Genomic DNA, 72,089 nt, shown 5'->3' on the forward strand with positions numbered 1-72,089 from the left:
AAATGAACTATTTTTTATTTTTTATTTTGTTTACAACAAATGCATTGATTCAAATCATGGTTTGTAGCGGAAGGAAGAAAGATATTCTGTTGAGATGCTCAAGGACACGAGGAATCCGGTGATGGGGTCCGCGGCATGTTAAAGTTAGTATAAAGCATCAACCACATCTATGCAGCATGCTAGTACTGCGCGACTGTTTTAGCTTTTTTCTAAAGTTTAGAATCTATTTTAGTGATAGGTTATTCTACTTACTCTGATTTTTGTTTTATTAAATTAGAATGTCGATAGGAAAGAAAAATAATAAAAATAGTTGAGATTATGATCAAAAAATGTTAGAGAGTGATAAGCAAAAATAAACAGAAAATAAAATAAAATAACATCTTTTTTTGGGTAAAACAGAGGGCCTAAGCCCACCAAATAAAAGAAAATAAACAAACCAAAAAATAATTATTGAACAACTAAAGTACAAGGTCTGCCCACAATAGCAAAGTCAGCCAAGAACAATAGCTAAATTCTAGGAGGAGGCTCTCCGCTAACAAAATAATCTAAATTGTAATTGTTATCCAAGATAAAATTCGTCATCCAATTGGTTCAGACATTCCCTTCTCTAGAAATGTGATGAAATCTGACAATCCAATCTTTGTGCTTCAAAGCTAAAATAACTTATCCCTCTATTTCATTACCCAAAAAATGATAAAAAAAAAAAATTGGTGAAAAAAATGATAAATTTTTTGTATATGCTATATATGTGTCTTTATTATTATTTTCATAACTTAGAGGAATATTGTTATTTTCTGTAAAAGACGCGACATGTGAATTAGACTTTGCTGTGTAAGGCCTGGGTTGTTATTCTAATTTACTGTAAAAAGAAAAAAGAAAAAGAAAAGAAAAGAAGAAGATAGATGGTACTCGTGAGAGAGTTATGTGAGTTAGGTGAAAAAATATAATTACGTAAGTAATATTATCTTAACCTAATAATTAAGGAAGTAACAGTAATATCATTTAGCTTTACCTCACATAATGTTTCTCATACTGTTAAAAGATGAAGGTTTGGGATCAATCTCAATCCTCCTTTCCCTACGCAAAAATAAATTTTAGTGGTCGAACCAGCTCCCCCTATTAACTATGCCCCAAAGAAAGAAAGAAATAAATAAATTGAGAGGAGCTCTTTGTTTTCACTATTTAGTGTGAATTGCATCATACCCATCTTAGTTGATCTGAACCCAAGTCACTCTAATTGGTTTAGTGGTAAAGAATTTAAGTATTCCGCATAAATTTATAGGTTTAAATTTCTGTGTTACTATTATATAAATAAATAAAAAAGTGATTTTGGACCCAATTCGTTTGCTCCTACATCATCTACTAATATCAACCTATAAAATAACTGCATCCTTCATATCACATTTGAATTTATACTAGAAACCATAAAAGGCCCAATAAAACAACAATAAGCTTGAGTTAAAGGCTCAATCTATGGACTTAATCACTAAAGAAGTGTGTTAGATACGTGTATACACAATCCACCAAAGACATTCTCTAAAGCAAACAAATAGATCCCAGCAGCTCATCAACCAATGACTGGATAACAAAGACAATCTTCCAGCTAAGTCACAACAATATAGCCCAGCCACAAGCATCCCACCTGAAGGGTAGGCAAGAGAAGCCACCTAAATAGCCAATCAAAGGATATATCAACCAAGCCTCCATACAACAGTAGTATGTTGAGCCAACAAGCAGGTCATGCCATAACACCTATCTGGATCATACTCAATCGTATGTGTGGTTAGACTCAACTCCTTGTGATCTGATAATTTTATCATATATAATAAGAAAAAATAATGAATAAATGATGCCAAAAAAAATCTAATAATTGCAATTAAAAAAATTAAATTAGAGGATCATTTTCAAATATTTTATCCAACTAATGCAAGTGTTGCGCAGGTTGTACTTGTGCAAGTGGCACTCGGGTGGGCAGGGTTTGACAACTTTTTTGCTAATCTTAATCGAACGGTTAAAACCGGTTTGGTTCAAAGAACCAAATTATTATTTTTATCTGAATTGGCTTTATTTTTCCCGAACCAATTTATGATTCACAACCAATTTATAATTTATAATTGGTTCTGAACCAGTTCAAAACCAATTTAGGTATGCACACTATAATTGTCATAATTTTCTAACTCCGTGTCAAGTGGAAGTACAGTGTTGTATGCAACTCTCCCGTCTTCCTATCTTTCAATTCTCTAAAAGGTCATAATCTTTTTCTTTTTTGTTTTATTGTTTCTAAAAAATAATTTCAATCAAACTTATCAATACATTCAACCAATCCATTATATATATTCTAACACAATTGTACAACATATGTACTAGCACATACAAGAGATCAAGGAATACGTGAAGTGCTAGAAAATAAATAGTTAAGGGTTAGGAAGAACGTAAACTCGGTTTATCCTTCTTCGACCACCACCACTTGTGACCTATATCCAGATTACAACTAGTCAATAGTTTTCCACTATTTCACCAAGCTTCAATGGGTGTTTGATAAACCGTTACAACCACCAAGTTTTCGGGTACTAGATAACCTTACAACTTCCACCAAATTTAGGTATTTAGCAACCTTCACAACTTTTCCCAAACTTTCCTAGGTGATAGGCTACCTCTCAATCACTAAGGATCTCACTACCCTGTAACTCAATAATACAATGTGGAATGTGTTTGGAATTGAATAAACATTCTCCAAGTGTTGATAATATAAATTGAAGCTCTATGCATTTATGATCTTTCACAAAGAGATAAGCTCAAAGACTTTAAATGATCAAGAATGAGTTATGCAAGTGTAGAGCAATAAAATCTATTAAGGAAGGCTCATGTAATGATTCAACAGTGTCCAAGATTGTTTAGAGCCGTTGAAAGTGAGTATTTATAAGTTTCCAACAAAATATAGTTGTTTATAACTCTTGGAACACTTTCTGGAAAGTACATATTAATATGCATGTCAAGACATATCCAAATAAATCACCCCAAGATATTTGGATATGCTACAACATGTATCCGAATATGCTACCATAGATATCTTGATACATTACAACAAATATCCGAATATGATATACCATATTTTCAGATATGCTACAATACGTCGCAACTCGTGGAAGTTTGCTGCATGATAGTTGCACGCATACCACATAGGCAACTAGTTGCACACCAAATGTGTATGCAATTGGCTGCATTAATTAAATAAAGGACAATGCTTTTTCATGTTGTATGAGAAAGCATCCTTCGTGCTATACACTCATAGAGATTTGAGCATTCATTTTCTTCTTCTTATTTTTTAAGTGTGGAACACACTAAAGTTGTATCTATAGTATGAGATTATTATCTCCTATTGCATGAGAGTCCAATATCTTTAAATAAAATATTTAAAAATAAATCAATATGGTAATTTAATTTTTATATTTGTGATTATTAGGTTCTTTTCCTAATAAATAAACATTTTGAGATCTTCTAAAATTATATTTGACATATCAAAGACATTAAAATAATTAATATATAAGCTAAAAAACATTTTAACTTATTTTTGAACGATCAAGCATATGGATCAAATGACAGAGATTTCTTACATCTTAACCAGTTGTTATTAATCTTTCATGCAACGAGATACCTTTAAAATTTTTATGTACAAGTTATTAATCTTTACATTTTATTTTGGACGAAAAAATTCAAAATTTTCTTTTTAAAATAACTTAGTCATACTTAAATATTTGTTTTCTAATTTTGAATAATTAAATTTAATGAAAAAAGATAGTAATAATGGATGCTTAATTTTAATAAAGAAAGAAAAACTTGAATTCAGTTTTAATAAAAAGAAATAATATGATTTTCCGATAAATTATATTTACTAATTTTAATTATTAAATTATATATTAAAAATTCAAAATATTTTTAGTATATGAATTTAATTTATTAATCACTAAAACTTTTTATAATTACGTTCATGATTTTGATTCATTCCATGAGCCATAATAGTACAAAAAATTCATGTTGGAAAATCTTTATCATATATTATAATATGATGTATTAACTTTTAATAGACAAAAAATATACATAATATATTATGAATTAGTTTATAAAATTCTCGATTTAAATATATTAATATTAATAATAAGTAAAATTATATAAATTTAAAAATAAATCATTTGAAACAACCAAATATTCTTCCCCTTGCTGGTTATTGTTCTATAAGTGCAGAAAAACTTATCATTTACAAGTATCAAAGCAAATGAATGGTTTATTATATCTCTAACAAATAAAAAAAAACAAGGGTTAGTTTCGTAAATTTAACACATATTCCCAACAATATTTTACCATCAACGAAACATAGACTCGAGAAACTTAAGCTAATAATTTCAGTGATATTTTGACCTACCAAATAACTTTTTGTTAACATTTCTGAAAAACTCACTTTTTTATTATATTCCCGAGAATCGTCATTCTTGGGTAAAATAATATTTCTCCTCTACCAAACAACCATAAGGTTTTATGTGTAAGGGATATAGGTTGATTTGGTTGGGTAAATGGATTATTGGTTCATCTTGTTGACTTATATATATATATGTGTGTGTGTGTGACAATAGGGTTATATTTACAAAATTTTTGCTTATAAATTCTTACAAACTACACTATGTACACTCGGAAGTACACTAGGTTACACTATGTACTTTCGGGAGTACATAGTGTAATTTGCAAAAATTTGTTAAAAAAAACTTGTAAACAGATCCTTCCGTTATATATATATATATATATATATATATATATATATATATATAGCAGGATATTCTTATACCGGTGTAAGAGTTAGATGTAACACCCCGTATATATCCGGTAATGTTATCATACTATCGTATTAAGCTGCGCTTAATTAAAAAAAATTGCGAAATATCTTTTTCTTTTCAATTATGATGTCATTAATCATTACCAACTTGATTGCTTAATCATTTTCAAAAGATCGCCTGTATGTAATTGCAATAAAACAGCTAACTGAAAATACCTCATTAATTAAATAGCATAATGTAAGTCTCTAGTCACGGAACTACAACACGTAGGCCGGACCAACTTGCAGTTTATACAACTCAACTCAAAAGTACTAACAACATAGTGGCATAGACAACTCCCATGCTCACCCAAATAAGGCAACAAAGCCCAACATAGTCTCAATATCATCAACATAATAATGATGCGGAAAACATAAACAACATCGAATTCAGTCATGTCAGCAATACAACATAAATATCATAATTAGCTAAGCTCTGGCCTCCTGCCGCCAGAGGCATCAATCACCATACTACCTGAACCTGAAATAAGTATTCCCCAAACGTGGGGTGAGATCTCTAAACAAGAAATCTCAGTAAGACAAGGGGTCCTCCAGGATCTTCCACCCCAAGCTCACTTACATGTGCAATATAAGTTCAAAAGCAGTTTATCATCATCAGTTCTAAAATAGTGCAATGCAGCAGATAATCATGTCATGTGTGTCAATACTATTCTACTGATCAGAAAAATGAAGGATCACATTATTACCCACACAATATGCAAGACGCTACTTGCACCCACCCACAGACTCACCATCTTGTATGACGCCACATACTCAGGCTTACCGACTAAGTGGAAACAACACATACATATTATAAGCCATTGCACATATCAGCTCAAAAACATTTCAAAATATCCAAAGCATTTAACACAACATGCATATAACCATACCCCTATGGGACATGGTGGAATCATAACATGGCTAAACCGAGGACACAAAAGCTTACCTTGCAAGCTAACACCCAAAGCCAAGAGTCCACAGCTCAAAGTCCAAACACAGTAGATTCACAATATGTTATGGACCAATAATATATCAATAAACATGCACCGCAAGCATACAATATTAAGACAACGCATTTCCATTACGTTTTACGTCTTAAGGCTTCTTACCAAGCCATAAGCCCTTAATCATATGATTCTGACTTATATTAATTAATTACAGAAGTTCAACTTCCTCAAACTAGGGTCCACAAATGCATAGATCAGTTCTGGATGAACAGTACGCTACTGTTCCTCGCAAACCTAGAATATCCGGATATTCCTCGGGGACATATCCCGATATCACATATCCGGATATCAAGATCCCCATATCCGGATATCAATATCCGGATATTTGTCGACCAAATATCCGGATATTTCGCAACAGAATGCAGTTTCTGCATTTCGCGAAGATATCCTTCCAAGGTTCCATTTTTAACACTTCCAAAAGCTTAAACATGCATCTTAAGGTTCATTTATGTTCATATGACAGTTGGTTACTTGTTTAACCCATTAACATGCCAAGACTTCATCTTTAAGCAACAAAACTCAAGACCAAGGGTAGAACCACTTACTCAAGGTTCAAAACAGAAAAGCAAAGGCTCATGGAGCTCTCCAAACAGCTCCAACAATGCAGGCCAAGAAGGTGCACGAAAATGCCACACCAAAGGTTGATTCTTGCACCAAAAGATCACACCTAGAAGCTCAAAAAGCCAACTCCAAGGTTCCCATAACCAAAACCACCAACTCAGCCCCTCACAAGGCAGTGACAAAACTCAGAACAAAAGCACTCTCCCCACTCACACTAAGTGTTTGATGAAGAAACCAAGAAGAAAGATGACTTATTGGCTCTCAAGGTGAAGAGAAAGGGATGAACAACAAAGGAAGAGGCACTCAGCAGCTAAGCATTCACGTAGGAAGCCAATATGGCCTAGGGTTTTGTGCATAAGTTGCATTTATAGTCACTTAAGCCTTTAACACACAATATTAACTTTAATTGCTACGCTTAGCATTTTAATCCCAAACTTTGAATTCTTAACCTACTCAATTTTACAAGAATTATTATATTTTTCTTATAATTTTTGGAGCACCTTTCCGGTACGCGCTTTTCATAGCCAATACTAGTTTCTGGCACCAGTTCTCATTATTTTGACTTGAAACTCATTTTACAAGTCCTACATATTATTCTAGTAATTATCATGCACTTATTATAATTTTCCAGAATACTTTTTCGGTACGGATTTATACCAACTAGCAGAACCGGTATCTGCACTTTTCTTCCGAAAAGCGACTTTCAGCATTCTTACTCACTTACTATAATTATTAGAGCCTCATAATAATTATTAGGATCAATTATGAAATTATTTCCTAATTTCTCATAATTAATTAATTAACTTCCTTAATTAACGGTGCGAGTTCTTACATTAGAAGTCTTACACTTAATCTTGACCATTGATCCATTTGTGTCCAATGGTTCATATTACTAAAAATTTGATAAGTGGAATCAACTGACAAGATTAAAAGTGTAACTTACACTAGTGTAAAATGATCCTGACCTATATATATATAACCTATATATATGTATATATATAGGGATATGTTTTTCACATGTTGCATGAGATAAATTATCTTATGCAACACACAAAAAAGTGGATAAGATCCACTTTTTTCCTTTCTTTCTCTTCTTCTCAGTGTGTCCCACTCACTTTTTTGTGTATTGCATGAGACAATTTGTCTCATGCAACATGAGAAAAACATTTCCCATATATATATGGGATATGATATTGTGACAACCAAATAATGTTACTACCAATGTTACTACCACATCTTAACCGTTGATTGCGGAAATCAACGATTAAGATTTGGTAGTAACATTATTTGGTTGTCACAATATCCTATCCCTATATATATATATACACACACACACACACACAATGTTGTCAAAATTGAGTTTCACGTAGAAACGGAAGGGAATTGTAGAAACGTAAATCGTAGAAATGACACAAAAGGTAAAGGTTTTACTACTTAAGGTCAAGATACAAAAAATTATATATATATATATATATATATATATATATATATATGCATGTAAAAAAAATATCACATAAATCACTACTCAAAAGTCAATGAATAACTTCATATTTAAAAGATATAACTCACATAACTATATAAGACATAAATCCAAAAATACAAAAAAAGTTTAACAACTCCTATAACCAAGTTCTACAACATCAAAAGAAAAAAGTTTAACAACTCTTAAATGAAAATACAGCAGCTGCGCATGAGGATTTTTTTTTCAAATAGCTAGAAGAAGATACTGTGCATTTGTTTTGGGGAAATGGAAATAGGTTTTTATTATTATTATTATTAAAAATATAAAAATAAAATCAATCATAGGTTAAAAGTTGACCTGCTTTGATGTTTTGGTTTAAGTAAAAACGTAAAAATTTGTGTTTCTACCATTTTTACGTTTATACACGTAGTTTTTACCAGTTTTTACTAATGAGAGTTTTTACTTGCGTTTTAAAACGTATCACCTTAGTAAAAAAGTAAAAACGTAAGTTTTTACACTAGTTTTTAACAACAATGTATATATTATATGGAAAAAAAATATTTCTACAGCCACTTTGTATAAGGTTATCTACAGCTACCCCAAAAACTATGTCGTTTTGATTAATGAAGGGTGTTTCTGTAATTTTAGGTGAATTAATGAAGGGTATTTCAGTAAAATATATATGATAAAAAAATAAACAAAATTACGGAAACACCCTTCATTAATTCACATAAAATTCTTCATTAATCAAAACGATGTAATTTTTGGGGTAGCTGTAGATAACCTTATCTAAAGTGACTGTAGAAATATTTACCCCATATTATATATATATATATATATATAAAGATTTAATGTTTCTTATGTTATAAGAGATTATTTTACATCTTATACACACAAAAGTGTGTGGGGTCATGTAAGGAGAAGAGAGAAAAATAAAGGATCTCATACTCCCTCTGTGTGTGTGTAAAAAAATATTTTATCATTTACAATATGAGAGATTTTAAACCCTAGATACAATTATATAATAAATATAATCAAAGCTGCACAACCTGCACTATAACTAACAAGAAGCTAAGATTTAGTCGTTGGTGTTACAACTATATACCTAGATAGTATCTTGCATCGATATCGATACGAGATAAGACACACAACATTTCGACAAGTTAATTTTAAAAAATGTTAGATTTCGATACGTTAGATCACATTTTGATATTAAATAATTTGTAATTTATGTAGTGTATATTATATTTAATATTCAATATTTTAATAAAAAAATGAAATTAAACTTATAATACTCTTCAATTTTGCAAAAAAATATAAGATGTAAATATTTACTATTATATTTTCAAATTGAAAATATCTTATACACTTTAGTGAGATTTATTCGGTATCCATTTTTAATTTTTATTATATCAGTTTGATAAAATATCGATCAAATTTTCATGATATCTAATGAAATTTCAAATATTATAGATGTTAGAGTGTGTCAGAGTATCAAAGAGTGTTGAAAAATGTCGGGTCGGACACGACAATTCAGATTTTTTCAAGTGTCGATACAATGTAGCATACCAAGTTTGACAACCAATCCATGTAATCATCCATTATTTAGAATCAAAAATAAAAATCAATATCCATGAACCCGATCTATCAATGTTATAAAAACAGCATAAGTGATCGATCCGATTGGAGTACTGTGGATCAGTAGGTGATCAATCCAATCGGGGGTCACTGCTTGAACCATTTTATTTGAATTTGTATGAAAGTATATAATAAATATTATTATAATAATAAAGTATCTCAAATAAGGCATTGGGGTAGTGGTTGGTGTCCCTTGCTTTATTTGCATATACGGTCCCTAAAACAAATTTCATGAAACAAGTTCTTTTATATTTTTATTTTGTAGAATAATTTTATAAAACAATTTTCATACACACTTTTATTATTTTCATACACACTTGCTATTACATTCCATACAAAATAAATGAAGAAAGAAATACAAAGTCACTTGCTAATACATTCCATACACACTTTTATATATTTTCATAAACAAATGCACAATCGATCAGATATATATATACTGCGAGCCAAGAGAAGAAAGAATACAAATAAATGAAAAAAAAAATCCCTCACAAAAGCCTAAATTTCCTATACATCTTCACACATCTTTGCAAAACCATTATGTGCTTATTTTGCTTCTCAATAGAAGCCAAAATGAAAAATGAAATAAAAATAAAAGCAAAACCAAACATCATCCTTGGTATAAAGGGAGGTTATGTTTACAATCTCTTTTTCTTATAACTTCTTATCATTATTTTTCTTGTTGTTAGATCAAAATCAAATTAACAGTGATAAAAAGATATTAAATGAGGGCACTTAATTTGATTTTGACGAAAGTGCATGTAATAAAATCATTGTAAGATATTTTAAGAAAAAAAAATTATAAATATAACCTCCCATATTTTGTATCTTGTAGTATATGTCAAATTAGAAAATGAATGTGTTGAGATAAAATTTAGGCACTGCGTGCTAGCATCTCCTGAAATTCAAGCATTGACCTCTCTTTCTGAAGCCTCATATCTTCATGAAACTTGGAGATGAACTCTTCTGCCTTTTGATCCACATGCAGTTGTGGAGACTTAGCAACCACAGCTTTCCATGCATCTTCTATAGTATTCATGCCACTACTCTCACCAACCAAATCCTTGTTAACATAAACCTCTTTGCCTCTGCTTGTTTCCCCTTGTGTTGCATGAGTACTCTTGTTGCAATTGGTGGCATGCACAGACACAGAAGCAGCCTCAGAAAAGAGTTCATCTATGCCTATAGCAGCAAAGTTCTTGTGATGAAAATGGTGGTAAGAAGTAGTAGCATATGGCTTTTTACTAGTGAGAGAGCGATGACCCTTTGAGGATATGAGATTGCTAAGGGAATGAAATGCTGAAATCAAGCGTTGAAGAGTGGTTTTGATGGACTTGGTGATGTTGAGTTTGTTGAATTTGGACTGTAATCTGTTGGAGAAGCTCTTCCATGCCTTCTTGGCAGGTTGAAGCTTCTTTGCTAGCCTCAAGCGAGACATCACAAAAGGAAGGATTTTAGTTTGAAAGGGTTTGGATAGGGAAGGCTCGGAAGAATGTATACAAATGCAAGCAAAAGCAATTAGAAATGGTTCTCAATCTCATGAAGGAAGCTTTGATGCCCTTTTTAGTTTTATAAAATCACTTTGTTCTACAAGTTGCTACTATCTTTATGATGTCCAATTGGCACATTATTTGTCACCAGAATTACAGAAATGCCATTGTTTTGATTTCTACAGCAGAAAATGTGGAACACTGAGTCATATATATTGATGGCATGAGTTGTAATATAATGAAACCTTAAAGGGTGTAATTTCTTGGTACAAGCTCATCACTTTCGGCAAAATTGACAGCATAGAAGCAGCCTTGGGTGCTAAGTATAGAGAGAATAAGGAAAGCTAAATTCTGTAAAGGCACCAGTATTGGTTTTCCCATGTGGTTGTGTCCTTGTGGGCTCCAATTCTATTTTTCTAATGTAAAAGCTAGTTGATCACTGATCTGTACCCTCTTCCCCACAACAAAAAGAGAAGAAGAAATAACATTTTATTCATTTTATAATTAGTTTTCCATTGGCATTAAGTTTTGAGTAAAGTTATTTATGTTGCTTTTCATAGAATACTTAAAAATAAATTATTTGAATTTTGATCTAAAAGTCATAAGTGAGACCTAATCTCTTAAATCAATTTATCAACACTTAACTAGCCTAACCACCCCTCTCTCTCTCTCTCTCTATATTATATCTTAGACCTCCTATGTAGACAAAAAATTCATTTAAATTTGAATTGAACTACATTAAGTAATTATGAACAATTTATAATAAAAAGGAGTTTGCATGAGTTATATTCCTTTCCTAGTTAATGATAAAATAACCATTTTATGTGTACATCTGTTTCCAATTTCCACTGAAGACAATGAGAATTTGAATGTAACATGTTGAATAGACTAGATAAATGAAAATAGACCAACACTGGCTGGTGCTGAAGGTTTACCATTGTTTCCTCATCAGATTTAGAAGCAGTGTGGTTATGCTATGTTTGGCAGTCAATTAGACAGGATAGTGACTCGCCGAAAAACATAACAGCAGCCACATGCTTCCACTTTTCTTAGAAAAAGATAACCACTAAAAGTAGAGTCTGTACATTCTTCAGGATTTCGTAAGGTAATCAATAGTTCAATGGATTTTGCATGTCAATAGTCTACAGAGTATAAACAACATAGACTTTTTACTTTCTGTTGATATTCATACCGTATTTAATATCCTTTAGGAATAGTTGTCTACCCCACTCTAAAGCCTGCTACATCAAATTTAGCAGAACAAAATAAATAAAATGACTTCCCATAAAGTTTTGAGAGAGGGGATGGGGAAAGCAAAATTCGAACTAATTTCGACTGGGCAACACACGATAGTGGGTCGATACGTAGTCAGATTTGAAGAATTCTCTAAGTTTTCATCATACATAATGAATAATAAGGATCAGGGGGTGAACTTATGTTACATTACCTTTCTTTTAATTCTGAACGTAATCTAAGATAAAGGTTTGAAAAAAATTGAGGGGGCGATGACCCCTCCTAATCCTTCCCTAACTCCACCACTGCTTTTCCACATAGGTTATAATCACATAATTGGCTTTTAGTTCAAGGCAATCAAACAGTACAAAAGCAAGTAGTATGCACTTCTATTTAAAAGAAAAAAGAAAAAACAGGAGTGTGCTTGTGGCATTATTCCTTATTCATATGTTACCTGCTTCTCTAGACTTTGTAGGAGTTAAATTACATATGTACAAATGCACAATTCCAAGGAAAGAGTTAGATCCGAAGCATGTTAAAATCATAATTAAGTTTACTATCTATAAACATTATGTTATGTTGTTCCTACTATATATTCTATCCTCTATTGCAGGTCATATTCAGAATGTTGTAGATGCTGCTAAAATTTTGCAGTAATTTGCCTAATATAGATTTTTTCACACTTGGTATATTTGATGTTGCTTCTATTCTGGATCATCTCATCAGACTATTGTGATGCCTAGTTAGAGCATAGAGCTAAATTTAGGAAGAAGGTAATGCTTCAATATTCTCTTCAGCATGAGGTGGGGTGATAGATGACCCAGGAATTGCATTCTTTATGGGTGCTGGACTATATTTCCCAAACACCCTATCTTTGTTTTGGTTCCACCATTCTTCTGCCTGATGCTCATCAAATCTTCGCTTACTGCACCCAAAAAAGAAAAAATAATAAATAATAAAGGGAAAATTGAAAAGAGAGAAATAGTATTAAAGATAGAAAGAACTGAAAAAGAAAACCAATGCTCTAATTAATGGTATAACCTAGTGGTTTATAAATTTATAATGTCATAAAACATTAACCTATTGTCATCAAACCAAAAGGTGGAAACAAAATAACAAAAACCAATTTACCATAGAAACTTTCATGTAATCAAATAATAACACCATTCTGCATATGCCAATATTGTGTAAAAGAATAAAAAGAATATACATCAAGTAGGAACTGATGATTAAAAAAATAAAAATGAGAATCTATCAATGCACATCAAAACCTCCACAGTTGCTAATGAGCATCATATCTTTGTTTAGTGGTCTTAATGGGAATAGAAGACCATATAAGTTTCCAACAATTTAGTACCCTTTTAGTCACACAAACACACACATAATACTCATGTACATGCCCCCATTGAGAAGAAGGTATTTTATAAAATAGAATAATTTAGTAGCTAATAAAAAATGATCCACAGATACACAGCATATTGACATGAAGGAAATATAGATCTGGAAATTTGTTAGATTAGAAAGTAGCTCTTATACCTGAATCTAACACGTTTGAAAACTTTGCTACCATTAGGTAGCACTAAGAGCGTGACATAAACACCAGGTTCAAATTGTTCAATGACTGATGCTTCTCCTTCTCTCATAGGCTTATAAGAATCAGGTGTTCTTGAACTGTTTTCTGAGCTTGGTGGAGGCAATCCTGTACTAGGTACAGATGATCTGTTGCTTTCTTGAAGAACATTTCCTCCATCTATAGATGGATCAACCCCAGCATTGTCGTCATTTCCTTCCAGTGTTTGCTCTTGCAGCTTTAAAGAGTCACTATCTGAGGCTGGTATATCAGGTGCCCTTTGTTGCTCAGACTCAAAGCTTGATGGGAAGGAAGAAGATTCAAATTCTATTCTCTCTCTAAGAAAATCTTCAGCCTGAGCATGTATGGTTCTCAAGGTTTCATTGTCAGGAATCTCTGGTGGCAATGTCTCAGTCACTTCCCTCAACTAAATAAAACCAAACAGAAGCAAGTTTAGCTGTTTAGATTAGAATGATCAACAACCTTTTTCTTTCCCATCAGGTTCAAACATAAGGCTGAAGTCATGCGATAACTCTCTAATTAACCCCATTAATTAACAGTTAAGATCAGGATATCGATAAAAGAATGAAGGTTCATCTGTCTTCAGAGTTATTCAGATTGAAAAATTAAGCTTATACCATGCAATATCTTTTTAGTTAGCCCCACTAGCAGTTTGAAGATGCAATTGGAAACCCGATCTATTTTCAAAGATTTCTTACTTCCCACTTGTATGATCTTTCGTTCATTTTTTAATAAAACACTGTTCTATGACCTGAACAAGAAACTTTTATTTAAATAAGCTAAGTTCAATAGTGATGTCAAGATATAGAATCTAGATACCTGATCAGTCATAGACTTAATAAATTCCTTTGCGTCTATATGCTTAGAAGATTCCTCCCCAGCCAATGAGGTGGTTTCCTCAATATTTTTCTGAAGATCCTGAATCTTCATATCTTGAATGTCACTCCTCTCCTTCAAACTTCGAATCTATATGCGAAAAGAAAAATTCATAAAAACTTATGAATGGGGACATATATGTTCCTCTGAGAGTAAAGAATGTAATTATTTGATCTAAAAATGGTATAAACTATGAAGTATACTTGGTTTTGCATTTTTGAGACTTCTTGATTCAAAAGCTCATTCTTCTTCTTTAAGCTATCAATAAGGCTTCTTGAAAATCCAGGGGAGGTAGAACGCGTTGGGCTTGGTGGTCTTCTTGCATATGGTGATACAGGTCTTGAACTAGCAGGTGGAGGTGGAGGTGGAGGGTGACTTGGCTGCATGACAGTAACAGGCTTGGAAGCATTCTGCATGGCACTCACTGAACTTGGAAATGCAGCATCTTTCATTTGTAAACGTGAAGGATTTAGAGCAGACCCTCCAGCCTTACTAGTCCCTACGTCAAGGAGTTTTACTGACTCTGTGATGGGAAACAAGAGAACTTTTGAAGGCCTTACCTCTCCCCTGTCAAATCTTTCCCTTCCATAAATGGAACTAGAATTGGAAGCACGAGTAATATCTCTATTAAAATTGGAAGCACTAACAGACTCAGAAGCTTTAAGCTTAGCATAACAAGCATCGCACACACGATGTGGTTTGCCAGGTGTTGGAGCCAATGCTGCTTTGGATGCCTTTTTTGAACTACAAGGATGGCAATATACCAATCCACAATGATAACAATTATGCCTTTTTCTTGTAAAACCAAATGGTTGTCGACAACCAGAGCAAACAGATTGGTCAGCTCCAGAAATCCACTTATGGATGCATATACAAGTTGTAAAACTGGATCCACATGCTATAGTCTTTATGTGCCTGTCCTTCAAGGATTCCACCAATGTTGGAGTTTTCTGATCTTCTGTGTCTCCATGTCCCAATCTTCCATTGGCACCTTTCCCCCAAGTATATAGTTCACTTCTTGAAGTCAAAACAGCGGCATGATATGCCCCACATGATATTTCTTCCACAAACTCACCTACTAATTTATCTCTTACTAGAATTGGCACTTTTCCATCAGACATTGGATTTCCTAGTTGACCATTTGCAGTGCCTCCCACAGTAAAAACATGACCAGATGCAGTGAGTGCAACAGTCATAGTGTGTCCACATGCAACCTGTTGAAAACTATATTCAGATAGTGCAGCCACACATGTTGGTTGAAGGTAGGTTTCCTTGTTAGCATGACCCAAACGATATTGGTCGCCATCACCCCATGTGAAAAGATGCTTCTTGGATGAAGAAGCGTTTGTACCAGTAGGATCCATAACCTCAATAATGGCTGCTGTGTGCCATACTCCACATGCAACCATAATAGCCTTTAGTCCACTCAATAATTGTACCTCCTTTGGATATGACACACTTTCCCTATCTCCATGGCCCAAGACACCAAACTTTCCATCACCAAAGGTAAACAGTTTTCCATTGGAGGTTGCCACTGCTGAATGCCATGAGCCACATGCAACAGATACAACCTGAAGTCCATCTAAAGGGCCAGCGACCCTCTTTGGTATATAGTAGCTAATATCAGTGCCATGGCCAAGAATTCCAGCATTATGTGTACCATCTCCCCATGTGAATAGATCACCAGACATTGTTACAGCACATGAATGATACTCACCACATGCAACAAAACCCACATTAGTAACTACCAGGGACTCCACAAGTTGTGGTCTACCATAATCATTACAAAATCCATGACCGAGCCTTCCACCAGAGTCCTCTCCCCAAGTAAAAGCCTCTCCTTGCCTTGTAACAAGAGCAATATGACGCACACCAGGACCAATCTGATGAACATCAAGAACAACATCAGATTCTAATGGCTTGGGAGTCAGCACATCTGTTTTGGAAGGGACTTGAGTCCCTAATCCATCAGAGGAAATGGCATCTGACCAAACCTCTCCCCATATATAAACATCACCTAGAGACTCTATGTCATCTGGTCCTGATGCTACACTACTTGCGTGGCTAATACTTGACACACTAACACGGGAACCATCTCCAACACTTGTCCTTACTGGCATATTTGAATGTTCTGACCCCACATCTGATTTTGCTGAATAAGACGATGTAGACTCACGAGAAACTGAATCACAAGAAAACCTGCCAAGGGCAATGCTTGAGGTAAACTCTAGTGTTCCACCAAAAGGACGAACATTCAGAACATAGTCATCACTATCCTGCAAGTGAAATTAAAAAAAAATACTTCATTGAAATGTTCTCAAAATAAGGATATTAGAAACAAAATATAATTCATGTGCAACAACTTAAACTTAAAAGGAGAATTCCTCCTTGACATGACTGTAGAAAAATGGTATTTGATATATAAAAAAAAAATGAGCTCATGCTAACAATGACATCAAATAATCAAATATTTGAAAGCTAGTTTGATCTTTGTCACCCCATTTATTATAATTTATGTAAACAAGTTTACAAGATGGAATTCTAAAGCTCATCTTGAGCATTTACATATTTTGACGAGTTTTGCATATATAGATTTAACCTTATATTAATAAGATTTGATTTTTTCATACTCCTCACATATTTTTTTAGAATAAATTACACTGAACATCCTATAGTTTGTATACTCCAGCATAACATTTCCTGGAGTTTAAGATTCTGCTGAGCTTAGTGATAAAATAATCTTCCAATACAATAAACGTAGAATTTAGTCCATGGGAAATTGAAGGAATAAATAGGAATCAGCAACTATTAACAAAGTATAAACTAAGATAAGTTGAAAATTAAATTATCATTTAAACAATTTATATTAAAACTCACATCAGTTAATTCACTTCTAGTGCTCCTACTCCTACTACGCAGTCCAGTAGAAATTAATTCCTTGAGGCCTGAAAACCATACCTCTACCTCAGCTTTGTCCTTGCAGATCTAGACATATGAAAAGGGTAAGCAATAGATTCAAAAATTTATATGAAAGTGACAAATTCAAGTCCAATATGAGAGTTACTGTATTTTCTAACCAGATCAAGTGATCGCTCCCCTTTTTTATAAATAAGTGAAAATGAAAGATAATCCTTTTCAGGGCGCAAATATCTTCTAAAGACAGCCTGCAAAGTACAAGTTAAAAGAGAACTTGGGATATCTATATCAGAGTGCTAAATAACCATAAATCTAGCCTTCCAAAGGCCAAGCATTTAACTTACTGTTCTCTGTCCTGGGATGATGCGCGAAACAGTAGACAAATTCAGACTCTTTTCCCTTCCATGAGAAATCCAAATCAGTTTTGTTTCATCCTGCTAATGCCACTAAATGTGAAATCATTCATACAGAGATATATAATTCAATTTATATAATGTGCATGTATTTTTGTTGGGATATAAATGAAAACTTTTTTTCAGTAAAAAAACTCACCTGTGAGAGCCTGAATGAACAAAATTTTGGCTTCCCTTTTCGACTATACTTAACTAACTGAGTGCCCTTTTTTAAAGCAATGAGTGCCTTCACAAAGAGGTAAAAGAAAAATTAAACTAAAGTGAAGCCCCTAAACAACATAATCTTTAAAATATCATATTAGTAACAAATTCCTATTGCAGAAATGTAAACTTGAACATGCTTACAGTGGCCACAAAATCTTTTCCTAAGTATTTTCCCCATTTAGATAAAGTGACTTTGATTGCTACCCTATCAAAACCTACTTAGAAAGGAGCAATATCATGACCATGTTCAATGAAAGTTTCCTTCCCCATCTTTTTGCTTCTTTAGCATAGCTACTCTGCGTGCATGGTTTTAACAAATATTCACTTTGCCTCTCCTAGAATACCATATATTGATGTTAAGTAAATTGATTCAAGTTTTATATCATATTGCCTACATATACAAACCAAGATACCTCAGCATCCTTTTAATTGCTTTCTTTCTCTTGTCTCATGAATCAATTTGGATATTTTTCCCCTTCTAAGGGAAGCAGGTGTAAGCCGTACACTTTTATTAGTCACGTGGATCATTCGATTCAAGTGGGATCAATGGCTAAAGATGAATATAAGACTTATTAGACTTACACTAGTATAAATTGATCCTCTCTCTATGTATGTATGCTATGTTTTTCACGACATATTTTCCATTTCCTTCTTTTTCTTTTGGTAGATACCAACCGGTGTCCCAAACCCTAACGGGTCCGACTAATCCGGTTTCAGGTTTGGGCCTCTCCACCCTCCCCAAAATTCCATTCCCTTCTTTTGCCCTGCCTTTTGCCCCTGCAATCAAACAATGTAGCTTGCGAGGGCATGTCTTATCTCCAATCATACTGCTTCTAGCTAGGAGAAACAATTCATCAATTCATTAGGAGTAACACCAGCATCCATAATTGTCAATACACAACATAGCATTTTAACTACAAGTCTATAACTAATACCCCTAAAACAAAAAGGATCCCCAATATTTTGAGTTATCTTTCTACAATAAAGACACCAAAAATTAATACTCACTTGAAACAAACAAATATGATCATGCCTGATGAAAAAAATTCAAAATTCTAATATTTTCTAGCCACCAAATAATCAAATGAAGAGAAAAGTTTAATATGGTAAAGAAACTAACTTGCTCAATATCTCGATCATGATTCCAATAACTAGCAGGATCTGCCATTCCATCTGATAAAAATTGTAAGGAAACAACTGAAGACGACAAAGCTCAAGCGTCATACTTTCTACTTGGGCCTCTCATCAAAGTCTCCAAAAGCTTCAAGATGAAAAATTTCCCCAAAAAAAGTAGTAGGATTTAATTAATTTAAAAAAAAAAAAAAAAATTCCTCAGACTCTGATATGGTACTAATGGGTCTCTGCTATAGATTCAAAAAACAGAGAATGACCCAGATGAAGATTTCTCATGACACTCCCAAAAAGATTGAAATTTGGCAAAAGGGGTGTGAAATTTGCATCAATGAGTGTATGATCAGTTTCTGAGCAAATTTGGATTCAGCAATTGGGAGAGAGAAAGAGAGAGAAGATGCGAAAGTTACGTAAAAGGAATGGGAGTGAGATATTGGCGCGCTTCTTAAAATGCTTCTACGTCCACCAACTAACTAAACTGCTTCCTCAATTTTATGTATTTTTACTCAACTCTAATGCACATGAAACCTATATCTCAACTACCATTATGTTAAATTTTGGTTAATAACATTTATTATGTGATTAACATAATAATAACTTACATTAAATGTTAACTTACCAATAACCAAATGTAGTCCAAATATAAGTTTTTATATGTAAATAAAACATTTTAATTTTCTACCTACTAGATAGTTGTGGTGAGTAAGCATCATTTGAAAGAAAAATGAGGTAGCTTGGATAGAAAAATTAATAAATAAATAAAAACCATTTTAGATCATGGGCAATTTATATATAAAAAAATAAGTACAAATTTAGGTTAAATTACTCTACTTGAGAATTAATTAGTACATATAAGGGTTTGTATAGGTTTGTGGTTAATTGTAAGCATATTATAAATCAATTTGACTTGATTTTGAACTAATCAAATAATGATTATTCAACCAATATGGGATGGCACACTTGCTCCAAGCTTCCGCTTTGATTATATATATATTGTTGACATAGATCAATATTAACATGATATATATTTTTAAAATATATGAAGAGAAAATTAACTTGATTATACTCATATTAATATTGAACTTTTACAAGATTTAACATAAATAAATAAAGTAATAAATAATTATAATTTAATAGTTTAATCAATAAAAATCGCAGCCCAACTTGACTTGACCAGAAGGTATTTCAAATGAGTTTCGGATTCATGTCCCACAAGTAAAGTCCAGCCACATAACATAGTCACTAGTTTTACACAATTTTTTTTACCTAATGCAGTCCCAACATACTTTTCATTCACTGATTCAGTATACATGAATCAAATTTTAATCATGACAAAAAATAGAGAGAGAGAGAGAGAGAGAGAGAGAGAGAGAGAGAGATGGGAGCAGGACAAATCAATAGCAGTGAGTTAGTAATCCATGGTATAATGTTCAAAAAATGGTAGGATCTTTGTATCTCTTGAAGACAGCTTCAATATCTGCCATGACTTGTACTGGTAAAGGTCGCTCAGTTTTTGTAAAAGCATCAATGTCTTCTTTTAGTTGGTCCACAGAGGTTGCACCAATAATTGAACTTGTCATGAATGGACGGTCTCTTGCAAATCCAAGAGCAAGTTGAACAGGAGTTAGACCATGCTTCTTGGCCAACTCAAGATACTCTATAGTTGCTTCCTGAATTTCAGCCAAATAAGAAGAAGGAAATTCTTAATTAGTTATTAGGGGTGTGAAAAAAAACCAAATGAAAAGAACTAAAATGTGAACCAATTCAAACCACACAAAAGAACCACGGTTATTGAACCAGTTCAAGAACCAAACCATTTTCTTCAAATCGGTTCAAGAACCAAACCGTTTTTTCAAAATCGGTTCGGTACAAGAACCGAATCATTTTACCAATTCGGTTCAGTTTGGGCTAAAAACCAAACCATACCCATTCTTAGGAATATGAAAAACCAAATGAACCAAACCGAACCACATCACATTTTTTTGAACCGGTTTAAGAACCATACCATTTTCTCCAAACCACTTTTTGAAACTGGTTTGGTTTGCCCGAACCGAACCACATTTTCGATTCAATTTGATATAGAAAACCGAACATAGTCTAAACTTAAATAGAAGAACTAGATTTAAGTTGGTGTACCCGTGCCACCGATTTGTTATATCTTTCCATGTAGCCAGGGAAGAGGTTCAACCTTCCTCTTTTTGCAGCTTCAGAATTTATATCTATATATTTTCCTGAGAGTGATCCACCTCCAAGTGGGGAATAAGATAGTAAGCCAATATTGCAATTCTTTGGATGGCAAACTTCCACAAGATCAACTGCAAAAAATTAAACCAACAAAGAATTTAAAGAAGCTTAAAAAAATTGAGAAGTCCAATTTATCCCCTCTAACTAAGGTCATGTACACATTGATCCTTAATCTTTAAGAATATACAATGAAATTTTTAAACTTTCTAAAGTATGCGCTTTAGTTCTTCCGTATAATTTTCTATTAAAAACTAACAGAAATTGTCACACTTAAATCATGCGACTATTTTTCGTTGCAAAATCATGATAAGAAAAGTTTAATTCAACCCCTCCAGCTTCGGTTCAAGTGTGCTTTGGACCTGAAACTTAAAAAAGGTGAAAATTTTGATTTATCTATCATAGCTCTATTTTAAATACTAACAACTCTGAATGCCTGTGTTCTACCGTCCCAGTAGTTAAGAACTTTAACTGCCCAATCACTTCAATTGTATGACTATTCTAACTAACTGTTCTAATTAACTACTTTTTGGGCCCAATCAGCAAATCGGTAGCAATTCATTCTGCTAATCCTGTTAAGATCAAATGTCCAGAAAAAGGACTTAACCTAAAGAAGGAGTTTAGGACTTCCAGATAAGTTGGTCAAGGAGGATTATTGGATGGTTTGGGGATTAAATGAAAAGCTGAAAGAGAGAATTACAAGAGAAAAAGCCAGAAGAAAAATTTACAGTCAGAACTTTCAGAGAATTGAATGAACTCTAGTAAATGCAAAAAAGATTGTAATTCACTTGCCTCCTTATCACTCTAATTTTTACCAAAGTGAAAATCCGAATTTGAATGAGGATCATGAGTGGAAAAGAAATTATTAATGGGAATGTAAAAGTAAAAAGATTCTAGAGTAGAAGATAGGCAGGTAGAATACCTTCCACTATGTGCATTCAAACTTAAGAATAAAGGTGTAAGGTATACGGAAGGTCCTTGACTAGAATAACATGATTAGATCAGCAACACAAAAAATTCAGAGCATCTATAAGTACAATGAAGAGTAAACTGAAACTCAATATACCTATGTCTCTTACCATCTTCAACCTTGCATCTCAGGCAACATAATTCCTAGAGAACTAAACCAAGTTATCAGTAATCATTCGTATAACATCAAGTCTCCACTAATGCAGCATATGGAACTGTTAACAAAAGAAACCAAAGTATTCCAAGCTTTAGGTGTAATCTTTTTTTTTTCTCTTTTGGACCTACGTATTATTTCTGAAGGAGCTGTGTGTTTTTTTAAGAAAAGTAGAATAGCTATTTGACACGAATCTTAAATTATCAGGACAACAAAAGCTGCAGCTTTGCATCACAAAGCAAGATAACATCCAGCCATATGAAATAGAACTGACCCATGTTAGAATGGCATTTACCTTCAAAATGTAATCTAACAAGCAAGCTATAGCTGTTTTGGATACTGACAATCTTTGGAAGTCCCTCAACTTTAGCTGCATTGACAAATTCCATCACTCCATATGAAGTCTCGTTTGAAACGCCTATGTAACGTACCTGATGCATGCAAAAATCTCAAGAAACTGAATCCCAAACATGCATAAGAGAATGAACATGACATTGTGGTCGGAATATTGAAATTTTACATTGCAATTGGATCAAGGGATACAAAAAGGCGAAGAGTTGAGGCAGTGAATCCTAGCTTGGTTAGACTAGAAGGTTATGGGTTTATGCTGATTGCTTTGCAGCATATACTAGTTTGTCTGTATTTACAGACTTGTAAGCCACTAGGATATGTAACATTTGCTACATCACATAACAAAGTAGTCCACAAAAGCAAGTGGTATGGCCATCTTATACCTCTCGTCCAACCAACAAAATTTGAGAGACAAAAACAATTCATTCTACTACTCCTTGGTTAGACTTTCTCTACCAAGCATAGCACTAAAATTAAGCAAAAGAAAGTTACAACTTACTAGCAAATATAACATAATTTCAGTTTGAACAATTATTTAGCAAATAAAAAGAAGTGCTCAGCTTCTCCAAGCCAAAACCTACACCAATCATCAGGACTCCTTCAGAATCTAGAAAAGCTAATGCTTAAAGTAAATAAATAGAAATCAGTTACCTTTCCTTCTTTGATAAGTTCTTGAAAAGCTTGTAATTGTTCAACAAATGGCACGCTAGGTCTCCATTTTGAAGGATCATAGCAATACTCACCAAACAATGCAACATAGCGATCTGGCCTATAATGAAGCAGAAAACCATATAACAGATTACAGCCATTCCCCTCTAAGATGCCATCATGAATAGTGTGTGAATTAGGGGGATTTGATCCCCTGTGGCTATGCCTAAGATACACCCCAGTGATGGGTGGTTGTATCGCAGCATATTAAATACAAGTTTCCAAATTCATACGTTCAAATCAGATACACCACCAATAAAGTAACCAAAAAAGATACGCATGATATTAATGTTTACATTCTGTAAACTCACCAGTGAATTTGCAATAAATCAATATAATCAGTGCCAAGACGCTTGAGGCTTTTCTCTACACTTTCTCTGATATTTACAGCATCAACCCGCAAAACATTTGCATTGTCACGTAGGTAACTCGACCGCTCAGAATAACCACATACTTTTGTTGCTAAAATAATCTATCCACAAGATGGTACACAAATGGTTTCAAACTCTTAGATCAGCAAAGAATGAACACAGTAAAAATCTTCCAAAATGACCAAAAGCCAAATCTCATTCCTGAATCAGGGTCAGCTCAATATATATGGAAAAATGTGCCAAATTAGAATTCATTTTAATAAGCATTTTTACTCAACGCAAAAACAACTTCCACAGGCTTATAAAAATGACAGTTACTACTAAAAAAATTGTCTAACCATATAGCATTATTTCACATTGGAAGTGATTAAGCCATATTACTTTTAACAGTCCCTGCCTTAAAAGCTGTAGATAGAAAAATAAGAATCGATAGAGTTTTGAACTGAGCACCCAATACCTTTTCACGAGATTGAGACTTCAGCCAGCTACCAATATAGAGATCAGTTCTTCCTTGTGTCTCTTTCGTCATTGGAATTGGGTACTGCAAACCAATGTCTAATTATCAATGCAGCTGGCAACGAGAAACAAAACGGTGGATAACCAGAAAATAATATGATAAAACAAAGGCAATTTGATCAGAACTTTAAAATTCACTAGGTAATTCCATATGGCATATGGAACACACAGCAGCAGCATAAGATGGAAGTGAAGTCGATTTCAGGAACAGGGTTGGCCAGTTGGTGCAAAGAACAAATCAGTTACAAAAAAGAGAATAGATAACATGGACTCAAAATAATTGAGTATTTGTAGTAGCATTTCCAACTTTTAGATGAAGACATATATGGTTCTACAAATTAAAATTAGAGCAACAAGAAAGCCACACGAATGAAGCCAATAAGGTTTGTGTTTCTAAACCACCTATCCATTGGCAGTGATAGTGAACTAACCAGAGACTAGAGTAGGAACAATTCTGCTTTGTATCCCAAATAAGTGAAGTTTGTTGATCTAACCATGACTGAGGAGGCGATGGTATAGACCAAGGCTCTACAAAGTCATCGAGGCAAGCTGAGGATCAAAGGGGAATGTGTGTAGAGCATGGTTATGGCCGAGGAGAATTTTCATTAGAGTATTTGCAAGGTGAGCAATGGAGAAGATGATTCTACTTTAGGAAGAGAGGTCTTCTATTTATAGGATGTGAGAAGATTCCCTTCTAGGAAATGCGATGCCATTACTGTTTCATCCTTGTGGGCCCCACTATGGTGTGAGGCTGTGTGACCCTTAATGTGGAAAAGGTCATTCGTGCGTGAAAAATGTTAGGGACTCATGTAATGAGGAGCCAAATGCTCTTATATGCTAAGTGTTTGGGGCTTGCCTGGAAACTAAGGGTGTAAATGGGTCAGGCAGCCTAACAGGGGCCTACGGCCCAACCTACATCAGACCAAACTCAGCCTATTACACATAGAAATAAAACAGAATCAGGCTTTTAAAAAATTCTATTTAGAAAACAGGTCGCTTTCTTTTACATTTCGGGACGGTAAGCTTACAGGCCTGCCTATATCATATTATTTATTTTTAAATAAAATAAATAAGATTATTATTTAATGATTTTGAATAATAAAATAATATTTTTTTAATTATTGAATGTCTAATAGCCTTAAACAGGCTAACAGGCCTAGGCCAAGACTTTTTTTAAATATAGATCAGGTCAGATTTATAATTTGAGTCTACACAAAGCTAACAGACCAAGTCTGGCCTAAAGTATTTTACATTAGCCTATTTAAGCCAAAACTCAGCCCAACCCAGCCTATTCAACCATTTGAGCTAGCTGGGTGAGGCGATTCTACCGTCCATAACAGTTAGTTATCACAATAATAGTCAAACTTGCATAACGTAAAACATCGTAATTGAAACAAACTAACTAAACTTGAGGGATTGAAAAATTAAAAATAAAATAACCATTATAACAAAGCACAACATGATTAAAAAAATTCATATATCCAAATATTTCACCAAGGCTTATACAATAAGCAAATGCAAAATAAGATTGGAAGAACTTACGGCCTCAGCAGTATCAAGAGCATTAACGCCATGTTCAAATGCATAACTAAGAATGTCATGAGCTTCTTTCTCTGTATTTTGTTCCCCAAAGGTCATCTGAAATTATTGCATTAACCAATCAATAATCAACAAGACAAAAGGGAAGCGAAAAATGAAAGAGAGAGAGAGAGAGAAAAACTTACAGTACCAAGAGTGATTTCACTGATGTTAAGGTCAGAGTCACCGAGCTTCCTGTACTGCAATCCGTTGTTGTTGTTGATGTTGAGGGCACAAACCAGAGTGCTCTTCTTCCAGAAGCTCCTGCTTCTTCTTTTTGTTGTTGTTGAAAAGGGTGTAGCAGCATTCAGAGACATTGATGGTGTGAGAGGGTGACAAAGGTAAAGTGCACCAACCTTCTCACAGGAAGAAGCAGAGAAGAAGAATGAGCACAAAGAGGCCATGGCTTCTTAGCTTATCTTCACTCAAGCGTAGAAGAACAAGGGGAGACTCGAATATGGATTATTTATATGCATTGACAAAAATGAAAAATAAAAAATAAAATCATAAAGGTGTTAATTATATTAACGGTTTGATTAAAAAAAATTTAGGGATATTTTTTATAAAGGGATATTCTTAATATCAAAAAAATTTACTACCTATCTAATTATCAGTGTTGTTAAACCCGATCCAGGCATCGACCCGATCGGGATACTGGGTCACTGATTGGACCGGTTGACCCGGATATATATAGATAAATAAAAATATATATAAATATGAATATATAAATTCAATTATATTCTCCATATCTAAAATGAATTAAACAAGATTCACTAAATAAGCTAAAAAATGAAGCATAAATAAATAAAAGTGCATGCTAATACTATGTCAATTTAAATTGCAACTCAGAATCCCTATAAATATACTTCTCAATGACATTGAACTCATATTTTTCAAATTCAACTACATTAAAATGACATATGTCATATTTTTTAATTTATTATTCCACAAATTGCTTCAGTACTGGAAACTAAGAGGTCATTGTAGAAGAGTATACTAGCAAATAAAATTACAAAAAGTTTTTAAAATGAGTTTTACAATTTTTTTGATAAGATGAAACAATTATGGTTTTTTTTTTTTTTAAATGCATGACCCGACCGGGTCACCTGGTTTGGCCGGGTTTGACCGGGTCGATCATGACCTGTCCAATGCTTAACCCGAACCGGTCTGATGACCGGTTCACCGAGTTTCGGGTCAACCCGGCCGGGTCAGGCCGAGTTTTACAACAGGGCTAATCATCGTTGGATCAACATTTTTTTTATCTTCATAAATTCTTTAGCATTCTCTTTCTTTGATCTAATGGTAATTAAATAGATAGTAGGTTAGTAGTGGATTTTTTAATAATAAGAATATCCCTCTCATCGTGGTGGAGGTAATTTTATCTGCTACAAAGTTATGAAGCACCGACACTTCAAAAACTCTGACGTGTCGTGTCCGACACTTCCCGACACTCTCGGACACTCCGACACTCTCCGACACTCCAACACGCGTTATAGAAATTCAAAAAAAAGTTCAAAAGTTACGTTGCATTGAGTTTTGAATTCCAACTATTAGATTTGTTGGATTACGATTACCATTTTATTGAGTTTAATATAAATATTTGGGATATCTTATATTTCTTGGCAAAATTTATGAATATTATAAGTTTAGATTCATTTTTTTGTTAAATTATTGAATATTAAATATAATATATACTGCATAAATTAAAAATATTATTTAATATCAAAACGTGTCCTAACGTGTCGAAATCTAACATTTTTTAGAATTAACGTGTCGGAGTGTCGTGTCGTATCGTGTCACGTGTCCTATGTCAGTATCGGTGCTACGTAGCTACAAAGTGTGTAGTTGATAAATATGGATCCTATAAATTTTTATGTGTAGGTAAAAAATAAAAATTATCTCCTATAAAATATCAAACCATGTTTTATTAAGGCATTATTTTTATCATTCAAAGTAAGATGAATCTAATTTTTCTAGTGACACAAATTCACGTGAATCCCCTTTTTTTATTTTTAAGAAAAAAGTTTGGCACAATTTTCGAAAGGTTATTAGGAACAATTTCCTTACTCCAACAACATGATAATAAGATTTCCCTTTTTATTACAAAGCAAACATTAGGGTATTTTTAAAAATTTTCTATACATTTATTAGGTTAAATTATAAATTATCATCTTGTACTTTGGTGATGTTTCAAAAACCCACCCTTTAATTTGGATTGAAACAATTAACCTATCAATACTATGTGAATTCAACAATTAAATATAGGGAGTTATTAATCTTATGTTACATAAGATAGGTATCTTATGTGGGTGAAACAAAATTGTGGAGCCCACAATTTAAAAAAAAAATAAAAAAGAAAAGAAAAGATGGACACAAAATTCTATGAATGTGCAACATAAAATAGTTGTCTTATGTGACATAAAACAATTATTTCCCTTAAACATATCCGTTAAATCTACGTCAAACGCTATTAAGTACTCCGTGTATCTAGTTTAACAAGGTAAGTATTTGAAGATTTCTCAAATCCCTTCTCTTCATAAATTACATTTTCTTAATTACATTTTCTTCTTCAGCTTGAAGCATTAGATACCCTTTTTCCACATAGATCAGACCCTGCGTTTAGACCCAGTAGGTAAACCCAGTCCTAACCCCACATTTTCTCACCACCATTATTTAACCTCTTCTCCCTATACGTTGTATTTCTTGGTTCCAGTGTTTGATCCAGAGTAAAGAATCTTAAAATTTCATTTCCATTTTCATGTCTATAGTTGTTCATCCTAAAACCACATTAAAATATGGGAAAAACATCTATTCTTTTAAAGGATATAAGTTTATATCCTTTTAGATCATAACCGTTGATTTCCGTCCATCAACGGTTATAATTTATTGGGTCAAACTTAATGGGCCAAATTTATTATTAATTAATTAATAATTTTAATCCAATAAATTATAATCGTTAATGGACGGAAATCAACGGTTAAGATCTAAAAGAATATAAGTTTATATTCTTTAAAAGGATAGATGTTATTCCCTTAAAATATATACAAAAATCAAGAGTTATGGTCTTGTGGAGTTATGGCAAACTCAAATCAATACTTGTATGTCAGAGGTCCAAATCAAAGCAGTAACATTTGAATACTTCTTATTCAACAATAATAATACATGTTTAACTTTTTATTCCATTGTTCAGCAATAATAATATCAAATTGCAAAATCAATGACATTATATCAAATTCCACAACTAATTGGGTGGATTAATTCAAAATCATACGTTGTATTCAACCAGTTCAACATATATTTCAATCAATTCACCAAACTCATTCAAATCTCTTCAAAATCATACAATACATTGAAGCAACAGGGGCTTGTCAAGACCCCATACAAGTTTTAAATTTACCAAACTACACAACTCTTGTTTAACCTATAGACTACAACCTAAGTTTGCATCCTTAATTTGCGCTTAACAACTAAACTAAATCTTATGTTACCGCCTAAGCTCAATCTTCTGCTTTATTCTCCTTCAAGCTAAAAGCTTCCTCTATGTCACCCACCTTGTAACAGCCCGTTACGTACCGGTATTGTTAACATTAATTATGATATTAAGCGCAGTTACAATCACAGCAGTTCATTTATGAAACGCGAATAAATTTTTTCCGATTATTACGCGAGCATTTAAAACATAAAAAGGCGTAATAATTAAAAGCTGTGACCGTAACCATAAACTCTTGCGGAAGACTTATTTAAACTATTTTTATCACTTACGTTACTTATTATAAGTTACTAAGGAGTTCCCATAAACTCACTTAGCCAATTTCCAACTTTACGTTTTACACCAATTCGAATATGTTACACTCTAAGTTTTTCTGCGACCAAACAGATCGCAACCAACCCTACTTCTCAGATTATATCTTTGTGTTACTTAATTCCCTTTTTAACAAGCTAAAATACGCTCAATTCGGAGCTCATTTGCTCCGGTTATCGCCGTTTGAAGTTGGATAAGCAATTAGCCCAAACAACCCCAAAAACAGCCCAAACCACTCACTTTGCCCGAATTACTGCACTCAATCGACTCAACCATTTGCTCTCAAATTTTTATCCTACAAACTAGACATCTCAAACTTCATTTTGACATATCACACGCTTAATTTGACGGAGAAACGAAGCGGGAATTAATTTCCCAAATCCGGTCCAGAATCTGCCTCAGGTGCAGGGGCACATGGGCAGTCCGTGTTTCTCTATTTATTTCAGGCCGAAGATCAACCCAGAATTTCCTCAAATTTTGACACAAGGTAGAGGACATCTCAACCTTCAAAATGACGTATGGCACGTCCCTAGGGGACCTCTATAGAGGGAGATATGCTCTTCCGAAGTTCGCCTAAAATCTGCCAATTCTACAGAAAATTCGCCAGAGTTTCCTTTGTTTTTCCAATAATCCCAAATTTGTAAAAGATCATTTAAAACCTCAATGTACCTAATAAACACATGATAATACAGTAATAATCCAATGGGTGGCACACACAAGGACCAACAACGCCTTGGGGCACTTACAACCCAATCCAGTTTATAGTTATTAAACATAGAGTCCATATTAATCATTCTTAAGTAGTTGCAATCACTAACACCTTTTTCATGCATATTTCCATCATACATATTATCATAACCTAAAATAGGCCTAAGGCCCTTCCATCATAATTAGACATGCATCAATACTATTACAATATGGCTTTACAAATTACAACTTGAAACTAAAACTTCAATTTACATTCTTCTAAAATTTCGACTTAATTAAAAGACAACATAACCAAATACATCACTACTAGACTTAGGCAAAATGGCATGAACAAGATGCTAATGAAGCTACTAATAAATACAAATGACATGTTCATGCCCTAAGTCTAGCCTAGGCCACACGGCCAACAAAATGCAAAATAAGTAACGCTCCATCGCTCACTCTGCGGGCCTCTTGCCCGAGGCTCCTGCTCCACTGCTACCTCCTGAAATAAATGCCCCGAGACGGGGTGAGATATACGAATATATCTCAGTAACCAAGAGGTTCTGGAGAAAACTCCACCCAATGGTTCACTTCGATGCATATCAATAGAATACAACAACCACTTTGAAAACGGGATATAGCATGGGATTTAGAGAAGGGGGAATATAAAGAAAACAAAATACGACGATACGGGATGGTAACCCCAATTCCACGTACGCCCTCGGCATATATAAGCCTATGGGTATCATCCAAGGTGTGTTCACAGAAACCACAACCATGATGCCCAAACCAACCAAAACGCCAAAGACATTCCTAGTGTGCTCCTACCCGGATCACACACCATGACCGCAGTCAACTGGAACTCCCTCCTGGAGACCTATCCAGCGGAAGTTCGAAAATGCCCGAAGGCGAATAAAACTGTCTACTGGCCAGAGACTCGGTACATAAGTACCCATAGCAATAATGCATGCATGCTCATGTGTTCTATACTATTCATACACACTTCCTACCGTTGCCATCAACTGGCAAGGTGGAACAGAAAAGGGGAACAAGCCCCAGTACCAAGAGGTTACCTTAATTTGCGTTTCCACAAGCTCCGCAGCAGCTTATCCCTCAACTCGGTACACAGCGGAATGCCTACACAGAGGACATTCCCAATCACTCTCAGTTCAACCCATACACGTTAATTTATAATTACACATGTAATGAACCAATTTCTTACCTCAATCCACTTGGTCCCGGACCAAGGGCAATTCACTGATTCAAGATTCGGGATTCAGGTCGACGTACGGCAACCTATACAATAACGTACATCCATCAGTACTCGTCAAATAGTATCAAAACGCAAAAACACAAAAATCCTCCCCATCCTCCCTTGATGGTTCGGCCATTGTAGTGTAAATGTGAGATTTATTTTTCTAAATTTTCTTTCTCATTTTGTTACGTCTCATTAGGTTGTCAATAGGCCGGTTCAAGTGCCGGTTCGTCATTTTCGCGTCGAATTACATCAAAACGCGAAAATCGCCAAATCACCCCTTTTCCCCTTGGAGGTTCGGCCATGTAGGTGTAAATTTGAGATTTATTTTCCTAAATTTTCTTTCTCATTTTATAACACTCCCTTAGGTTGTTTAGAGGCTAGTTCAATCGTCGTTTTTCCGTTTTTCGACATTTACGCATCGTTTTGCGAAATATTTCATTCTGGGCTCATTTAGGTCTCTAACACAATTCATTTTTATCCATTGATTCAAACACTCTCCAAGCACAACACAACCCATCTAAGCACCATATAACTACACAAATCATTATCCAATTCATTTTTCAACATCAATTCCTCAATCTTTCCTCAAAGAATCGAATTTTAACCTATGGCATTCCAAGGAATTTCCATACAACTTTAATCATTCCAACCTTCATACAACCTATTATATCATCATACCATCATGCCACAATTCATCAAACAAGTCTCAACACCAAAATTCACAAGTCCAAAATCATGATCATCAAATTTTTCTAAGTTAAATTCATCAATTTTCACCAATAAATTTCATCGCATTTCTAGCTCTAATACATCATTCTAACACATTATCATCTAATACACATTTTCAAATTGAGCTCTCTAACACAACACATCATCAAATCAAGCTTTAGGTTTCCAAAAATTCAATCACAATTAAACCATGTAAATGGGATGGAAACATACTCACAACAAAGGCTAGAAGCTAACCCAAGACTCCTCCAAGCAATGGAAGATCAAAAAGCTCCATGGACAACCATTTTTTCTCCAAAATTTCGTGGCTGTAAATGGCCAATATCTCCCCAAATACACGGTTTCAAGGCTCAAGAGTGGTACCAATGTGTTTAGAAGGTTGTTTCCAACAAATTTCAACACAAAAATCACTTGATTTGGTTAAGAAATGATCAAGTTATGGTGAAAAGAAAATTTGAATGCAAATGGGGTTTTTGGGGGAGGGGGCTGCGGGTTTCATGAAGAAGAAGGGAGGAAAGTGATGCATGAATAGTGCCAAGCACATGTGGCTTAAGTCACTTAAGTGGGGTGGGTCCCACCGCCACCTCACGCGATTTAAAACTAATCCGAATTTTCCTCCGATTCCACTAAACGTCCGTAAATTCACAACCTATTTAGAAACTCAAATTTTTAACATTAACTATTCCCCTTTAATTAGGCTTGATCAGATGAATTAAGAGTCCTCCATTCGTTCGGAGAAAACACTGTTTTAAGCTATTACGCGCGCCATTGGCACGCTTCCCCAAACTGTCTTAATTTCATCGAATATTATAAGAAATCATATTTCCTAACTCATTAGACCATTTTTAACTCATATTTGAAACCTAGAGCTCAAAATTCAACTGGCACGTTTTACGGTGCAATCGTAACGCGATATTTTTACCCGCGAAAAACACTATTCACTGATTTTTCTGAAACTTGCCTATCCACTCAATTTTTCGTTCTGAACCCATTTCCAGGGTTATTTTTACCATCTGAGACCTTCTACTCAATTTTTATCTTTCTAGGGTTGCGTGTTGGCTAATTACCGTTTTGCCCTTTCTTTGTATTTTGGCCTAATCTTTAGGATTTTCACTAATTCATCACTTGATTGCTCACTTAATATTTTAATTACTTGATTTAAAATTGTGAGGTTTTATACACCTCGTAAGTCATGACCCATCAACCAGCGTATTATAAGTAACCTTATTGGGAACTAGGTTCGATGAATCATTTCATCGAACAACTACCGAGCATAAGAAGGGTGAGTGTTAGAAAGTTTTTGACTTTGCACAACCCATTGTAACTCATTATGTCAGAATTCAAATCTATCAACAGAAACATATGGCACACCCATTCCCTCTCCATGGAACTCATCAATTCAAACACCAAATGAACGGCTATTTTGCCAACTGAATAGTTTTTCCCTAAAGGTCCATAAACATCACAATCACCTAAACAATTTTTCCAAAGGAGAAAGCATCAAGTCGAATAAAGGAATAAAGCAATATAATGTACCAGATTAATAGACTGAATAGTGGAGGGGAGAAGGGGTTGGGGTTAAGGTTCATTTTTCTTCCTTTGTCCATAAAGAAGGGTCTAGCATGAAAGTCTTAAAAAGTTGGAGTTGGAGAAGAAAATGGAGTTACAGAGAGAATAAATTTGATAAACCTTCGAATAATTACTCAGATGTATGGGATTATTCAACGGTGTTAAATATAAAGTTAACAGATATGCTTAATTGTTCGAATCAGATAGTATATGTAGGTTAATTGCATAACTCTAGAGTTAGGGTGGTTTTTTGAAACACCATCTAAATACGAGGTGGTATTACATAATTTAACCTATTTATTATATAATTTGAAGGGGATATTCGTACTACAAAAAAAAAAGTTCACTACCAACCTACTATGTATCTAACACCATTGAATTAACATTTTCTCTTTCTCTCTTCATGGTGGTTAAATGGGTAGCTGGTTGGTAGTGAATTTTTTTTTGTAGTAAGAATATCCCCTCATATAATTTTACATATTTAGTGTAAATAGTTTTATGACCGATCTGGATTTAATAATGTAGGCGTGTGTGTATTAGTTCTTAACTCTCGAACATTTTATATATATATATATATATATATATATATATGTGTGTGTGTGTGTGTGTGTTTGTGTGTGCAATGGTGCAACTTAGGCAATTATCCATAGAGGTGACTTTTAAAACTCGAACTAAACTGCAACCCGCGATCAACTGTGGACAAGTGTTGTAAAACTGCATTAATCTATCATAAATATCTATTCAGTTTCATTTTTTTGTCTAGCAGTTCATCAATTAGTTAACTAATCTCATTCGAGCTGCCAGGATCACAAGGGCAAGTTCTTTTCAAATTTTAACACATTTATAACAAGACATCCAAAATTATTAATTAAGTTGGAACAACTAGTGTCAATTGAATCACAAGTTTGGTGGCACACTTTCATGTCTTTCATGTTGAGTTTATTAATCTTTAGAATAAAGTATTTTTTAGGTACTTAACAAATATCACGGGACCCAATTTAATCCCTTAGGAAAAAAAATCGACTCGTGGCCCATCTTAAATTTAAAATAGACTAATGTTAATCCTTTTGAGAGACTAACGTGGGCCTTTTTTGAATTTTAGAGGGACCACGATTTTGACTAACTGGGTCTATTTTAAATTTCAAAGGGACTATAAGTCGACTTTTTTTTTTCTAAGGGATGAAAATGGGCCCTGTAATTTTTGTTGAGGACCAAAAATGTATTTTACTTTAATCTCTATATTTCTTTATAGGATTAATGTTTCTCATGTTGTAAGAGATAAAATTATCTCCTATACACATATAAAAGTGTATGGGATCATGTGAAGAGAAGAGGGAAAAATAAAACTTGGACCCCACACACTTTTATGTGTATATAAGAGATAAAAATTATCTCCTACAATATGAGAAATATTAATCCCTTTCTTTTATTGCTAAAATGTTAGTACTTGTTGAGATCTAGTCCAATTTCTATTGTAATCGATTTTGCCTTTGGAGAAAGGAAGTGTCAATCTCTGTCTCTTGAAAACTTAAACACACTGGTCCTTGTTGGTTTAGTTGCCCTGAACATGGGCAACTTGTAACATGGATACAAGACTTGCTAGTATATATGTACACTTAATAAGTACAACCGAGGATTTAATGACTCTCTGATAACCCTTTGAAAGAGAATTATTTTTAGGCTTATTTGTGATGTTTTGGTGCCATAAATATACATAATTCTCTTGGTTTTATATGATTAATACATGAATTCTATATTTTCATGAGAAATATGATAAGTGTGGATATTTGAAGATAATTTGAGTGTTAGAATCATTTATTGCATTTGTTGCTTTATTGCAGGTCAGTGTTGTAGCATCGGAAAACAGTGTTGTAGCATCGAAGATGAGGTCAGCAGAATGTCTGGTTGACATCATCACTAGCAAGCTATGGACCCAAGCCCATATTAATGGAGGGAAGCTTCTGAGCATGAAAATAGATATTCTGATCTGAATAATCACTCAAGGATCTTGAAGGATCCTAATCAAATATCCCACAAATCAGCGCGCACAAATCCAAATCAAATCTGAAGTATATTTGGAAAGATTTGGAGAAGATATGCAACAACATTATGTGTTGTCTCTGATCAGCACTGCAACAAATAAGGAAAGAATCTCCACTCAACGCTGCAGCAAAATAGAGTTGTATCTTCAATCAGTGCTGCAGCAAATAAGGAAAGAATCTTCAATCAGCGCAGCAACAAAACAGAGTTGTATCTTCAATCATAGCTGCAACAAATAAGGAAAGAATCTTCAATCAGCACTGCAACAAAACAGAGTTGTATCTTCAATCAGTGCTGCAGCAAATAAGGAAAGAATCTTCAATCAGCGCTGCAGCAAAACATAGTAGATTTGAACATGATTTATAATGGATTTGAAGAGCTAATTGGAGCCCAATTCATGAAAGTCTATAAAAAGAGGAAGCCTACACATATCAAATAGGTTGGAGAGTCTCTCTTTGAGGCTGGACAACCTCTCTTTTAGAGAGAAGGTGGGCTTTTGGAGAGATCCAAGTCGTGAAACACTTAGAGAGATTTTGAGGGTTTGTTGAGAGAGATCCAACAGATTAAAGGGTGAGGCTAGGGTTTGATAGAGATATCATTGAATCCGGTGGATTCCTGCACTATTCCGGCGGCTGAGATACGGTGGATGGTGGTGGAGCTCACTGTTGTTGCGAGAGCAATGCTACAGCAACGCCCCTGTTTATTTTATTTTAGTTTTATGGAATCTTTATCCCTCTTGGTTGTTTCTTTCCACCCAAGTATGACCTAAATTGTTAGGATTGAGTGAAAGAGTACCCTTATTGTGATGTAATCAGTTTGCCTAAATTTTGCTATATGATTATCCTTTTTGTTGTTTACTAAAGTGCTTAATTTGTCTCTATTCATGTTGACTTATCGAAAGAGAGTTGCAAGGTACTTAGGATTTGGCTATAGAGATATAGGTGAATCTTGAAAGTTATTAAACATTGTGGTTTAACTAAGTAAAATTGGTTAATTGTGGGTAGAGAGATCACTTGCACCACAAAATCATATGGAACTTGAACTTAATGATTCATAACTATGTTGGCCATAGAGATGTAGGACTTAGTATACATGTATTGTTGGTGAGAGCCCTTACATGCATTAGTGTTCTGATTACTGTTTGGATTATTGTTGTAGCATTGTGACTGCATTCTGGTAAAATTGCAATATTGGGGAAATTGATCCCAATCTTCTTTGTTACTTGATTTCTTTGTTCTTGAGTGCACTCTTAGTTTATTTTTACTTTGCTTTTAGTTATTAGTCAGTTGTTAGTATTACTTTAGTTCTTAGCTCTTATTTCATAAAACTTTCATAAACATTGTTACTATTATTGCTTCACATTGATCCTAATTTTATAGTTTTCTTCGTGGGAATGATATCTGGACTCACACATCCACTTTATTACTTGTTGACACGTGAACTTGCGTAATGTGTGATTGATAAAAGGGGCACACAATTGCACAACAAGTTTTTGGCGTCGTTGCCAGGGAAAACTTATAAAGTTAGTTTCTTTGTGAAGTGATACTTGATCCTTTTTCTTTTTGTTTTCAGGTTTTGCAGGTAGTACATGAACAGTCCCTCTCACTAAACAGAAGTATTCTTTGATCCAAAAATTGAAGGAACACTTCAAGCTAGAAAGAGGCAAGAGTGACAGAGCATTGCTACAGCATTACCTGACATGGCAGCAAGAATAGCAAGTTCTGGTGTTGATGGACGAGGTCCAAACCAGGATGAAATCTCAATCAGGGCACATGGAATGCTAGCACTTAACAATCTTCATTCTGCCATTGTGCAACCTGATGTTGCAGCAAACAATTTTGAGTTTAGACCAATGATGTTTGACATGCTGCAAACTATTGGCCAGTTCAATGGGTTTCCAAGTGAAGACCCGCATCTACACTTGAAGAACTTCATGGACGTGACAGACATCTTTAAGATGCAAGGAGTTACATCTGATGCACTGGGACTGAAGTTGTTTCTTTACTCTCTCTCTCTCTCTCTCTCTCTAATAGAGCTAAAGCATGGCTCAATACTTTGCCACCTAATTCAATCAAAAGATGGGAGGACCTTGCTGAAAAGTTCTTGATCAAATTTTTTCCTCCCACCAAGGCAGCTCAATTGAGGAATGATATAGCAATGTTCCAGCAATTTGATGGAGAAACACTATATGAAAGCTGGGACAGATTCAAGGAATTGCTATGGAGATGCCCCAATCATGGCATACCTGAATGGATCCAGATGGAAACCTTCTACAATGGGCTGAATGGACAAAATAGAGATATAGTAGATGCATCATCTCGAGGAGTCCTCTTGGACAAGACTTACAATGAAGCATATGAGATCCAAGAGAGGATGGCATACAACAATTGCCAATGGCCGAAAGAGAGGTCAATTGTACAGAATGAAGCTGCAGGATTGCTGGAGCTCGATGCTATATCTTCATTAGCGGCACATATATCCTCTCTGAATAATACAATAGAGACTCTCAATTTTACTGCTAATGCTAGAGCACAACAAGCACATTCAATTTATAATGTTGTATCTTGTGTTTTCTGTAATGGCCCACTCTTAGTTTATTTTTATTTTGCTTTTAGTTATTAGTCAGTTGTTAGTATTACTTTAGTTCTTAGCTCTTATTTCATAAAAATTTCATAAACATTGTTACTATTATTGCTTCACATTGATCCTAATTTTATAGTTTTCTTTGTGGGAATGATATCTGGACTCACACATCCACTTTATTACTTGTTGACACGTGCACTTGCGTAATGTGTGATTGATAAAAGGGATACACAATTGCATAACACTCTCCCCAAAGCAAAGCAATCTTATTCTGCTAAAATGAAATAAGTACGATATCATGTTTTCTAATCGTATTAGTAGTTCTATTTTTGTGTAGCTTACCTAAATCATCTCCCATTGAATCACTCTTTTAAGTAGGCTACCAAAAGGGAATAATAGCCTGAGATCATTGACTTGGCTGGCATACCAAGTTAATGTATAATAACTCAAATAATCAAATTATATTAATTGAAGATTAATGCCATAATTAGAGGGTTAATTAAGTGAAAATACTAATTTTAGGGTTAAGTTTTTATTAGAGGCAAAATGATAATTTAGTAAAAGCTGCTAGATTTAAAGATAATTTTCTGTAATATACTCTACAGAAGCCCGTTAGCCCATGAAGCTAAGGAGTCAAATTAAAATAGGTTAATTAGATGAAAAATCTAATTTCATGAGTAAAGTCACTTTTTAAGGCAAAAATGCAAATACTCAAAGTTTTAGGGTAAAAATGCAATTGTGAAAAATTACCTAAAACTTTGAATAATGTAGTGAGAAATTATCTAATGATTTTGATGAATCTTAGAAACACATGTTAGATGTCTTAAGTCATTGAATTAGATGGATTAATTAATAAGGGGAACTTAGTTATTCCTAGTTAAAGTGTTGACCAAAGGTCAAACCTCACTTAAGTCATGAAACTAAGTCAATTTCCCCCCATTTTTTTCTCTTCTCCTTCCTCGTGGACAGCCTTAGCTGAAAATCCCATGGATGGAAAGCTTAAAATTTCACTTCTTGATTAAGCCACCGAAAGACTTAGCTTGTGAGATAATATTTATTTAGTTTCCTTCAACTAACAAAACTCACCAACCATTTATCATTGGGAAGCTTTGTATGAAGAGAAATCCTTCCCTCAAGTTGGCGCCACTTTTGAAGTTTTTGGTGTTGGGAGAGCTTTGGTTACACACTTGCTTAGGAAGTCTTCCATTGATTCTTCTAAGACATTTCTTGGTAAGAAACGTCACCTTCCTCTAGTTTTTCACGGTGATTCAAATATCTAGGGTTCTTCGATGAATAATGACTAGCATATTGTATGACTTGAATTGGGCTTGAATCCCTTTGGAATAAATGATGATGAATGATATTTAATGGAGAAAAAGTAATGAAATCATCACATAAACATGCTATAGTTATCCATATGTTGTTAGTAGTATACTATTATTACTTAAAAAGTGAAAATTGAGAAAAGATATAAGAGCAAGTATCTTTTAAGATTTCTTAGAGTTACCAATCAATTTTCAATGAAATCTTCAATCAAACAATCCATAAGATCCTTGTGAAAATTTTCTTAAGAATCTCCAATTATCCTAATCAGCAATATTTGATTTTTGAAATCTCAAACTTTGAAAATATGTTCAAATCCCATAAGAAATCTTCAATCATATCCTTGATTAGATATCAACACAGCACTTGAATTTCAAGCTTGCATGTTGGTGCTACTAGCATGGGAAGATATTTGGCACTTGATGCATCAACGCTCCTAGCGTGGAGATAAAGCTTATGGCGTGAGCAAACAGAGGCCCTAAGATCATGGCGCTAAGTGCCCCACTGCCATGCTACTAACATAGAGAAGCAGTTGTTCCATGCAACTAGTATTAAGAACTTTAAAAATTGGTGCTTCCCGTTTGCTTTCTTCAGCTTCCTTTGTATTCCTCAACTTGTTTTTTTAAAAATCCCTATAAAACATAGGAATTCACATGAGAGTACTTTTGAGAGTAAAATAAATAATTAAATCACAATTCTTATATCTTTTGATCCCATTTGGGTTAATTACATGTTCAATTTGACCCTTAAAACATATTATCTTGGAAGCATATCAGGTTGCTTTTATAATGTGTCTATTTTTTCTCTAGGGGGTGTTTGGTAAAGAAGAAATTTTTTTACCGGAAAAAAATATTTCCGAGAATATAGTCGAAATTTTTTTCCCGGTTAAGTTACGAAAAGGTATTTGGTAAGTTCAAAATTTTTCCGGGAATGTTGGGTTAATTATACTAATTCCCTGAGAAAATAAAAATATCATGTATCAGATGGTATTTTTGTTTGAGATTCTATAGTTAAAACTGAAATAATGAGAAAAAAAATTTCTGGGAATATTTTTAGTTTTCTCATACCAAACGTTGGAAACAAATTTTTCCCACCCCACTTTCCCAGGATTTCTAAAACAATCTTCATTCCAAACAGCCCCCTATATCACACCATTTTGCCTGAAATAATATGGGCTCATTTGGTGGGCAGGATATGATATAATAGGAATGGATAAGATAGGAGTAGGATAGGATATGAGCCTGATAAGCTCATATCTTATCCTGTGTTTGGGTGGTGCATGGTAGCTTATGGCGATGGTGGTGGCGGTAGTGGGTGGTAGAGGTGGCTAATGGCCAGTAGTAGCTAGTCGGTGGCAAAGACTGACCCTATGTTATCCTAGAGCTATATTTGGAATGAGAGAGATCTGACATATGTTATCCTATCATGTCTATTCCTAATCTGAGTACCTCCTTAAGATAGCTTATCCTACTGCAGATATGATAAAATGAGCGAAAAAGATAAGGTTATCATATCTTGTTGGTTTAAAAAATTAAATTGGACAATTAGAAATTATTTAATAGCTAAAAGAGATTAATTAGATGGAAAATCTAACTATCTAAATTAAGTCACTTTTCAAAGCAAAATTGTAAATAGTGAAAGTTTTGGGGTGAAAATATAATTTGGCAAAATTATTCGAAACTTAGAGATAATTTAGTGGGAATCACTTCATAAATTTTAAGAACCCAAAATCACATGTTAAACACTCTAAGTATTGGATGAGATAAGTTAAGTGAAAGGGGGTAAAAGAGTCTTTACCCATTTAGATTTTCCGAAGTCATAAAGTTATGAGACATTCTCTCTCCCTTCACCATTTCCCTCCCTCGTGACTTTCTCTTGCAATGGCCGAAGAACCCATTTTCTTGTCCTTCTCTTAGATAATCAACCAAGCCCTTTGAAGGAGTATTTTTGCTTCATCCATTACACTTAATCTTCCATAAACACCAAAGTCACTCACTTGTTCCTCATTTCAAGCCTTTTGTTGGGAGAAAAATCCATCACACCAAAACCCATTTTTGTGCTCCTCCATGGATGGTCAAGAAAAGAGGTGTTGAAACTTGAAAAATCCTTCTTTCTAGCTTGGTTGAAGCCTTTAAGGTAAAAGACTATGAATCCCTTTTGTTTTCATGAAGATTTCATGATTTAGGATATTTTTCAAAGAGGGTTTTATGGTTAGAATAAGTAGTTGTTGAAATGAACATGACTTCCTTTGGAAGATTAGTTGTTCTTGATAAGGAAAAAACATTGGAATCATTAATTAAACCACTTTGGTATTTTAGCTCTTGAACAAAGTAAGAGTTTTAATGATTTAAGGCTTGAAAATAGATTTTGATAGTGGTTCTATGTGTGTTTGATGATGTAGAATTGAACCTAGTGGTGTATTATTGGAGAATCAACCTTTGGAGCACCACATTGGTCAAGACAGTCTCTTGAAGCTCTCAAGGATAGGTTACGTTACTAAGTGTATGTTCTTAGTGAAATTATAACTTCAAGCTTGATGTTTGATGTATAATATATATTATTGATTACACTCAAACCTTTAGAATAGGTGGTGCTAGTGTGGATTTATGATTTGTCCTCTTGGACTCAAAGGAAGAGTACTTGGAGGACTTTGTCTCAAGAGGTAAACTATTAGATCTTAGAGATTTATCCTTTTTGTTCTTCCACTATGCTCCTTTGAAGCTGTGGTTATGTATTGGATGATTTGTTGTTTGTTAATTACTTGGCATAATTGCATTCATATAAAATTGTTGTGTATGGGTGTACGGACCAATACACAAGCATATGAGGCTAGATTGCATAGATAGTGTACGGACTAATATATACTAAATTGATTGTTTAGTTCTTTGACCATTTGAACATGTGTATGGATTTACCTTGGAGATATTATCCTAAAGAGGTACGACTCTTGGAAGTTTCGTACTAATGCTTACTTTGAGGTACGACTCATTGGAGTGGTCCTAATGTACTAGGTGCACAATTCATATCAATTTTATGTTGCATCTGTTTATACGATGCTTTATATGCCATGTGTAAGACCCCGTGTATACTCGGAATATTAACATTACATCGTATTAAGCGGTGCTTAATTAAAAATGCGGAATATTCTTTTTCTTTTCAATTATGACGTCATTATCAATTACCATCTTGATTACTTAATCAATTTCATAAAATATCGTCTGTATGTAAATTGCAACAAAACATCTACTGAAATACCTCAATATATAAATAAAGTGTGTATCTAAATCACGGTATTACATCTCGTAATTCGGACAATATCCTGATACATTATTACAACTCTAAAAGACTCAAGACATAATCAAGACATAACAATACTATGTGTCATGGACAATCCCCATGCTCACCAAATAAACATAGTAAACAACAAGTCTCAACATAAAACTCCATAAACATAAACTGAAGCTATGAGCATATAAGCAACATGCATATCCAGCATCCAATCATGGCAGCATAATAGAACAACAATCTAACTCAGCTCCGGCCTCCTGCCGCCGGAAGTCTCAACATTACCTGACCCTGAAATAAGCATTCCCCAAACTTGGGGTGAGATCTCTAAACAAGAAATCTCAGTAAGACAAGGGGTCCTCAAGGATCTTCCACCCCAAGCTCACTTACATGTGCAATATAAGTTCTAAAAGCATTTATATCATTATCAGTTCCAAAACTATGTAGTGCAACAAATATCTATGGCATGTGTGTCTATTACTATCTATTGGCCAGAGAAATGTAGGAATACGTCTATTCCCTACATGTAGTACAAGGAACACCGCTTGCACCTCACCCATAGCCTCACCCTTTTGTATGTTCCACATACTCAGGCTTACCGTATAGGTGGAACACCTCCATGCATATCAACAAGGCATTAACATACAATAGCTCAACAACATTTCCAAAACATCAAAAGCATGTAACACTACATGCATATACCATATCCCCATGGAACATGGTGGAACCACAACATGGCTAAACCGAGGACAGGAAAGCTTACCTCTAAGCTAGCTATCCAATGCCACAAGCTCAAAGTCCAATCACAGCAGATCACAATCTGATATGGACCAAATATAAATCAATAAACATGTACCACATGTATACAAATTAAAGACAACGCATTTTCATTACGTTTTAAGTCTTAAAGCTTCTAACAAAGCCAACAGCCATTAATCACATGATTCTGGCTTAGTCCACTAATTACAGAAATTCAACTTCATCAATCTAGGGTCTAAAAACCCCCAATAGCCTACTGTACACACAACACAGCTACTGTTCTGCGAAATCCCAGAATATCCGGATACCTCGGGACCATATCCGGATATGCAATATCCAGATATCTCACTGTCCATATCCGGATATGCAATATCCGAATATACAGATTCCCATATCCGGATATCCAATATCCGGATATCCCAAAACCCCATATCCGGATATCACATATCCGGATATCATATCCGGATATCCAATATCCGGATATTCCACGGGCAGATATCCAGATATTTCACGACAGAATGCAGTTTCTGCATTTCGTGAAGATATCCTTCAAGGTTGGGTTTTTACCGATTTTAAACACTTAAACATGCATTTCTAGGTGTGTTAAGAATTACCCAACAACAAGTTATCATCTTTTAACCTTAACATGCATCAAGCTTCCATTTTTAAGCCTTAAAACTCAAGTTAAAGGGTGGTACAACATACCAAGGCTCAAAACTCAGAATGGAGATGCTCTTGGAGCTCACCAACAGCCCCTCAACTACTGACCACACAGGGTGTGCGAAAATGGAAGACAAGAAAGACTCTTCCTCACCAAAGGTGGCTCCTTAGACCTCCAAAAATGAAGCACAAGGTTCACTCCCTCCACCAACCCAAAGTCAGCCCCCAACACTCCCTCAAGCTGACCTCCTTACTCAAAAACAGCACCACAAACCCCTTCCCAAAGGTGACTCTCCCTCACACAAGTGTTTAAGAAGAAGAAACCATAAAGAACAAGGAAAAATGGCTTCAAGAATCTCAAGGAAGAAGAAAACAACAATGAAACAGTGCCAAGGTGCACTCAGCCGCTCAAGTCACGTAGGAGTAGTGGTTCTAGGGTTTTGTGCCCAATGATTAGAGTATATATAGGCACTTAAGCATTAAAAACTCAATATTAACTTTAATTGCTACGCTTAGCATTTTAATCCCAAACTTTGGAATATGAAACTACACATTTTTCCAAGAATTATCATATTTTTCTTATAATTTTCTGAGAAGCTTTCCGGTACGCTCTTCTCAAAGCCAGTACCGGTTTCTAGCACCAGTTCTCATTATTTGGACTTGAAACTCGTTTTACAAGTCCTACATATTATTCTAGTAATTATCATGCACTTACATTAATTTTCCGGGATACTTTTTCGGTACGCATTTATACCGACTAGCAGAACCGGTATCTGTATATTTCTTCCGAAAAGCGACTTTTAGCATTCTTAATCACTTACCATAATTATTAAAGCCTCTTAATAATTATTGGGGTCAATTATGGAATCATTTCCTAATTTTTCATAATTAATTAATTAAATACCTTAATTAACGGTGCAGGTTCTTACATTCACCCCACCTTTTTAGGATTTTGACCTCAAAATCAGAAACATACCTGGTCGAAACTCGGGGTACTGCCGGCGAAGCTTGTCCTCATGCTCCCAAGTACACTCCTCAGGAGTTCTTCTGGTCCACTGCACCTTGACCATTGGAATGATCTTGCTCCTCAGCTGCTTCTCGCCACGATCGAGAATTCTGAGTAGTCTGACGGGAGTCTTCAGGTTCTCCCGAACCTCCACATCATCCGGTTGCACCACGTGCGAAGGATCTGCTATGTACTTCCGAAGCTGAGACACGTGAAACACGTCGTGGATGTTAGCCAGGTTCGGAGGCAAGGCAAGCCGGTAGGCAACAGGTCCTACTCTACCAAGGATCTGGTATGGCCCAATATATCGCGGGCTCAGCTTCCTCACTCCGAGTGCCCGACCTACATCGGTGACAGGTGAAAGTCTCACAAACACGTGCTCACCCTCACTGAACTCCAGCGGACGATGCTTGACATCATAGTAGCTCTTCTGCGCCTGCTTCTACTTTTCACGGATCATCTGGATCTGCAAGGTGGTATCTTGGAAAAAGTCCAAGCCAAAAAGCTCCTTGTCCCCAACCTCAGACCAACAAGTAGGAGTCTGACACCTCCTACCATACAGTGCTTCGTAGGGCGCCATGCCCAGGCTAGCATGAAAGCTGATGTTGTAAGAAAACTCAACCAACAGAAGGTACCTATCCAATGCCGAGCCCTGCTCCAAAATGCATGCTCGCAACATGTCCTCCAAGGTCTGGATGGTCCTCTCAGTCTGTCCATCAGTCTGAGGGTGATATGCGGTACTCAATCTCAACTGCGTACCAAAATCCTCATGCAGCGCCTCCCAGAACCGAGATGTGAACTTCGGGTCCCTATCACTAATGATACTCTCGGGCACTCCGTGAAGCCTCACAATCTCGCGGACATAAAGCTTGGCCAACTGCTCTGTAGTGAAGCTCACCTTCACTGGAAGAAAATGGGCAGACTTCGTCAGTCTGTCCACAATGACCCAAATAGAGTCACAACCCGCCTGAGTCTTCGGCAATCCCACCACGAAGTCCATGGAAATACCTTCCCACTTTCACTGTGGTACTTCAAGAGGTTGAAGTTTACCAGACTATCTCTGATGTTCAATCTTCACCTTCTGGCAAACCAAACAATTGGACACAAAGATAGCAACATCTTTCTTCATGCCCGGCCACCAGAAGTTCTTCTTCAAGTCTTGATACATCTTAGTAGCACCAGGGTGGATAGAAAACTGACCCTTATGGCCTTCAGCCATAACCTCCTCTGTCAACGGACCTCGAGGAACTACAATCCTCTGCTGAAACAAAAGAAATCCATCATCATTCCAAGACACACCGTCTTGGTTCTTCACATAATCCAGACACTCTCTCTGAACTTGTGCCTCTTTGATCTTTTCTAACAGTTCGTTCACAACATCTGCTGCTTCCAACTCGAGAAGTACACTCTCACACGGAGCGGTCACTGCCAAGTTTCGGAACTTCTCAACCACATCAAAGTTACCAAGTAACAAACTGGATGAACTACTGGATTTCTGACTCAAAGCATCAGCTACCACATTGGCCTTGCCAGGATGATACCTTAGCTCGAAGTCGTAGTCCTTTATGAACTCCATCCATCTCCTCTGCCTCATGTTCAACTCCTTCTGGTCGAACAGGTACTTCAAACTCTTGTGGTCACTGAACACCATAAACCTCAAACCAAAAAGATAATGCCTCCAAATCTTGAAAGCAAACACAATAGCAGCCAACTCCAAGTCATGAGTAGGGTAGTTCTCCTCATGAGGTTTCAACTGCCTCGAATGATAGGCAATCACTTTGCCCAAATGCATCAACACACAACCTAGCCCCTTCCCGGAGGCGTCGGTGTAAAGCTCACTCTCAAGCGCAGGATCAGGAAGGACCAACACAGGTGCAGTAGTCAGTCTCTCCTTCAACTCCTGAAAAAAGACCTCACACTCGTGAGTCCACACAAATGGAGTCTCCTTCCGAGTAAGGCGAGTCAATGGCAAAACCATGGTGGAGAATCCCTTGATGAACCTCCGATAGTAACCTGCCAAACCCAGAAAGCTCCTCACTTCAGTAACTGTCTTGGGTCTCTCCCAATCCAGTACGCCCTCAATCTTGTTTGGATCCACTGCAACTCCTTCAGCAGAAATAACATGCCCGAGGAACTTCACAGACTTGAGCCAAAACTCACATTTGGAAGGCTTCGCATACAGTTTCTTCTCCTTCAGCACTTGCAGAACAGTTCTCAAATGCTCCACATGCTCTTCCTCCGTCTTGGAGTAAATCAAAATGTCGTCAATGAAGACGATCACAAACTGATCCAGGTACGGCTGGAAAATCATGTTCATGTAATCCATGAACACAGCAGGTGCATTGGTGAGACCGAACGGAATCACCAAGTACTCAAAATGACCATATCTCAAGCGAAATGCGGTCTTCGGGACATCCTCCGGCTTCACCCAAATCTGATGGTATCCGGACCGGAGATCAATCTTGGAATACACGCAAGCACCCCTGAGCTGATCCAACAGATCATCAATCCGAGGAAGGGGATACCTGTTCTTGATTGTCACCTTGTTCAGCTGCCTGTAGTCGGTGCACAATCGCATTGTCCCGTCCTTCTTCTTCACAAAGGTAACTGGTGCTCCCTAAGGAGATACACTCGGTCTAATGAAATCTTTCGCTGAAAGATCCTCAATATGCTTCTTCAGCTCTGCCAACTCCGGTGGCGACATCCGGTATGGAGCTAAAGAAATCGGCCCCACACCAGGCAACAGATCTATGGAGAACTCTATCTCCCTCTGTGGCGGAAACTCAGGAATCTCCTCAGGAAACAGCTCGAGGAATTCCCTCACCACAGGAATGCCAGTGATATCCTCCTGTGTACCACTCACCAAACCTCCCAACATGACATAACCAAATGCCCCTGCTCTCAAGGCTCTCCTAGCCTGTAGCAACGAAATGTACGGCGAGGAACTGGCTGTGGAATCACACGGAGACAACACTACACGCTTGGCACAACATTCAATCATAACACAATTTCTGGACAGCCAATCCATGCCCAGAATAACCTCCAAGTTGGCCATCGGCAATCCTATCAGAACCACCGAGAACTCACGGCCATCCCACTGAAATGCCACATCACGATGAACAGTGGTAGTATCACATCTTTCTCCGGTGGCGGTGGTCACCCGCAGCGGTGGAGAAAGCACAGACATGGGCAACTCAAGCCCCACAGCAATCGGGGTAGCAACAAAAGAATGCGTAGCCCCAGAGTCAAACAAAACATCAACAACTGATGTACCAATCGTAACAGTACCTCTGACGAGGTTCGGAGCTCGATCCGACTGCTGATGATCCAGAGTATAAACTCTCCCAGAAGATGGTGGCACTGCCGGTGCCGAAGTATGTGGAAGGGGAACCATCTAAAGTGGCTCTGCCTGCACTGCAGTAGCCCTCGCCGTCGCCGACGGACAGTCTCTGGAGAAGTGGCCCTTCTTGCCACACTGAAAGCAAATCAACTGGCCGGTAGAGCACTGCCCAAAATGAGTCTTCCCGCATCCCGAACACTTGGGAGCAGGAGGTCTCGCTGCACTTCCCTGAGCAGAAGTCCTCTTGAACTGATTCGGCGCCTGCCGAGTTGCCATCTGTTTACCCTTGCCCTTGTTCCCAAACTTCCTGTCTCGCCAAGAAGTGGAACTACCAGCTGCAACCTTCGTCGCCTCAGCAACCTTGGCCTTCTTGGCCTTACTCGAGCTGTAGTAATCTTCAATATCACGACACTGTTGAACCAGTGTCCCAAAATCTCTAGAAGCAGAACCAGCTAGGTAACCAGCAATATCCTCACTAAGTCCCCTGCGGAACTTAGCAGCCAGAAATGTAGGAGTAGGCCTCGCCATCCTGAAGTGTGCAAATTTCACCAACTGGTTGAACTTAGCCAGGTACTCGTCCACAGACAACAAGCCCTGAACCAATCTGTCAAACTCTCCCTGCTACCTCTCCTGAGCGTCATATGGAAAATACTGACCCAAGAAGAAATCCTCAAACAAAGGCCACGTCATCACATGACCCTGCATCTCGTAGACATGAGAAATGTTTGTCCACCACTCCCTCCAGCATGTAAGTAGCGAACATAAACTTCTGCGGATCTGTGCACTACATGACCCGAAATATCTTGTCCAACGCCTGTAGCCAACGCGCCGTAGCAACAGGATCAAAGGATCCATCAAAGGCAGGTGGCTTATGCTTACGGAAAGCATTCAGCCGGCGGTCGATCTCATCTCGATCCTCAACAAAAACAGGGACGGTCTGCAAAGCCCCCACAAGGTGACTGCCATCACCCATCTGACTTTGAGAGTCATCCTGCAGACTGGGTGGAGGTGGTGGTGGTGGCGGTGGAGGTGGTGGCGGAGGAACATGACCAACATCAGGGCCATTCCTCATCTCCTCCAACATGACTCTAAACATCGTCATGTTCGCCAGATGGTTGGCCTCCAACACGTCCTAAGTGGCCTTCCTGTTCGCCTCTCTGACGGCGTCCAGCATGGCCTGGTTTGCCATTCTCATGGCCTCCTGGTCGGCTTGTCGGGCCGCCTGCATCTCAGCCAATGCAGCCAGGACAGGATCGGGCCGATCCTCTGAAGTCTCGCGGTTTCTCTCGGGTCTTACCATGACTCTGCACAAGTTACACAAATTATGAGTTGATCAGGCCCACGCAATGTGGTCACATATGCATTATCATAATAATACTCGACGGAGCAAACACACAAAACAGACACAACTAAACATCCTAATCATTGCAATACATACAGGCTTTTCCATTGAACCGTTGCTCTAATACCATAAAATGTAACACCCCGTGTATACTCGGAATATTAACATTACATCGTATTAAGCGATGCTTAATTAAAAATGCGGAATATTCTTTTTCTTTTCAATTATGACGTCATTATCAATTACCATCTTGATTACTTAATCAATTTCATAAAATATCGCCTGTATGTAAATTGCAACAAGACATCTACTGAAATACCTCAATATATAAATAAAGTGTGTATCTAAATCACGGTATTACATCTCGTAATCCGGACAATATCCTGATACATTATTACAACTCCAAAAGACTCAAGACATAATCAGACATAACAATACTATGTGTCGTGGACAATCCCCATGCTCACCAAATAAACATAGTAAACAACAAGTATCAACATAAAACTCCATAAACATAAACTGAAGCTATGAGCATATAAGCAGCATGCATATCCAGCATCCAATCATGGCAGCATAAGAGAACAACAATCTAACTCAGCTCCGGCCTCCCCGGAGGTCTCAACATTACCTGACCCTGAAATAAGCATTCCCCAAACGTGGGGTGAGATCTCTAAACAAGAAATCTCAGTAAGACAAGGGGTCCTCAAGGATCTTCCACCCCAAGCTCACTTACATGTGCAATATAAGTTCTAAAAGCATTTATATCATTATCAGTTCCAAAACTATGTAGTGCAACAGATATCTATGGCATGTGTGTCTATCACTATCTACTGGCCAGAGAAATGTAGAAATACGTCTATTCCCTACATGTAGTACAAGGAACACCGCTTGCACCTCACCCACAACCTCACCCTCTTGTATGTTCCACATACTCAGGCTTACCGTATAGGTGGAACACCTCCATGCATATCAACAAGGCACTAACATACAATAGCTCAACAGCATTTCCAAAACATCAAAAGCATGTAACACAACATGCATATACCATATCCCCATGGAACTTGGTAGAACCACAACATGGCTAAACCGAGGACACGAAAGCTTACCTCTAAGCTAGCTATCCAATGCCACAAGCTCAAAGTCCAATCACAGCAGATCACAATCTGATATGGACCAAAGATAAATCAATAAAAATGTACCACATGTATACAAATTAAAGACAACGCCTTTTCATTACGTTTTAAGTCTTAAAGCTTCTAACAAAGCCACAAGCCCTTAATCACATGATTCTGGCTTAGTCCACTAATTACAGAAATTCAACTTCATCAATCTAGGGTCTAAAAACCCCCAATATCCTACTATACACACAGCACAGCTACTGTTCTGCGAAATCCCAGAATATCCGGATATTCCTCGGGACCATATCCAGATATGCAATATCTGGATATCTCACTCCGGATATGCAGATTCCCATAACCGGATATCCAATATCCAGATATCCCAAAACCCCATATCCGGATATCATACCCGGATATCCAATATTCGGATATTCCACGGGCAGATATCCAGATATTTCACGACAGAATGCAGTTTCTGCATTTCGTGAAGATATCCTTCAAAGTTGGGTTTTTACCGATTTTAAACACTTAAACATGCATTTCTAGGTGTGTTAAGCATTACGCAACAACAAGTTATCATCTTTTAACCTTAACATGCATCAAGCTTCCATTTTTAAGCCTTAAAACTCAAGTTAAAGGGTGGTATTACATACCAAGGCTCAAAACTCAGAATGGAGATTCTCTTGGAGCTCACCAACAGCCCCTCAACTACTGACCACACAGGGTGTGCGAAAATGGAAGACAAGCAAGGCTCTTCCTCACCAAAGGTTGCTCCTTGGACCTCCAAAAATGAAGCACAAGGTTCACTCCCTCCACCAACCCAAAGTCAGCCCCCAACATTCCCTCAAGCTGACCTCCTTACTCAGAAACAGCACCACAAACCCCTTCCCAAAGGTGACTCTCCCTCACACAAGTGTTTAAGTAGAAGAAACCATAAAGAACAAGGAAAAATGGCTTCAAGACTCTCAAGGAAGAAGAAAACAACAATGAAACAGTGCCAAGGTGCACTCAGCCGCTCAAGTCACGTAGGAGTAGTGGTTCTAGAGTTTTGTGCCCAATGATTAGAGTATATATAGGCACTTAAGCATTAAACACTCAGTATTAACTATAATTGCTACGCTTAGCATTTTAATCCCAAACTTTGGAATATGAAACTACACATTTTTCCAAGAATTATCATATTTTTCTTATAATTTTCTGAGAAGCTTTCCGGTACGCGCTTCTCAAAGCCAGTACCGGTTTCTAGAACCAGTTCTAATTATTTGGACTTGAAACTCGTTTTACAAGTCCTACATATTATTCTAGTAATTATCATGCACTTACATTAATTTTCCGGGATACTTTTTCGGTACGCATTTATATCGACTAGCAGAACCGGTATCTGCACTTTTCTTCCGAAAAGCGACTTTCAGCATTCTTAATCACTTACCTTAATTATTAAAGCCTCTTAATAATTATTAGGTTCAATTATGGAATCATTTCCTAATTTTGCATAATTAATTAATTAAATACCTTAATTAACGGTGGGGTTCTTACACCATGTGTACTAACCCTTCATGTAGAAAATGAACTATTGGGTGGAGGAATCTTTCAAAAACCTTGGATTTATTAAGATGATTATCTCATCCTTTTTAGGAATGATATTTCAGGGACTGATGGTGAAAGAGGTGGGACCTCTCAGGGCAAGAAGCACGGGTAAGGCATGGGGACTCTTGCATTTTGGAGTTGGCCATCTTGGCATTTATGTGTATATTTTGAAAAACATGTTGTATAGCCATACACATTTTGTATAGCCTTATGTTTTGAGAAAAAAAACTTGTATAATGTGAATTAAAGGCTTGTAAATTATGATACATGTAATTCATTGAGTGGAGCACTATATTTTGCAAACTAAGTGCTTAACTTGTTGTGTATGAGATTCATGACGTAGTTACCTTTTAATTCATGTATGTAATGCATTTTGATGCAAATTATGGCTGAAGGCCTTGTTTAAGAAATCTATGGATGGATTATCTGTTTTAAGCCTTTGGATAGCCAGGTTTATGTATGGAATATGATAAATGTCAACTAGGTGTTATTGAGCTTGGGAAGCATCCCCAGTTCACCAAAATATAGCCAAGTGCTTTCAAAATTTAGTTCTGCCTATTATGATAACCGATATAGAAAGTCTATAACATATTCAATTCTTAACCAAATGAGGCGTGTAAGGTATCAAATTGAAGCTTATGATGTCTACTTTCATCTCCTAAAATTCTAGAATTTACTAGTTAGTAAATAATTCCCAATTTTTAAAAGAGTAAGTGCTACTCAAGTTGAGAATTCATATGGTCAAGTTCTGGCCGATTTTTGTAAAAGTAATATCTACTTCGTTCCTAAACCAAACAAGGTATATTTTATATCATTTTAAAGCCCCATAAGTCTAGTTTAATGTTTCCAAATTTTAGAATTTTTAATTTCAAATGCATTTATAGTTTGATGAGGAACTAAAGCTGCCAGAATTTTATTTTTCTATTTGTCGTGAAATCCTAATACTTGTTGGGGGCTAACTATTTGAGCTATAGAACTCCAAATGGAGTGAGCTTGAAACCATATAAAGTTAACTCAAAGGTCTTTAATCCTTAAAAAAAGATTACTCATATTTCATAAAATAAATAATTGACTAAGTTACAATTATAAGTAACAAAGTAAGACAATTTCATTGTTGATTCTGAATTATTAATGATGCGCTTAATGCCATGAAAGAGATAATACATTAGGTGCACACGAGGTGTTATATTCATCAAACAATGGATAAGAGCAGGATAAGGTAACATATCCTCGTTATCATATCCCCCAAATGGACCCTTATAGAAAAAGTAGTTTAAACAAAAAAAATATTAATAAAAGAGAAAACAAATCCATCAAAATTAATTATGTCTAAAAAATAAAATGAAAGTTTAACAATTGCTAATTTAATTACACTTAGGGCTCGTTTGGAGCACCTGATAAGGATATCAGATAGGATAATTTATCCTATCCTCTTTTAATCAGTTGTTTGGTGAGCTTATAGGACAGGATAAAGTTATCAGGTTGACTCATTTTATCCTACCCAAAGCCTGATAACTTATCCTAAAGGGGTCTTGGGTTATAATCCAACAAGATAAGATAGAAAAAAATAAAATCATTTAATTCTAACCTAACCTCTCTATCCCCTTCTCCCTTCCCCCTTGTGACTTACTGATAACTTTTGCCACTGACCGGTCTGGCCAACCCCACCTTGTCCATCACCGGAGTCCATATCAACGATGCCACTTCGACAACTAAGGGCAAGAGAGACAACATCCACATAACAAGAGGATTTCAGAAACAAGAGAACAAATGGGTATAAAAGCTAACAGCTCTGAACCATTAAAATATGAAAGAAAAAACGGATCAAAATTCCAATTGTCAGAGAAAGATGATTTATTGGAAAATTTGTGGAAGGAGATGGGTAGTCTTAGATGAGGAAGGAAGCTAATAGCACCTTCAATTTCTTCTTAGATTCACTATGAAACCACCAGACCAGAGATTTGGAAAGGCATTGGTGGGAAAGTTGATGCCCTTGTTTCTGGGATAGGGACTTGGAGGTACAGTAACTGGTGCTGGAAAATATCTGAAGAAGCATAACCCTTTTTTTCTTTGTTCTCTGTTTCTGCTACTTCATCACTGAGAAGGAAGATGGACAACTTCTGCCATCGTTTTTCTTTTCTTTTCTTTTAAAAAAAAGTAGTTTTCTTTGTTCATTTTTTTCTCCTTTTTCTTTTTACTCAAAGTAGAAATTTATCTGTCAAAATGTGATAAAAGAAAGTGAAGAATCAAATTTGTGATTTTATTAACTGTTGTGTATGATTTTAAGTTTATTATATTATTGAGTTACAAATTATGAAAATTTATAAATTATTAAGCAAGAGCTATTGATAACAAATAATTTACATGAATCAATCTTAAAATAGGAATTAACGTATAAATAAATTAAAAAATAAGTTTAAAAATCAAATAAAAAGTAATTATATAAAAATTTATTATTGAGGATATTTTTGTCTATTTAAAGCATATCCTAATGTAATCTGATTCACACCAAACACAAGATTAGGGGTGAAACTGGGCCTGTAAGAACCCGCACCGTTAATTTAGGAATTTAATTATTTAATATGAGATAATCCCATAATTGACCCTAATAATTACGAGAAGACTTAAATAATTATGGTAAGTGATTAATAATGTTGAAAGTCGTTTTTCTGACGAAAAGTGCAGATAACGATTTTGCCTCACGGTATAAATGCGCACCAATGAAGTATCCCAGAAAATTATGAAAAGTATGTATATGTTGCTAGAATAATATATAGGAATAGCATAACAAGTTTCAGGTCAAAATAATAAGAACTGGTGCCAGAACTGATACTGGATATGTAAAAGCGCGTACCGAAAATGTACTGCGAAAAATAAAATAAAAATAGGACAAATCCTAGAAAAATGGCTAGGTTCAGAATCTCAAGTTTGAGGTTAAAATGATAAGCGTAACTATTAGCACTAATACATTGTGATTAGTTTAATGGACCTATAAATAGCCTTTGGGCCCAAAACCCTAGGCCATATTTTCATCATACGTGCCTCCCCTTTTGCTGAGTTGCTTCAGCCATTTCCTCTCTTCATAGAAGCTTGGATCTTGCACCAAATCCAACCAAGAAACCATCTTGCTACCTTGTTTCTTCACCTAAACACTATCACTAAGTGTGAGCTATGCTTGTGTGGGTGAGAGGCTGCTGTGTGCTGAGTGTAGTGGCTGTGAGTGGTGGTTTTGTGGGCTGAGTTGGTGGTTCTCATTGGAGAGAGTCATTCTCTTGTCATTGGAGGCTTCAAGGAGCCACCTTTTGGTGTAAATGACCCATCTTGTAGTGCATTTTCGTGTCCTTGCAAGGTCAGCACCTTTGAGCCTTGTTGGAAGCTCCAAGGAGGAGTCTTTTTCTGAGTTAGAGTCACTTGAGGTATACCATGATCACCTCTTTGGTATTTTCATGATTTTAGCTTGTTTAATACATTAAAAAGTGAAACTTGAACCATTCGAGCTAAAGGCTGGTAATCTAAGTCTAAAACATGTTAATGAACATCTGTTGATGGAGTTATTGGACTCCAGATCATGTTTGGACCCTTAAATATGGACTTATGCAGAGAATGCATGAATTCCTGCATTCTGTCTGATAAGTATTCGAATACTTTTCCTGTAGTATTCGAATACTTATCCTTCAGTAGTCGAATACTCCTTGGAGGAGTATGAGAATACTTTTCTGGGAAGAAAAGTATTCGGATACCGTTGAGTAAGTATTCGAATACTGGGTAGTATTTGAATACTGTGGTAAAAGTATTCGGATACCTAGTGGAATTCGAATACTTAAGTGAAAGTATTCAGATACTTTCTGGAGACTTAGAGTATTCGAATACTCATCGAGGAGTACTCGAATACCTCCTGCAGATTTTGCATGAAATCACTTAAAATGAGTTGGAAAGCCCTATCACTTAATGGAACCTTGGGCAATGAATATTAATGATTATTTATTGTATAAACAGATTGTGATTGTGCTGTTTGTGAGCATTGAGCTAGTGTGAGCTTGGCTTGGATAGTTAGCTTGCGAGGTAAGCTTTCGTCTCCTCGGTTTAGTCATTGTTGGTTCCACCATACCCCATGGGAGGATGATTTATATGCATGATGTGTTTTCATGTATTGATTTTGAAATACTGTTGAGCTATTATGTGTAAGTGCTTATAATATGCATGTGTTTTTCCACCTAGACGATAAGCCTGTGTATGTATGAGATATGCCATAGGGTGATTCTGTGGGTGGGTGTAAGTAGTACTTGCACTGAATGTAGGCAATAGACGTATGTAAATCCTGCATTTCTCTGGCCAGTAGAATTGATGACACACATGACATGATTATTCTGCTGTATTGTACTGATTTTGAAACTTATATTATATTACTGCTTTTGAACTTATATTGCACATGTAAGTGAGCTTGGGGTGGAGAAATCCTTGAGGACCCCTTGTCTTACTGAGATTTCTGTTTAGAGATCTCACCCCACGTTTGGGGCACATATTTCAAGTTCAGGTAACTCGGGGGTTGAGACCTCGGGCGGCAGGAGGCCAGAGCTGATGTGATATGCTTGCTATTTATCTTGTTATTCTTAGATGCCTACCTGCTTTATATTCATTATCATGTTGTTGTCAATGTTGTTGTTGTTGAGACTTTGTTAGGCTTTGTTTCCTTATTTGGTGAGCATGTGGGTTGTCCATGCCACATTGATTTCTGTTATGTTTGAGTTTATCTGAGTTGTATAATTGTATCTGGATTATGTCCGGACTACGTGTTGTAGATTCGTGACTTAGATACTCACATATTTATTCTACGAGGTTATTCAGTGTAGACAGCTGCTTATTTGCAATTACATACAGACAATGTTTTAAAAGGATTAAGTAATCAAATTGGTAATTGATAATGACATCATAATTGAAAAGAAAAAGTTATTCCGCATTTTAATTAAGCGTGGCTTAATACGACGACATGATAACAAACCGGGTATACACGAGGTGTTACAGGGCCGGCCCGACCTACAAGGGCCTTCGGCTCGGCCTACGTCAGGCCAGACTTGACCTAGTATATTTCGTAAAATAGGTCAGTCTTGGGCCTTGAAAAAGCTTGTTTAATAGAAAGGACGTAGACTCACTTTCACAAGGACTGGCCTATAAGCCTACAGGCCGACCTATATTGTACTATTTATTTTAAATAAAATAAAATAGAATAAGTATGACTTGAAGAAAAAAGAAAAGATATAAATTTAATCAATTGCAATTATTTATAACTTAATTGTATTCGATTATATTTTAATAAAAATCTGACTTTATTTCTTATGTAGGAGGAACCAACATCTCAGCATGTTAGATTTTGTATATGAATATATTAAAAGATTTTTGGGAGATGTTATATTTACTACAAGCATCATTATGTATTTGTTGGATTCATGTAGTTATTTTAATTTACATAGTATGGATTTATTTGTTGGATATGATGAAATATATGTTATTTAGTTTGAGCATTTTGCTTTTGAAATTGACTTATTGTATGAGTTTTGTTGTGATTCATGATTCTGTTTGGACGTTGAAATTATGATTTTTGGTTTAGCAACAGAACTTGAGTATTTTGTAAAGTTGATTCATGGTTCTGCTTGAAATTTAAAAATTAACAGGCTAACGGGTTAGGCCAGTCCATTTGTTTTTTTATAAACGGGCCAAGTCAGGCTAACAGTTAGACTCGTACTAGCCAGACCAAATAATTTTTTTTTTACATACACTTGTGCTTTTCGGGGCAAAGCTTGACCCAGCTCAGTCTACTATCACCTCTACACAAGATGAATACTATTATCCTATCGCTTTGCTTATCTAATGCACATCAAACACATAATAATATATGCTCTTATCAAACTCGTATCATATCTTATTATTATCCAACTCACTTATCATATCCGTCTTTATCCTATACACTAAACGAGCCATTAGACACATTTGTGTTAGGAAATTTTTATTTCCTAATGTTATTGTGCGCTTGATATTTTATTTTCAATTCTATGGTGCTATTTCAATGGAAGAGCCTAAATAGATTCTTGATCGGTATAATTAAATGAGGGATACTCATATTGATCCAACTAGCAATAACGAAGGCCTAATAGGTTCAATAATAAAGAAACCTTGTTAGAATCTTAATTAAGAATATGTGATTTAGCTAAGTAAGATGAAGAATCTCAATTCCAAAGTAGCACAAGGAACACAAATCAATTTTCATGAAAATAATATGCTTTCTTTATTTATCCTCCTTGATTATCTAAGTTGATGTATCCAGGGTTATTATAGGGTGATGACTTTCACCCTGGAATTTGTAAAACAATTTCCATCAATAAAGTGCGTATATGCTTTCAATTCCCAACAGTTAATTTCTTTTGCATGGTCTTATATCAAATCAGGAGAAGTGTTTTTCTTGATTTGGATGAAGAGGATCAACTTAGACTAAATTTAATAAGCCTTCGACTCATTATTAGCCATTAATTTTGTTTTTTCATCTAACGACTGATTAATAAATTAGAATCAATGAGAGTTACAATTGTATCATTTAATAAATAAGCGAAAAATCTTATAAATACATGTTTGATTAAAATAAATCACAATAACTATTTTCTATCAAAAAAATAAAAATAAAATCTCTTAACAAACTTCTAATTAAAAACTTCTTTAACCAAACTAACTTAACTCCTTCAAGTAATAACGAATTAGGCTTGAGCGGAACTAACTTTCGGTGGAGTGGAGAGTTGAGGGCACACCCATTTTTTTTAGTTCTCAAGAAATCCATCATTAATCGCTTAATCGCAGTTCCTTGTGCATAACAATATTATTATCGTTGTGAATAATTTAATATGATTTCGTTCCATTTTACACTTATCGCCCCCATCATCCTCTTTTCACTGGCTTTCCTTCTACTCTACATTTTCCCGGAAAGTTTCAAATTTTCCCGGAAAACTCCCTGATTGAACTGAAATCCTGTTTCCCTTGTCCTGAAACAAGAAACCCACTTCAGAATTCTCGCAAAATACATACAACAGTAAACTTTGATGGGGCAAGGGCAATCCAAAAGCGAGCTTCTCTACCAGCAAGTCAGCTATGGCAACACGGAAGGAATCAAAGCCCTTCTAAGAGAAGGTGCAGGGCTGGAGGTAAAGAAACAGTGTTAACACTTCAAGAAAAATGTGATTTTTAATCATGGGTAGTGGTTAATTGGGCTGCTAATGGCTTTGGATCGACGAGATTTTGTAGCTGATAGTGATGATTTTTGTTGATTTTGATGCAGTGGATGGACAGAGAAGGAAAGACACCCTTGATTGTTGCTTGTATGGATCCTGAGCATTATGATGTTGCTAGAACTTTGATTGAACTTGGAGCCAATATCAATGCATATCGTCCGGGTATTGATCTCTTTATGGTTTATTAATTTCATTGATTAGCTTATTGGAAACTATATTGATTGGTATCAATGATTATAACACTAAGGAAAAGGGATGTTATGGTAACCTTTGGATAAAAACTGGTGGTTACATCAAAATTACCTACTATCTGAAAGTTGCCTAGTTTAGATCTTTGCATAGCATGTTGATTCCTTAGTTTAGATGGTGTTTTCTCTCTGCACTTAATTCATTTGAAGTTGTTGTTTAATTTTAAGTAGCCATCCTTAATTTTTATAACAAGTATTATAGTTATAAATGAACTCGATTTATGCTTTGCTCTTGCTTCATTCGTTTGTATCAACTATTATTTAGGTTGTCATGGTGGGACTCCTTTGCATCATGCAGCTAAAAGGGGCCTTGAAAGTATTGTTAAGTTACTTCTTTCGCATGGAGGTATGGTCAATTGTCAACATATTATCAAATATTTTACTGTCACGGTTGATTTGGATTTTAATAATTTCAACAAATATTGTTTAAAATACTTAATTGTCAGTACATTTATATGAGGTTTACTGTTAAACTTTCCAGCCAATCCTTTGGTCATGAATGATGATTGCCAAACTGCTCTAGACATTGCTAGGGCCAAAGGGCACAGCAAAGTTGTTCGTACAATTGAGGTTTGTTCCAACTTAGTAATGTAGTACCATTGTGTACATGCTACCTGAAGTTGATTGCTCTTGATCATATACCTGAAGGAAGCATAAAAGTTCTTCAAATGATTATGGTTTTGCAGAGTCATCTATGTTTGTTCTCGGGTTGGCTATGGGAATTTCATGGACCTGGATTCCTAGAAGTAATAGCTCCTCAGTTGGTTTCCAGAAAAGTGTGGGTATCATGAGAAATATTATTTCGAGCATCCCATTAACTTCTGCTTTGCTATTTTATTGTTGGTTGTTCTAGCTATATTGATGGACGTGTGGGGCTTGTATTCACACGATTGGAAAATGAAACTTTTTCTCCTAGGGAGAAACATTTAGTGCAAAATCTTTGTGATTATGCTTATGCCTGTTATTGATTAATTTCTTGCAGTTGGGTGGTTGTTTTACCGGTTGGCTCCCGTAATCTTGCGAGACCTTACAAGCTGGAGCTTGCCATCTATTCTAGTTTGCAGGTAATCTATTTCAATGCATCATTCACTACACATCGAACTTGTAAAGTAACAATGTTTGAGAAATATAAAACCATTAAATGTAACCTCACCCAACAGCTTAAATTTTTGGGTTGAATTGGTTCTTTACATGGTGGTATCAGAGCCTCGATGTCACTGGTTCAATCCTCACCGCCCTCATTTTAATAATTAAATATTGTGGAGTTTCTTAGTACAGGTAGACTGAGCTTGATGCATTATCCACCTGTCAAGCCCAATGGACTCTCGTGTGAGGGGGTGTATTTCAGAAATATAAAACTATTAAATATAACCTCACCGAACAGCTTAAGCTTTTGGGTTTACATGTAAAGTAACAAGAGATGAAAGGAACATTCGAATAAATCCGTGTGTCATAACAATACAACAGAGGCTATATTATATATAGAACTACTGAGTATATACAACCTGAAATACATGATGTGGGACTCAGTCTATACTACTTCTACTATATATATACAACACTCCCCCTCAAGCTGGAGCATATAAATCATAAGCACCAAGTTTGTTACACATATACTCTATTCGAGGACCCCTCAAAGACTTAGTAAATACATCTGCTAATTGATTATTAGAGGGTACAAAATTGGTCATAATTTCACCAGCAAGGACTTTCTCCCGAACAAAAGTGACAATCTATCTCAATATGCTTGGTTTTTTCATGAAACACTGTATTGGACAAAATATGTAGTGCTGCTTAGTTATCACAAATGAGAGTTGCTGGTCCAGTGTCTTCAAACTTGAACTCTCTAAAAAGTTGCATAAGCCAAATGAGCTCGCAAGTAGTAGTAGTCATCTATGAAACACCGACACTTCAAAAACCTTGACATGTCGTGTCCGACACTTCTCGACACTCTCCGACACTCTTCGACACTCTAACACGCATTATAGAAATTCAAAAAAAGGTTCAAAGGTTGCGTTGCGTTGAGTTTTTAGTTCTAACTATTAGATTCGTTGGATTACAATTACCATTTTATTGAGTTTAATATAAATATTTTGGATATCTTATGTTTCTTTGCAAAATTGATGAATAATATAAGTTTAATTTTATTTTTTTGCTAAATTTATGAATATTAAATATAATATACACTACATAAATTAAAAATATTATTTAATATCAAAACGTGTCCTAGCGTGTCGAAATCTAACATTTTTTAGAATTAACGTGTCGTCGTGTCGTATCGTGTCACGTGTCCCGTGTCAGTATCGGTGCTACATAGGTAGCCATGGAGCGATACTCTGCTTCAATACTTGATCTGGCAACTGCATTCCATGGAGCGATACTCTGCTTCAATACTTGATCTGGAAACTGCATTCTGCTTCTTACTTTTCCAGGAAACCAAGTTGCCTCTAGCGAAGACACAATATCCAGTAATAGATCTTCTATCAGTAGAACAACCGGCCCAATCGGCATCAAATTATTTGACAACTTTAACATTAGCTTTATCTTTATATTCAAGGCCTTTTCCTAGAGATGCCTTGTTATACTTAAGAATACGAATGGCGACATTCCAGTGTTCTTGACATGGAGAATTAAGAAACTGACTTACCACACTAACTGCAAATGAAATGTCAGACCGAGTGACTGTGAGATAGTTCATTTTTCCAACTAATCTTATATACCTTTCAGGATTTGAAAAGGGCTCCCCTTGATTCGGTAGAAGCTTGACATTTGGATCCATAGGGGTATCAATAGATTTAGAATTTAACATAGCAGTCTCCTCAAGAATATCCAGAGCATATTTCCTTTGAGATATCACAATTCCATCTTTAGATTGGGCCACCTCGATTCCCAAGAAATATCGAAGTTTCCCAAGATCCTTGGTCTGAAAATGATGACATAAATGTTGCTTCAGTTGAGTAATTCCATGATTTTCACTACCTGTGATGACAATATCATCAATATACACCAACAAATAGATAGACCCAAGAGCGGAATGACGATAAAAGAGAGAATGATCAGCCTCACTCTGAGTCATACCAAATTGTTGAACAATATTGCTAAATCTGCCAAACCAATATCGTGGAGATTACTTGAGACCATATAGAGACTTGCGGAGACGACAAACAAGACCCGACTCCCCCTGAGAAACAAATCTAAGAGGTAGCTCCATATAAACTTTCTCTGCAAGATCACCATGAAGAAAAGTATTCTTAATATCAAGTTAATATAGAGGCCAGTTGCAGATAGCAGCCATGGCAATAAAGAGGCGAACAAAAGACATCTTCGCCACATGAAAAAAAGTGTCACCATATTCCAGTCCAAACATCTGAGTGAAACCCTTCGCCACCAAGCGGACTTTAAGACGATCCACTTTACAATCAGGACCAACCTTAATAGTATAAATCCAGCAGCAGCCAACAACAGATTTCCCAGACGGAAGAGGGGCCAGATCTCATCTGCCATTGTGCTGAAGAAAACTTATTTCATCAATCATAGCTTGTCTCCATCCAGAATGTGAAAGTGTTTCACCTGTAGTCTTAGGAATAGACACAGAAGACAAAAAAGCAAGACATGCAAAATATGACGGAGAAAGACAATGTTAACAAATATTAACTGAATACCTGGCCGGAGGGTGGGTATCACTGGTACCTTTAGGCCGAAGGTGGGACCTTTCATTAATTCCTAAGTCATGTCGAGTAGACCTTGCTGTTGCGATAATTCTTAATTCTTGAGTTGTAGGGAGGGATTTATGTCACCACAAACAGAGACTAAAGCAAGTGTTGGGTTCAAAGCTGGTGTTAAAGATTATAAATTGAAAAAGCAAGACATGCAAAATATGACAGAGAAAGACAATGTTAACAAATATTAACTGAATACCTGGCTGGATGGTAGGTATCACAGGTACCTTTAGGCCGAAGGTGGGACCGAAGCCGAAGGAGGAGATGTAGTTGGATGTGAGCCAACAGAAACATCTGGAGAAACCGAAAGTGGGAAAACAGGTTGCAACTCATCAGGAGAAGAGGTGACCGAAGGAGAATCAAACACAGAGACCAGGAAAAGCGGAAGGTATTCAAAGGAGATGGGAGGTAGAGATGACTGAACAGAACTAGAGTCCACAGGAGCAGTAGTGAAGTCAAAAAAGGGACTGATTCAAAGAAGGAAACATTTGCTGAGATAAAGTATTGACGTAGAGTAGCAATGGTAACCTTTTTCAGATCAAGGATAACCCAGAAAAACGCATTTATAAGACTTGGGAGCTAGTTTATCCAAGTCGGGATCAAGATTATGAACAAAACACGTAGAACCAAAGACATGTGGGATCAAAGGATATAAAGGTTGATGAAGGAACAAAACAGAGCGAGGTACCTGGTGATGAAGAACAGAAGAGGGCTTGCGATTAATGAGATAGCATGCGGTGAGAACAACATCACCCTAAAACTTGTAGGGAACATTTCCATCAATTAACAATGCGCGAGTATTCTCAACAAGGTGACGGTTTTTGTGCTCAGCTACACCATTTTTTTGAGGTGTAAGAGGACAAGATGTTTGATGAAGAATGCCATGAGAAGAAAAGAATTGTTGAAATTGATGAGATAAATACTCACAGGCATTATCACTACGAAAAATACAAATAGGAATACCAAACAGAGTTGTGATTTCATTATAGAATAACTGAAAAATATAGAATAACTCAAAACGATTTTTTCATTAAAAATAACCAAGTACGTCTAGAATAATCACCAATAAATGTAACAAAATACTTAAACCCCAAAGAAGAAGGATGACGACTTGGCCCTCAAATATCAGAATGGACCAAAGAAAAAGGAGACAAAGCTCGACGACTAAGACGACTTGGGAATATACTACGAATATGTTTCCCAAACTGACAAGACTCACAATGTAAACTAGAAAGAGACTATAAATAAAGTACCATCTTCTAAAGCTTGACAAGACTTGGATGACCCAAACGAGCATGGATAGTGAGGGGAAAGTCCATAGTAGAGCAAGCTGAGGTAGAAAGGAAAATTTGATAGAGACCGCGAGACTCACATCCTCTGGTAATCACCTTCCCGAACTCCAATCTTGCAAAATGACAGAAGCTTTTATAAAGGAAACCACACAATCAAGGGATTTGGTCAAACAGGTAAAGGAAAGTAAGTTAAAAGGGGAATCAGGAACACAGAGAACATGATCCAGAGATAAAGTAGGGATGAGAAGAACCGTGTCGATCTCACAAGATTGGACCAAAGACCCAATGGCCATAGTAATAATAGGAAATGACCAGTAATACAAAGAGAGGAGAATAAAGACTTATTACCATAAATGTGATCAGAAGCCCTAGAATCAAGAGTTTAAGGGCCTAGAGATTGTAATTGAGAGATCTCAGCAAAAGAATTACCATATGGAGCAATGAAGGCAGTAGAACCAGATGCTTGCATCTCAGACCACCAAGTAACAAATTCATTAAGAAGATATGCAGAAGGTTGTGCTGCAAAAGGCAACCCTGGATCAGGAGCAATAGAAAGAGCCTGAGCAACATGAGCAGTTCGAGGAGGCTGAGGTGGCTTTCCATGGATCTTTCAATAGCGGTCAACAGTATGAGTGGTTTGATGACAATGAGTACATAGTAACCGACCCTTAGAGGGTATACGTCCACGACCAGTCGGAGACTCCGAAACAAAAGAGGTAGGAGTAGAATCCATAATCACCAAAATATCAAAAACGAAAGATCACAAAACTAACCGGAAGGAATGAGATCTGCGCGTCACCAATAACGATGTCAAAACACCAAAACAAGACGAGATCCAGAACCATCTCGGAGAGGGGAAGAAAAACCCAACCAGTTGCTGCCGGAAAAGGGCCTCCGCGCATCGGCCAACCGAAGGGAGGGGCGTAACTTCCGCGAGAACGTGAGGGTGCATAGCTGATTGAATGGGGACGCGAGCTGGACAGAGAGAACCGCACTGCCGAGACGATCACAACGATAAGTGGTTCGCTGGAAAAACTACCGGGCGGCGGTGGTCAATGACGGAGGAACGATGGTCAACAGGTTTTCGACGACGGTTTGCATGGAGAAAGGGCCGGCAACAACGCAGAGACGTCCCAAGAACAAAAGAGACGTCTGACAAAGAGGCAGTATCTGGAAAAAAATTTGAAAAGGAGATGAACAGTGGGTTCACTAGAGAAAATAAGCGGATTATGGTTTCTCTCGTTAGGCTCTAGATACCATGTAAAGTAACATTGGAATAAATTCGTGTGTCATAACAGCACAGCGGAGGCTATATTATATATATACAACTACTCAATATATACAACCTGAAATACATGATGTGGGACTAAGTCTATACTGCTTCTACTATATATATACAATAGAACTATTATACGTACATTGAGATGCAATTACATTGCTTTCTTTAGCATATTCTTCCCTTATTGTCATCCGGAATTTACTTGATGTTTTAAAGCATATTATTAAATTGGCAGGATGCTCAACCACAAAAAATTATTTCTCTGTGGGAGGCCAATTTAGAAGAACCAAAGCTACATTTGTCTCCTCCTTCAGTGTTTGTTGTTGATAACACTACTGGTAATCTCTTATACTAAGTACTCTATTTTTCTGTCTTAATTTTCCTGATTTGTCACCATCCCCTTTCGCAATTACTTTTTGGTATTTTACATTTCTTTTGAATCAACATCAACATCATCAACATCAACAATACATTTATCCCAAACTAGTTGGGTAGAGGAACCCAAATGAAAAGTACAAAAGGATTGATACATTTATTTTGAATATCGCTAAAAAATGTCACTGACGTAGATGCCCGAATTTAAGAGGAAAGAAATAGTGGAGAAAAATAAGGGAAGTGCAGAGAAAAGATTGAGGTGTGACCATGTAGGAATTCAGAATCCTCAATTTTTTTTTTATTTTGTTTATTTGTGTCATAATCTTCCAACCCCATCTAGTTTGGGATAAAAGTGATGTTGATGTTAATTTGTGTCATAATCTTATAATTTTCATTTGTTTGTTTACCAAATATATGAATTTCATTGTGATATTTTTTAAACTTCTGGACATTAAGTGAAAATTGAAACCTACCTCACTTTTCTCCGTCACAATAGGTAGGTGGCAGAGATGATTTGTTTTCCTTGTAAGAGGTAAGATGTAGGTATAGAATCTACGTGCAAAATTTCCGAATAATTATATATTTGTCCAAATTTTTCCCGCAAAAGTTTCTTTGGATGAACCAGAAATATAAAATAAGGGTCTTTCATAATGTAATATGGTATAACATTCCACACACACCACTCGTCAGCCTTTTTTCATACGGGGAAAATATCTTTCCATATTGACAGGCTTAGACCCATAAGAGAATATTATTGTTCCTTTACTATATTGAACTTTTTTTCGCCTCTTCCCAGAAACACGCATTAAACTTGGACCTGCAAGTGAGAACAACATGCAACAACTTAAGTGGTTTTCTGATGCTTGCAAAGGAATTCCACGGGTATGTCACATGCTATGCGCGCTTATGTTATTCTCTGTGTTTTAAAAGCAAGTGTAAAACAAGAACTTTTGTTTTGCATAAAGTGAAACTGTAGAAGCACTATTCTTTTTCTTGTTTAAGGATATCTGTCTGGAAATTTTGTGCTGAATAATTTTCCATCTGTTATTCAAATGCTAATCCACAAGTAGGAGTATCGATGTTTCACACCATTTCAAACTGAGGTTGGGGTCTTTTATACGTATCTGTGCTCGGATAATTGACTTAATAATTTAGAGAAGTTTAAATTTGTAATGAAACAAAGTTGTCAATGATATGCTGCTGAAACCTAAAGGTTTAAATACAATTTGTAAATTAGCAAATTGGCCTAATTATCGATGCGTATATGATGTCAAAGAGGGTAATTTGCATACTCTCTTAAAATATCTAGTGTTCAGTCTGTCTGCATTATAAAGCATTTCAGAAATCACTTATTATGATCCAAGATGGATATTCTCATTTACTATTGTCAATGCTAGTAAATAAAGCCTAATGATTTAAGGGTCATTACTTCTTCAGTCTCATGGTTGGAGATTGCAGTGCATCAATAATTTAGGCATGCCTTCCCTTACCTAATAGTTTTCTTTCTTTTCGTAGTTAATAAATATTTAAACTATTATTTTGAAGTTGGGTTTATTTATCTTTTTCTTTCTTTTCAAGAGAAAATAATCGAATGCCAAAATTAAAAATGAATTATGTTTGTAGTTTTGCACAGCATTTGGTGCTCCGCAAATGTTATACTCAAAATGAGGGATCTTTTTTGTTTCTTTTCCCATAGAAAATCCCAAGTTGATTTTCTCTATGACATCTACCAAATCAGAGTAGTTTAATTTAATTATTTATGGAATATTTCTCAATCCTTTTTCTTCTTCTTTTTTAAGTATGTATTAATTGTATCCAACTTCTAATTGTTACTTTTCAGAGTGATATAAAACATTAAGTTCTGATATTTTTCTATTATTTCACTTTACTTCATTTGCTGCCTATAAATCTCTACTGTGGTTAGCAGATAATAAATCTTTTGTTTCATGCTTCCTTTGCTCATTGCATGTCATGATACCTCAATCTTTGGATGTTTCAGGAAAATCCAGCATTTTTGCATAATAACGTGGCTACAGTTACCCCTACAACACCACCAGCTGCAGAAAATCCAGAGATGGCTATAGCTATCAATGCATCCATTCATTCTGCCATTCAGGAGAGGCCACCCCTTCTTGAAACCCATCCAAACTTTGAAGCAAGCTCTTCAAGTGGTGGAGTGAAAACAAGCAAGCTTGGTTTGCTGGTTACATATCCAAATACAAGTAGTAGTGAGTTTGTACATGAGCTTGTTCAAAGGCATGAAAATGTCTCTGTTGCCCATACTTGTAGTGGTCTTGATTTCATTCCATCAGCTCCTCCACTTGCTGATGATATTCCAGTAGTAGATGGCCCCATTCATTATCCATCCATTGATTTTAGCCCTGTTGATATTTCATCTCCATTTGTGGAGAAGTTACCCAAAGAAGAAGAAAAAAATTCTGTTGGAAGTGGTTCTTCTTGTGTGATATGTTTGGATGCTCCAGCAGAGGGAGCATGCATACCTTGTGGTCATGTTGCTGGATGCATGTCTTGCTTGAAGGAGGTTAAAGCAAAGAGATGGGGTTGCCCTGTATGTCGGGCCAAATTAGACCAGGTTATAAAGCTGTATCATGTTTGAGATTTTGACCACAATGTTGACGAGGTGGCAATATTGTGCTAAGAGATTGGCAATATTTATTAGGAGATTACTAGAAGAATGGGGACGACAAGGATCAAATACTGTACCACTTGGCCATATTTGCTTTGATGCAATGTCAAGAACTAAATCAACATGAAAGTTTAATTCATTGATGAAGGCAAATAAATGATTTTATATTTCATATTATATTTCAATCAATTTATATTTCATATTATATTTGTAAGAGTGAGTATATGAATAGCCAAGCTCTTCTATAAGATTCTGGAGCCATACAATTTCAGAGTAAGCAAAGGATATTGTTGTTGGCACCTAACAATTACACATACAAATTACAAACATAAAAGAGAGAAGGGAAGAAAGAATGGAGACAAAGAGTTACCGTGATTCATCCATTGTGAGCTATGTCCGACAATGTTTAATTACATTTTCCTCATTGTACTCATTTAAAAGGACTCTGTTTACGACGAAAATATAAATATGCTTAGAAATCCAAAGTAAGAGTAGCTACTCATGAACTCAAGTTAAAATTATTGAAAATAAAATAAATTTGAGGCTCATCGCACCCCGCCCACTCAACCGGGAGTGAGACTCTGTTGACTTCGTATGCTTAAAAAGTCGTCATTTGAATATAAAATATGAACAATATCTAACATTTGCACAATATTCAGCCTCAACACAGTATTTGGAGATACAATCATGGTTGGTACATTTACTGAATATACTTTTTCCCAATTCAAAATATGTCATAATGTACCTCCAACCCCAAAAAAATATAAGGCAAATGGATAAAAAAAATAAAATTGCTCATTGATTAACCATTATAACTTTTAGCCCTATGATAAATATTTGATTGTAATAATATCTTTATCTCTTAACTTTCAATTGCTAATTGTTCTGCCTTAAGCAGAGATGTCTAACCGGAGGTTAGATGATTGATGTAGGATCTGGTGCTTTCTCTCTAGATACTTATGAATTAGGTATCTTGGAGGTAGCGAATCACGACACACGATATAACGGCCTTGGCCGAAGGGGTTGTGTGTGTGCACTTTGTGATTGCATAAAATAGGGTTAAAACCTGTGGTCTTTAACTCCTATTTATAGAGCTTACCTTTGGGCTTGCATTACCTGGGCCTTCTATGGATATGGGCCTCACTCAGGTCCATAACACTAATAAAATCACTTGATTTACGCTATTATAGCTCAGGTTATGCTAATTCTACTACATTGAAGTAAAAAAACAAGTGACTCTAGCTAATCTGATTTTGAACTCAACTTCCTTTGACTCGTGCTTCAAATCTTTAGTGAATTTGCATATTTTGGGTTACTAAAACATATTTTGTTATTTTAGTTGAGCTAACCAGCATCTTTAACAAAATACATATTTATTACTTCAACATCAACATCAACAACACATTTATCCTAAATTAATTAGGGTCAGTGGTAGATGAGCCCAAATAAAAGATACGAAAAGGACTAAAAAGGGACCATCTGGAACATAGGGATAACAATGGGTCTAATCCTCCACCATGCTTATAGTTTTTCTCCATTTCGTTCTAAGGCATACCGTCCGCCAATCTATATCTCACTCTATTAAATCTTGTTTTACTACCTTTCCCCAAGTAAGTTTCGGTCTACCTCTACCTTTTTTTGTGTTGAGCTGTTGGTAACAAACTTTTGTTCTTACGGGAGCATCCAGGAGCCTTCTCATTATGTGCCCAAACCACCTCAATCTATGTTCTCTCATTTTTTCAGCCACCGGTAGTACTCCTACCTTTTGTCGAATATCTTCATTTCTTATCTTATCCATCCTCGTATAACCACATATCTACCTTAACATCCTCATCTCTGCTACTCCCATTTTATGCTCATGTTGCCTATGTGCTGGCCAACATTCAGCTCCAT

The 72,089-nt window shown here is 35.9% G+C and overlaps 4 protein-coding genes across 5 annotated transcripts; 1 reads left to right on the forward strand and 3 right to left on the reverse strand.

The window, feature by feature from the left end:
• Window positions 1-10,406: 10,406 nt before the first annotated feature.
• On the reverse strand, window positions 10,407-10,991 carry LOC133307731 (uncharacterized). Its single transcript, XM_061508286.1, has one exon. The coding sequence runs from the start codon at window positions 10,968-10,970 to the stop codon at window positions 10,407-10,409; it is 564 nt and encodes a 187-aa protein (XP_061364270.1). The 5' UTR covers window positions 10,971-10,991.
• Window positions 10,992-12,861: 1,870 nt separating this feature from the next.
• On the reverse strand, window positions 12,862-19,423 carry LOC133307727 (PH, RCC1 and FYVE domains-containing protein 1-like). Of its 2 annotated transcripts, none has more exons than XM_061508279.1 (10): window positions 19,376-19,423; window positions 18,191-18,277; window positions 17,983-18,072; window positions 17,800-17,886; window positions 17,596-17,707; window positions 14,926-16,949; window positions 14,666-14,797; window positions 14,119-14,252; window positions 13,792-13,980; window positions 12,862-13,180 (listed from the first exon to the last, which is right to left on the reverse strand). In XM_061508279.1, exons 1-10 carry the CDS (start codon window positions 19,421-19,423, stop codon window positions 13,018-13,020), a joined length of 3,066 nt encoding a protein of 1,021 aa, XP_061364263.1. In that variant the 3' UTR covers window positions 12,862-13,017. The 2 variants fall into 2 exon arrangements, with proteins under 2 accessions (XP_061364263.1, XP_061364262.1); XM_061508278.1 differs by having other exon boundaries at window positions 14,666-14,812.
• Window positions 19,424-20,567: 1,144 nt separating this feature from the next.
• On the reverse strand, window positions 20,568-26,694 carry LOC133307729 (uncharacterized). Its single transcript, XM_061508284.1, has 8 exons — window positions 26,421-26,694; window positions 26,239-26,334; window positions 24,638-24,721; window positions 24,121-24,281; window positions 23,753-23,870; window positions 23,046-23,181; window positions 21,523-21,701; window positions 20,568-21,056 (listed from the first exon to the last, which is right to left on the reverse strand). Exons 1-8 carry the CDS (start codon window positions 26,676-26,678, stop codon window positions 20,817-20,819), a joined length of 1,272 nt encoding a protein of 423 aa, XP_061364268.1. The 5' UTR covers window positions 26,679-26,694; the 3' UTR covers window positions 20,568-20,816.
• A 33,445-nt stretch (window positions 26,695-60,139) lies between these two features.
• On the forward strand, window positions 60,140-70,342 carry LOC133307726 (putative E3 ubiquitin-protein ligase XBAT35). The gene is made up of 9 exons (XM_061508277.1): window positions 60,140-60,549; window positions 60,684-60,798; window positions 61,150-61,230; window positions 61,366-61,454; window positions 61,571-61,662; window positions 61,867-61,948; window positions 67,410-67,512; window positions 68,346-68,431; window positions 69,549-70,342. The coding sequence occupies exons 1-9, from the start codon at window positions 60,448-60,450 to the stop codon at window positions 70,164-70,166; spliced, it is 1,368 nt and encodes a 455-aa protein (XP_061364261.1). The 5' UTR covers window positions 60,140-60,447; the 3' UTR covers window positions 70,167-70,342.
• Window positions 70,343-72,089: the final 1,747 nt, after the last annotated feature.

The sequence above is a fragment of the Gastrolobium bilobum genome, unplaced genomic scaffold (assembly GCF_033153095.1).
Source record: "Gastrolobium bilobum isolate Gb01-03AN ecotype WA unplaced genomic scaffold, APGP_CSIRO_Gbil_v1 utg6672, whole genome shotgun sequence".
In the NCBI taxonomy this organism is placed as follows: Eukaryota; Viridiplantae; Streptophyta; class Magnoliopsida; order Fabales; family Fabaceae; genus Gastrolobium; species Gastrolobium bilobum.

What these genes read in the sequence shown, in the direction of transcription:
- LOC133307731 (XM_061508286.1), bottom strand. Translation starts at nt 10,970, where the DNA reads ATGTCTCGCTTGAGGCTAGCAAAGAAGCTTCAACCTGCCAAGAAGGCA.
- LOC133307727 (XM_061508278.1), bottom strand. Translation starts at nt 19,423, where the DNA reads ATGGCAGATCCTGCTAGTTATTGGAATCATGATCGAGATATTGAGCAA. An exon ending in GGGAGCGATCACTTGATCTG is followed by an intron (nt 17,708 to 17,799) that starts GTTAGAAAATAC and finishes TCATATGTCTAG; the next exon opens with ATCTGCAAGGACAAAGCTGA. An exon ending in AAGTGAATTAACTGATGTGA is followed by an intron (nt 16,950 to 17,595) that starts GTTTTAATATAA and finishes GTGGAACACTAG; the next exon opens with AGTTTACCTCAAGCATTGCC.
- LOC133307729 (XM_061508284.1), bottom strand. Translation starts at nt 26,678, where the DNA reads ATGGCCTCTTTGTGCTCATTCTTCTTCTCTGCTTCTTCCTGTGAGAAG. An exon ending in CTCTTGATACTGCTGAGGCC is followed by an intron (nt 24,722 to 26,238) that starts GTAAGTTCTTCC and finishes ATTGGTTTGCAG; the next exon opens with TACCCAATTCCAATGACGAA. An exon ending in TGTTAGATTACATTTTGAAG is followed by an intron (nt 21,702 to 23,045) that starts GTAAATGCCATT and finishes AATTTTTTGCAG; the next exon opens with TTGATCTTGTGGAAGTTTGC.
- LOC133307726 (XM_061508277.1), top strand. Translation starts at nt 60,448, where the DNA reads ATGGGGCAAGGGCAATCCAAAAGCGAGCTTCTCTACCAGCAAGTCAGC. An exon ending in TATCAATGCATATCGTCCGG is followed by an intron (nt 60,799 to 61,149) that starts GTATTGATCTCT and finishes ACTATTATTTAG; the next exon opens with GTTGTCATGGTGGGACTCCT. An exon ending in GTTACTTCTTTCGCATGGAG is followed by an intron (nt 61,231 to 61,365) that starts GTATGGTCAATT and finishes TAAACTTTCCAG; the next exon opens with CCAATCCTTTGGTCATGAAT.